The 72089-nt window shown below is 33.8% G+C and overlaps 4 protein-coding genes and 1 long non-coding RNA gene across 5 annotated transcripts; 2 read left to right on the forward strand and 3 right to left on the reverse strand.

Moving 5' to 3' along the window:
• Nucleotides 1–7543: 7543 nt before the first annotated feature.
• LOC145070064 (expansin-A4-like) lies at nucleotides 7544–10198 on the forward strand. The gene is made up of 3 exons (XM_079016988.1): nucleotides 7544–7745; nucleotides 7842–8160; nucleotides 9450–10198. Exons 1-3 carry the CDS (start codon nucleotides 7592–7594, stop codon nucleotides 9757–9759), a joined length of 783 nt encoding a protein of 260 aa, XP_078873114.1. The 5' UTR covers nucleotides 7544–7591; the 3' UTR covers nucleotides 9760–10198.
• Nucleotides 10199–14224: 4026 nt separating this feature from the next.
• On the reverse strand, nucleotides 14225–18006 carry LOC145068708 (protein INVOLVED IN DE NOVO 2-like). The gene is made up of 7 exons (XM_079015709.1): nucleotides 17715–18006; nucleotides 15802–16735; nucleotides 15568–15728; nucleotides 15422–15490; nucleotides 15073–15357; nucleotides 14747–14965; nucleotides 14225–14687 (listed from the first exon to the last, which is right to left on the reverse strand). Exons 2-7 carry the CDS (start codon nucleotides 16724–16726, stop codon nucleotides 14454–14456), a joined length of 1893 nt encoding a protein of 630 aa, XP_078871835.1. The 5' UTR covers nucleotides 16727–16735; nucleotides 17715–18006; the 3' UTR covers nucleotides 14225–14453.
• Nucleotides 18007–22247: 4241 nt separating this feature from the next.
• LOC145065518 (protein INVOLVED IN DE NOVO 2-like) lies at nucleotides 22248–26227 on the reverse strand. Its single transcript, XM_079012518.1, has 7 exons — nucleotides 25918–26227; nucleotides 23908–24947; nucleotides 23680–23840; nucleotides 23516–23584; nucleotides 23151–23435; nucleotides 22832–23041; nucleotides 22248–22723 (listed from the first exon to the last, which is right to left on the reverse strand). The coding sequence occupies exons 2-7, from the start codon at nucleotides 24941–24943 to the stop codon at nucleotides 22490–22492; spliced, it is 1995 nt and encodes a 664-aa protein (XP_078868644.1). The 5' UTR covers nucleotides 24944–24947; nucleotides 25918–26227; the 3' UTR covers nucleotides 22248–22489.
• Nucleotides 26228–37684: 11457 nt separating this feature from the next.
• LOC145065521 (protein INVOLVED IN DE NOVO 2-like) lies at nucleotides 37685–40417 on the reverse strand. Its single transcript, XM_079012521.1, has 7 exons — nucleotides 40284–40417; nucleotides 39123–39574; nucleotides 38974–39047; nucleotides 38808–38876; nucleotides 38547–38687; nucleotides 38231–38443; nucleotides 37685–38125 (listed from the first exon to the last, which is right to left on the reverse strand). Exons 2-7 carry the CDS (start codon nucleotides 39553–39555, stop codon nucleotides 37892–37894), a joined length of 1164 nt encoding a protein of 387 aa, XP_078868647.1. The 5' UTR covers nucleotides 39556–39574; nucleotides 40284–40417; the 3' UTR covers nucleotides 37685–37891.
• On the forward strand, nucleotides 38354–40768 carry LOC145065522 (uncharacterized). The gene is made up of 3 exons (XR_013688442.1): nucleotides 38354–38472; nucleotides 39272–39556; nucleotides 40369–40768. It is a non-coding gene; the product is annotated as an uncharacterized LOC145065522 (long non-coding RNA).
• The last annotated feature ends 31321 nt before the right edge of the window (nucleotides 40769–72089 follow it).

Here is a 72089-nt window from a genome sequence, read left to right on the forward strand (position 1 = left end):
CTAGGCTCTCTACTACCTCTTAAGCCATAAAGTCGGAACCTTTAAGCCTTTAAATGGCTATAAAGACCACCAACCTCTCCAAACTCTTAACCTCTTTCCTCATTAAGTCCTTAACTCAAGCTTGTCTTAATATTAACGACCAAGACTGGATTTTTACGAACTTACAACTCATAATACACCGAAATAAGGCAGATTCTAGCTTATGGAGTCCATTTGCTCATAAAGCCTCCATCTTGGGATCAAAAACCCTAAAAGTTGGTCCAACAAGCACAACACAAACATGATAAGGAAAGCTCTGAGCTTTATACCTCTAGAAGAAGCTCCACCCTCTGAAGAACTCAGATCCAAACTTGAACTCCAACTTCTAGCCTCCACAAAGACCTCCTCTTCTGCTTATCCATCACACAAAGGCTCTTTATAGCTCAAAACACTCACACACAACTTAGAAAGATGATGATGCTCTTATAGGGTTTCCCTCTAAAGAATGGTAGTTGAGGATAAGGCCATAACATTCCTTATATAGTGCACAAGTCTCATTTAGGTTTTTGCATCTGGGCCGACTACGCACAGCGTACCTAGCAGCATCCGCGTCCAAAACCATCCCACGAGTACGCACAACGTACTCCTCAGTACGCCCAGCGTACTCGCTTGCCGCACTCTTCTTTTATGGACTAAACTTGACAACTTGGAGAAAAAGAAGGGTTTAACAGATACACCCAAATTCCCGGATGTTACAGCACATCTGAGATCCACCCAAATCTCGACACATGGCACCACTCAACGAACGACACGTCAACACCCTGACCATTTGTGCGGCGCTCCCTGACAAAGTGTGCGGCGCACATATCTTTTTTCGGCTATAAATACTCGTCTCTGTATATGCTTCTCATATCTCACCCATATAGCTCATTCACTCATGTTCTCTCTGCATTAGATCCAAATTTCCTTAGTTTCTAGTATATCGGCGAAGCCCTGCGACCCCTGAGTGCCCGACAAGTAGTAGCCTTCAAGTAGAAGCTTTGTTAGTTTAATTTCTGGACTTTTGTCTAGGGAATCTTTGTAAGTTAAATTACACTATATATTGTTTTTGTGTAATTATATAAATTCATAGTCGTTGTTATGAATTTATAAATAAGATTTGTCAATAAATCTAACATCATCTTACTGATTTATCTACTTACGGGGATGATGTCTAGACCGGATTTTGTCAGTAAATCCAAACAGTATACTTTGTATAACAAACAGACCCTACATCCGATATGATCTTATCTGGTTATCATTTATCAAATGAATTATACAATTTTACATGATTTAGTCACATACGTATTTTCATATATTTAAATAATTATATTGGATAGTAATGGGTGATGAAAATGATGAGACAATAATGAGAGGACTTGAATTTTGATGAACCAATCCTCTAGCAGAGTATAGATGACGACCACAAACTATTCTAGATAGTCTAATGGAAACGCTATTAGGCTTGTAACTTGTAGGTGTTAGTGAACTATAAGTTCATTGATGTACTCTATCCCCCATGGTTGCCTTATTTGAATTTATTGCTAAAGGAATCCCCCAAGCAGTATTGTTTACCCGTTAATGATAATGATCCTTATGATAGGTCCCTTGAGATTAGTATTTAGGATCATTAGGTGAGAATAACGGGAATGGATAATCAGGTAAATTATTTAATGTGAAACGTATACATAATTAAAGAACTTAATTATTGGGGCTTAAAAACCCTATGTGCTCACCAAACTCCCAAGCCTGGCCCGCTTAGTTTCTTTGTATTATAGGTAACAACACGAAGGCCCAAGGATGTTGAATGATTTATGGATAATTGTAGGTCATAGTGTACTAAACGATTGAAAGGCCTGTAAAATTTCCGTTATTCTTATGTTTCTGTATTGACGATGACATCCCGAAGTTAATAATGAAACACATTTCTTTGGAAATTCTTGGTAATAATATTATCACATTATTGGGAAAAATCCCACGTTATAATTCTTTAAAAAGGATATTCTTAAATGAAATAAGCATAATTAGATCGGTCTTTTCTAGTTGAGAAAATGAGGAAGTCACACCTACCCTAGTTAGCCGCAAAACAATCTCCATTACAGAGCCGAAGGAACAGGGTGGGATGTCGCGTTATTTGATGATCCAAGATAATACTTCAGAAGCAAAAGGACTTCTACAAGGTATGATCATGGGTGTCGATGCCCGAAGAACAAAGGTGACAATCAGTTGGAACAATGATGCCACGATGAAAAAGAACCAAAGTTGTTGGAATCCGCTCTATACTTGCATGACAAAAAAAGGTAACTTTAATGGGCACTGCCTTCACCCAAACAATCGGGTTTATAACGCCAAAGGAGAGCTTAGAGTCATTGAGACGTCTCAAATCATGAACATGGTAAATACTAGCCTCATTAAGACTAGAAAGCCATTTGTCATCTTCTGTCGTAACACGACATCCTCTAAGGGTATTTTGAAGCGAAAGAAAGGGCTTGAACCGCTTTGATGCAAGTTATGGCTATACCAAAGCCTACCTCTCCTTCCTCTTCTGGGTCTCAATCTTAATCTCTCACCTCTGTGTGCCATCCTGAAGCATGAAGAGGGTACTGTAATGATGGGTGGACAAAAATTGTTGAATATCAGTCTTGAGAATGCTCAAGTATCGCGTCGTCTGGGCCTGCCCCGTAGCAGCACACTTAGGACATAAAAGAGCCGTCTCACTAAACATCTTGGTGTCTTTGTCACCGACCCATCGTCTGCCTTAATGTCATATATTCATGAGCTAATCTCTCTCTCTCTCTCTCTCTCCACCAGGGGAACATACATCATGCAAAACATATCTGAGAACTGCCCCCATGTAACAGTAGTCCTTTGCTCAGGGGTATAAGAACTGCTCACCAGGTTCCACCAATCCTTTAGGCTGGAACAGGTGAAGAAACAGTCCTCTAAATCTGATAAACACCTCATGGAAATGATCATATCCTTGATCTCATTGAACTCCAAGGTCTTCATGTTGTTGAAGTCCTGATACTAGAATGATCATCTCCCCTGAACCCCTACAGCAACAACAACAACTATGGTAGCTGCAACAACAACAACCTTAGACACACCGAAATACCGCTCATCGAATAACTCCATCATCATAATCTTGATAGACCCAAAGACCTCAGGGATGGCACCCTGGACAACAACAACCACCTCAGTAGTGGTAAACTCACGAATGTCATCATCTATCAATCCTGGCCTATCCTGGTCACCAGCTCCAGAACTAGATCCTCTAGAGAATACCATACTAAAAATGAACCAAAACATACCTGAAATGCAACAATTAATGCTATTACAACCATCACAAAGAGCCTAAACCCTCGGGGTTTGTGACTTCCTTGCTATGCATACGAGTCCTATGCTTTCAGTAGTACGAGCCCGAATCATTACAAACTACCCAAAAACAAACCCAACAACTAGGATACGTATACATCCTATTCTCACTATCTTGAGAGTGGATAATCCTCCCTTAACTGGCCTATTACACCCACACTCACTCATGAAACTTCCACCAACCCTGAAGCCGCTCATGCATGCTAATCATACAAAAGATGGATTCTATAGACAATCGAATACTTGATTCTACCCTAAGCCTACAACCAAAAAACGAACTAGAAATAAGGCTAAATCAAACATTCTTAGGCTATAAAATCTTAGTTAGGTACAACTATGATGCACACACTAAGAAAATATAATAATGATCTAAATTTCATTTATCACACAAAAAGTTCTTCTAGGCTACCAGGCATCATACATCAGGCAATTCTATCATGAAATTCCTGAAGATCCCTAGCCTACTTCTAGCATGCAATTTTATCATAATAATAGTGTGAGTAACTTGGGGTATACTTTCTTGCTCCGGCTGATCGTACACATCTCATCCTTCCTTAGTTACTTTTGAAACTAATTTTGAAAATGACTTTGAAAACAATTTGTAATCAATTTTTTTTTTGAAAACTTTATAAATCCTTAGTTTGAGTCTGGATTCACATGGATGCTTATCCAATTCATTCAAACCAGGGCTCTTATACCAACTTGTAACATCTAAAACATCAAGGTAAAAATTTTCAATTTCAAAATCAATCCAAAAGCCATAATTGTTTACAAAACATGGTTCCTAAAAAGGTCAACTCATAAATCAGAGTATCCCAAGATCAAGTCTCATAAAATCCAAAGGATGTGGATGATCAAGCCTTCGCCTTGCCCTTGTCCTCTGAAGTACCTGAAACCATAACAATCAAACTGTAAGCCAAAGCTTAGTGAGTTCCCCTAAAGTACCACACACAACCATACAGATAACAACATGCATATATGAGCCTTCAGCCTAACCGAATAGCCTTATAGGGCCTACAACCTATCTGGACCGCTCTCTGGCCCTTCGGCTTGACTAGTCTGCCTTTTGGGCCTTCAGTCTATCGCGACCGCCCCGGGTATCTTGGCCTTCAGCACAAAGCAGGACCGCCTCAACCCAACCAACCATAACATGTCGACATATAGAATAACAATCAATAACCAAAAAGTATAAGTAATCTTACAGATCTACCAGTCTAACACATACTCAGTGAACACATGTAATCATATACATCTATCAATCTAACAAATATAACATGATACATAATCCAGTGGCCCGACATGGGTGCCTTTAACCCACAAGTACAATGAGGAAAACTCACCTCACAGTCTGAGATGCAGCTAAACAAATCACAGCTCCAACTGCTGAGTCTACCAGTCACCTATACAATAAATAGTGACCTAAACTCAATCTACCACCCAAAATACCTTAAATGCCCATAAGTCAAACTTGGTCAAAGTCAACGGTCAACAATCAAGAGTCAAAGTCAAACTCAACCTCAGTCGACCTCCATGTCGTGGCTAATGGGTTCAACCCGGTCTTGGATAAATCCAGATTCGTACCAAAATAGGCAGTCGTGTCGTGGCCCCAAAGCACCACGTTATGGCAGAGACTGTCTCAAAACAATCGCGGAAACCCCCATCATCGCGTCGTGGCACCCTACTCCCACGTCATGGGAAAACGTTTGAAGGCATAATTCTTTCCAATGTCATTAATTCGTAAAGCCTTTTGCCCAAACTTTCCAGAAAGCATCTTGGGGTCTTATTGATCTCTAAAAATATAAACTTTATGGACATGCATGTCCTCCATCAAATCTAGGTCAAGAAGAGTAGAAAAGGGACCTAAACTTATGCAAGGATCCCAAACCACAACATTTATCAGATCTACTAAGTATAGTATCCTTGGGACTCATAAGAGTCATAAAGTTGCAAACATTATCATTTTGTTTCACTCAAAATTCATCAAAGAGTTCAATCATGCAAGATAATTCTATATCTATAGAGAAAAGATGAAAAGCTAGATTAAAGTTCCTTACAAATGATATAACAAAATGATTACAAAGATTGGAGAGTGTTGTTTGCTTGCTTCTTGCACTTAATCTTCTTCTACTTCCTTCAAAATCACCAAAAAGGCTTGAAAATGAGCTCAAAAGCTTCAAGATTGGTTAAGGTTATGTTTATGGGGCTGGAGAATGATGGAGACTGAAGATGGGCAACCCTAGTGTCCCCACTTTCCTTTAAATACTCGAAAAATTAAGGTTTTCATGACAGAGGGTCTCCACATCATGGCTAATAGATGCCACGTCATGGGGATCATTAAATGGTCCGCAAAACTTCCAGCATCGCCACGTCGTGGGATGCCTTCACCATGACATGGTCACTCCCAAAAATTCAAAATACATTAAAATTAAATACCTCCAAGGATCTGAATATCATAGTCTTTTTGTATCCCTAGTGAGTAGGTCGAATCTCTAATGGTTGTACTTATAATCTCTGTTTGAGAACTCTGTGAATAAAGAATACCACCCCCTGCCCCAGTGGCGGAGCTTCAACGTATATTTTGGGGAGACCGAGACTATTTCTAATAAAAAAAATAGGAGGGGGGGGGGGCACATTCCCTCTTGGTCCTAACAATCCTCTGCCCCTGCCCTGACCGTGGACGTAAGTCATCTTAACTGAAACATGTAAATATTATGTATTTGTGTGCTTTTGATTTCGTATGTTATCCGCATTACTTGCTAACATTTGTTTTGAGTTTTGACAACTATCGTAACTTTTTTTCTAACACATAAAACCATGACGTAGCGTCTTTCAAGTTTCAACGTTATTTTTATAGTACATATATTACATAAGTTAAAAGAGAAGAAATGACATAGAGGACTCAATTTGTAAGATTTACAATGAGTTTGGCCAAATTGTGGGATGTATTTTCAAAATTGCCGTACTTTTACAAACTAATCTCAAAATACCTAACAGAATTTATTTCTGTGAAATATAAAAAGCAAAATACCTACTCATACGTTGACCTCAATTTGATCATATTACTTAATAACCATTCTCGTTTCTAAAAGCTCATCCTCGCAAGTAAAATAAAGTAGGATTATTTTAACATAATTCATTATTATGAGTTCAAACGCTCGACACCTATGTCGTAATCCTATTATTTAACTAAAATAGTAAGAATTACTTTATAACAATCAAATTTGCAATAGTATATGAACAAATGTACAACCCAAAAATTAAAAAGGGTACCCTTAAAATATAAATAAAAGGTACATTTCTCCTAACTCAACACCCCCAATTAATACCCCTACTTTTGAACAGACAACCATATTTTGTACATTTGTTTGGTAATTCAGGGCACTCTTATGATTAATCGATTTACTTTCATAATGTAAAAGCTATTTCGTGTGCCCTAAAATGGAATAATCCAACTTTATTTCCATATTTACTTTTCATTTTACCAATACAAAGTTAAAAACGTATATGTCAAACATAATCCTTAACGATGTGTGATCATAATATACATTTTCCAGCACCGATTAATAATACTTGACATGTAATTTAACATAAAAATAATAGTCCGACTTCAAAGTTATATTTATGCATTACTAAAATAACTAGCCATGATCATTGCAAAAATGTAATTAATTCTTGCTTTTTTTATATACATAAATGCATACTATAATGGTTGTATTTCATATTTTATATCAAAACGAAATACATAAACCAAAAAAAAAAAAGGAACTTTGTATACGAAGAACATGGAAACTATTACCCAATTTCTGAAAAACAATATTTACGATTGCATCTAATCAAGTTAAATGCGAAAAAATGCGATGAACATGATATAATATCCGTCGGATCTGGTTATCTAAAATATGAGTCGGGTTACTCGGGTGCACAACAATCCAACAATGCAAAGTTGTAATTAAGTAACTTTTTTAGAGGCCCCACACAATCTCTCCACTTTAAACTTAATTTACGTCTTACGAGCGTAATTTATATTTTATTATTTAATACACGCAAACAGTGACATTTCAAACATATGAATTTACATAATTGCCCTTACGTACATCTATCCCCATGACTCCCCTCCATAAGTACCCTACACCCACTGCCATTCCTCTTCATACCCACCGCCACCAGCCACCGTTCCTCCAGCAAAGTACAGTGAACCATGACTAAAATGGTAATCACCGGCGGCATTGTCTTCCTCATCGTCACTCTATTGTCGGTAACCGAAGCTAGAATCCCCGGAAACTACGCCGGCGGGGCATGGCAAGGTGCTCATGCTACCTTCTACGGCGGCAGTGACGCTTCCGGTACTATGGGTATGTTAACAGTCACCGGAATATTCCTTGGTTTATAACCTTACTACAAATTCGAAATTTCCAATGCAAAATGTTGACTTTACATTTGTTTCACAGGAGGTGCTTGTGGATACGGCAACCTATACAGCCAAGGCTACGGCGTTAACACGGCGGCGTTGAGCACAGCTCTGTTCAATAACGGACTTAGTTGCGGTTCTTGCTTTGAAATCAAATGTGCCAACGACCCACGGTGGTGCCACCCCGGAAGCCCCTCTATCTTCATCACCGCCACCAACTTCTGCCCACCGAATTTCGCCTTACCAAACGACAATGGTGGTTGGTGCAACCCTCCTCGCACTCACTTTGACCTCGCCATGCCCATGTTTCTTAAAATTGCAGAGTATCGTGCCGGAATCGTCCCCGTCTCTTACCGCCGGTATGCCTTTCTCTCCTCCGCCGTTTCTTTTCAATAACATAATTCCAGTGAAACATACAACATTTTATGCATGAGGTACAAGTTACCAATGATTCGACCGATTTGACATAAATACCCCGAGGCGAGAATATACATCTATTATCTATATCTGTTTTCTATGATTTGACTAAAATGCCCCTGGAACATATTGATTGCGAGCATGTTACTGGTTTAGTGGTTTGCCGTACCTGTAGACGACTAATCGCCTCTATTGTCCTTTCTAGTTGTAGAATTTTCATTTTACTACCCTGAACTATAGCATTTATTAACCTAGCACCCTTTAAATAATTAAATCACTCAATCAAATATAAAAGTTTCTTGATTTCCAAATGATCGGCTTTTTAGATTTGTTAATTGTTATTCCATGCTTTTCATTCGCATTTTAAAATATTTAAAGTGGAACTTTAATTTGACTTTTATATCATTATGATTGTCTTTCCCTTTTTAAAAAAATAAATAAAGGCACTTTTTATTTAAAGCTTTATTTATTTGATCATGTGCGAATATAACTAAAAAACTTGATAGCGTTATTGAGAGAGGGTTTGTACTACGACCAATCGATTTTGGTCACGTGATTAGAGTAAATTCTGTAGGTTCCACGGTACTTTTGGTGTACCCTGCAACACCCTATACGCTTTCATGATTTCATCCTTCTTATACAAAATCAATGCCGTTGGTTGCGCAAGAGAATGTACTAAAACCACAATTATTATTTTATATTTTCGAATATATTAATTATTTTAAAAAATGAGTTTGTTTGATTCAAGGAGAGTTTTTTTTTAGGTTAGTTAATTATTTTTTAGGTCAATAATAAACAAACGTTAGATTTTATTAAATGTTTTATTTTGTGTTTTTTGTTTGCCGCAGTTTATTTAACAATGTTTCAACCTGCTTCTTTATACTAATATTTAACATTCTAAAGTTTTATTATTTTTGACTAATTATTTTTATACCATTTTTATTTCTAATATTAAATTGAATTTGTAACTGATCATATAATTTTATTTACACTCAATATTTTAATGCACTGTTTTGGTTTACACATTGTAATATATTGTTTTTATTTGGTATTATTGTGAAGTACTTTTATTTTCTAAGAGGTCTATTTAAAAAATAAATATTAAAAAAATATTTGGTATTATTGTGAAGTACTTTTTATTTGGTGTTATTGTAAGTAAGTTTGGCGTACTGCTTCCCTAGCTTTTGGAATTGACAAAACTGACCCTTGTATTTGTTATTTATTTCCACAGAGTCCCTTGTAGGAAGGCAGGCGGGATTAGGTTCACAATTAACGGTTTCCGTTACTTCAACTTGGTTTTGATCAGCAATGTTGCGGGTGCGGGTGATATTCAAAAGGCGTGGGTGAAAGGAACAAAGACTAATTGGATGAGCATGAGCCGTAACTGGGGTCAAAACTGGCAATCTAACGCTGTTCTTACCGGTCAATCCCTCTCTTTCAGGGTTACAGGCAGTGACCGACGTACCTCCACCTCATGGAACATTGTTCCTGCCAATTGGCAGTTCGGTCAAACCTTCACCGGGAAAAATTTCCGAATCTAGGAAATGAACACAACTTGCGGCATCTTTTCTCATGCTGATTCAATTTCTACAATCGATTGACTTTTTAAACCATCATATGTGGTTTTTCGCAAAAAGAAAAAAAAAATTGTTCAGGAACAAAAGAAGTGCAAAGTATGATGATTTATAGTGTTCTTTGTATTTTTATGAAATAATTGATTAGTGTACCACGAAAAAACAACTATGATAGTTAGGGAGGTAAAATGCTCTGACTATTGGGGTATTGTTTTTAAGAAGGGGGTGTTAATGCAAAACTCCTCAAAATGTAGGGTTTGTGTAATTGTTAGGTTGAGGCATCAAATATATGCAAGCCCTGTAGTGGTAAAATTTGTGAAGAATGGGTTAGTTTGAAAATATTGTACTTGGCCCCATTTATAATTATGAAAAGGTATATATGTAAAATTATATTTCAGTTTCAATATTCTTATTTGTTGTATAAACCAAATTATATGTAAAACCGAAAGATTTTATTATTTAATTTTTATTTATGTAATAAGTTTACTTTTTGGATATAAACTTTAGAGTAAATGACAGAATTGCTCGAAAACATGATCTTGAAAACCTAGATTCAAAAATCACAAAGTAGAGACTGAAACACCATTAATTAACGAGACTATTCCGTAATTTACTTTACTATATATATATATATATATATATATATATATATATATATATATATATATATATATATATATATATATATATATAAAGTTTACTTTGTTCTTTTCATAAAAACAATTAATTAAAAGTAAGTTTTTTCACATACAATATATTTTTTTTGTTCTTTTTATACATTTGGCAAGTGCTTAAAATCATTAAATAACTTTTACAATCGATATATAGTACATTTATTTAGGGAATTTTGAAATATTTTTGTACCCAACAAAAGGAAAATCCAAAACACATAGGCCAATCCCCACGGAATAGCCTTTCTCAATCCCTGTTTGTATCTCAAAAACGAAAACATCAAGGCAAGCATTAGGCATTAGGCATGTACTTGAAGAACAAAAACAGTACATAGGTATCACTTTTTAAGTGTCGATTGGCTTGTGGGTTTTATATTATGAATGATTTAATAGAATAGCGTTTTTAGTTTTTGGTTTATTTAACATTTAACACTATCGATGGAGATGGAGGTTAAAAGATTCACAAATGATAGGATTTCAATTGGAGAGAGGATGGCACCGACGAGGACAACATCAACGGAATTATGGTGTACGATATCATTGTTGTTTAAAGGTGGGGTCATCAATCCTGCTCATCGTTGTTACATGAAGTGTTTATTTGTGAATAATAATAATAATAATAACCATCATCAACGGTGATCATTTAGTATGAAAAAAAAACTAGTTATCTATGGAAAATGTTATAACATGTAACAAAATCAGTTATCACAGCTATTTTATCAACTAAAAACTGATTTTACAAACATATACCCTGAGATTATTACTCTTTTAATTATTAAAACAAATACAACACTAAATAGTTATAGAGAGAGATATGCTTAACACACACAAAAAAAAAAAAAGAGGCCTTATTGATTACGTATAATATCTTTAAAGCAAACGAATCTTTTTCACCAAAAGCTCAATCTATTATATTGTTGCCCAAGAACACTAGAAAAGAAGAAATATTATTTTATTAAAAAATAAATATTATATATTACCTAAAATAACTTTTAGGAAAAAATATATAAGTCTTCCCACATTTTTCCAATTGACAAGACGTCCAATTCTCTTTACTTTTCTAAGAAGTGGGACTTTCATGAATAAGAACGCGTTTTCTTATAAACAATTTGTATATTAATAGATATGTTTTCAAAATTATTGTGTACGTGCATTACTTATATTTTTATATTTAAACTATCTTATAGCTTGTTGAAATTACGGATATAAAAATAATTAATTTTTTATAATAAAAATTTATAATTATTAATCAATTATTTTCAAAAAATTATTATTATTACTTAAATATGATTTTGTAGGATTTTCAATATAGAATTATAATTAATTATGGACAATAATAACCGAAATTTATTCTAGACGAATTTAAATTTCTCCTAAATATTAGAGATCAAATAAATAATTGTCTAACTTATTATCAAAGTCAATACTTTTTAAAAAATAAAAAATGATGAGAAAATGAAAATATCATTTTTATAGAACATTTGAAAAGAAAACGTAAGTTACGAGAAAATAATAAATGATATTAATAATTATTTTTTTATCAGTATAAGAAGATAAGAATATTGAATAAAACATAAAGATAAATTATGATAATCATACCGTTTCTTTAATAATCGAGTCTTGTATTTGATTATACAGTTTATCTTTAGTTTTAGTGATCATGTAGGAATAATGCTTCATTGCTTTATCTCAACCCAAGGTAACAAAGAAGAGTCTAATATGGTATTTAATGTTTTAGATGCTTGAAAAATTCGAGTTTAAGTTTTGATGATGGTTTTTTAATACTAGTCACGTTTAATTATTGAATATTTTAAGCTTTAATGATCTTAGATACAGAAAGTCCTGATTTCAACACCTCGTGAAAAATCCGATTCAAAAAAAATATATCAAAATCGATTGGACGTATTATAGAAGATAAAAAAGCACTAAGGGTATTATTAAGGGAAGTTGTCACCATGTGGGGAGCAAAATCATGGGTATGGAGGAAAAGCTAAAAGTATTTAAAAGCGTCCAAGATTGCAACGTGCTATATCTCAAATCATCTAATCAGATTTTATTTGACATTATCATAAATTAGTTATCTATGGAAAATGTTATAACATGTAACAAAAATTTTGTAAGAGACAATAACACTTGGAATTCTCATAAATTAGTTATGTATGGAAAATGTTATAACATGTAACAAAATTTTTGTAAGAGACAATAACACTTGGAATTCTCCACAAACCCAAAAAAGAACAATTTAAAAATCAAACAAGAGCTTGGGATACCCTTTCAACATGTACATTTGTCATATACCCAAAATGCATTGAGATGTGCTTTTCACAAACATTAAAGGACTAGAAGTAGCACTGTGCATATGTTGAATTCTCTTGGGAGAAGCGATTTTCACAATCATCAATGATAATATCATTGCTAAGTTTAAGAGAAATAAAATCTGAGTCAAAGTTATTTTGATATATAACATCTAGGTGGTGTTTGGTGTTTGGGATTGTTTATCTAAAAAAAATTTATTTTATAATATTTACAAACTTATCTAGTATCAAAATACATTTTTAAAAAATATTTGTATTAGTTCGTTTTTATTATTTTATAAGTTCTCTATATGCGAAAATTGATAATAATAAAAAATATCTCTACCTATTCTAGTCTTAATGTTATTTACATATAATTTATTTTTATGATATATAATAACACTTTCTACTAATACTTATATTAATAGCAAAATATTTTTGAAAAAATAAGTCAATACTATTAAAAGAAATATCTTCACACTTTTATTTTTATTTTTGCAAACCGAAACATCAAGATCTTCTTGACCATGCTCATAGCAATCTAGAGGCGTTAGATCCAATAAAATTTAAGATCATAAACACAAAAATCTAGTGTGTAGTTGAATGGAGACTAAATGTGAAAACTTTTATAAAGTAAAAGGAAAGCAATTGAATGCTTCTTAAACAAAGGTTTATTTGAGACTTGTTGAAATATACAAAAAGATAAAATAAAAAAAATTATAAATTTTCAGTTTTAACGAACCTAAAATACGTAAAAATATAAAATTCGTATATTTCTACCAAATTTTTAGGCCTTTATATCATTTGTCCAATTATAAAGTACTAATTTTTCAAATCAATCAAAATAAAGTATAAAAAATTATTTTGCAAAAAATATATCCGTGAAGTTACTTTTTCAGTTTTCTTATTGATATTTTACCAATTTTTTTTTTTTTTTTTTTTTTTTTTTTTTTTTTTTTTTTGCGAAAATGCATTCATTTTTAGTACTTTTTTCGTACAATTTTTGTGGGTTTGTCAATTGGGAAACATAATTATTTTCTTTCAAATGAGAACAAAATTGGTCAAAACATTTGGCTCTCATGAGGTTCCATTATCGACTCTTTTTTAGAAGACTTTATTTTTTTTTTTTTCAATCTTCACAAAATATGTGGATAATGTTATTTTAAAGAGAGTCAAACCCAAGACCTTCCCTTTAAAAGCAAAAGACTCTTTTTTGGAAGACTTGTTTAAAATGTTGTTTTAAACAAAGTTTAATGCACATAATTTTGTCAAAATTTCAAAACAAACTCATGTTAAATGTTATAAAATAAACCTACCTTTTATTGGATATAATGACAGCTATCCAACTTATTTGGATTATATACCATTTTTGAATTGATCAATCTCAGTTAGATCAACTAAAGACTAAATGGAAGAAAAAGAAAATGAACATATAATGCTAACATTGAGTAGAAAAAAGAATCAAAGTAGGGTGCTATAAGCCTATAATCTCCCATTGTTAAACGATAAAATAAAACCATCAAAAATCAGATGACATCATCTGTGTTTGTTTATACACTAATTCCATATTAACACTAACAGTCAGTCAGTCAAAATGAATCCACAAAATATGAATAATAAACAACCACCCATGACCAATCATCATAATCATCAATCATTTTAGGAATTAACAGTTAATAATACCTTTGTATCACCTTCAACCTCGTTTCTTCTGTTTGTGGATTTTCCATTGTTTGAGCAGAAATTCCACTCCTTCTTTCAATGTTGCCTTTCTGTTGTCCTTTTTGTTCCAAAGCTCTGGTAAAGGATATCTTCCACTTGGATTGTATTGATTAAGCTCTTTTAGAGCCGACACAACCGCATTGTATACATCCTCAACGCATTCACTTTTTAACATTGAAATCTTGTCATCTTCTTCATTCACTATTTCCTGTCACACCAATAATAAGTTAGAAAAAGTTAATTAAGATGATAAATTCGTAATCATACCTTGCATTCGTCTCCAATGGTGATGACCTTGAATGGATGCCAGTTTGGATCCCTGAGATGATCCTCCCACATTGCCGCAAACTTCACTGCATCCTCTGCTTCCTTTTCACTTAAACAACGTTTCTTAGCAGCAATGATGAATGGCTTTGCATCCAGCTCACCCATTCTTTTTATACCAATATGAGCTCTACCAGAACCACCACATATTTCATTCATACCCTGTTTGGTTTCACACAAACAAAACATCAGGGATAATAATAAAAAAAAGGTAAATTACTAAAATTATAAATCAATAAATCGTGAATGATTAAAGAAAAGAAGCTGACAGAAATCAACTCTTTGCGAGCATCCTGTAATTCATCATTGCTTAGTCTTTCTTTGATTATCAATGCTTGATTAAGCTCTTCCAAACCCTCATATTCCTCTTCTTTTTCTTTCAGATCTTCTTTAATCGACTCAAATTTCTTCTTTGCTTCAACATCTTCATGAGTCATGTGCCTCATTACTTCCATGGCTCCTTCCATTTGTTTGATCTCTAGCTCCAATCGTTGCTTATCATCAAGCTTCTTTTGAAGATCAATGATCTTTTGGTGAAGTTTCTCTTTTTCTCTCTGTAAAAGTATTAATAATATATATAAAAAGGAACATCAAGAACACATATTATACAAAACAAACCTTCTGATCATCAGCCAGTTTCAACATCCTCTCATCTGCTTTCTTCTGCTCCAAAATTGCCATTTCATTCTGCAAAAAATGTAAACACAAGATAATGTTAAACAAATAAAAAGTTTTGAACATATGATGAAAGTGAAACACAATACCATTTTCTTCTCATTGTCAAGCTTTTTTTGCTCACTTTCGTTTAGAGCTTCACGTGCTCTCAGTTCCTTTTCATGTTCTTCAAGCTGCAATTTACTCTGTTCATGCTCAATGGAAATCTTTTTAAGCTGCTCATTCACCTTCTCTTGCATCGTTTTATGTTCTAATCAAGAACAAAAGAAAAGATCCAGATTTCAGTGTAACCTTTCATGAAAAACAATTGTAAAAATTAATACCTCTATTGTAGTTCTCAATCATCACATTGAAGTTCTCAATCATCACTTCTTTCTGTTTCATAACAAAATACATATGGGAATCTGTCTTGCTTATTTCAGTCTGGATCTCTTCACTTCTTTTGTTCTTTTCTTCCAACATTGTTTTCAATCCCATGAGGAGTTTAGAATTCTTCACTTCATCTTCTTTTTCAACTTCAGAAACAGTCTTTAGGTCACCATGTTTTCTCAGATAATCACCAACAAGACCATTGGAGTTATAATCTTCATCTCTTGCAATCCAAGCATAAAGATTAGTGTCATTGCGACTTGTCCCATTATACCAATCTTTCCTCCCATGTTTGTTTACCTCAAAAGCCTTGACAAACATCATTGCATAACCAAATCCACTCCATTCTTTTCCAAATTCAACCACAGCAAAACCTGAGTGACCCTTCCAGCTCCATAGAGGATGAACTTTTTTAGGGTTGTAACCTTGATTTATCCACTCATCTTTTAGCCTTTTTCCACTATCACCTGTATATCTACCATTTTTATACTGAACAGGGATGTTAGCAACCACACACATCCATGGCCAAACAACTGGCTCTTCCCTATTCGTGTGCCTTGACATGTCACTTTTACTTGTTGATTCTAAATCCTTGATTTTAGTATCAAATTCTCTTTCTAGAAACTCCTCCAGTCCCATATGCTTGGATTTTTCTTTCAAACCACTGCTTCTTGATTCTTTTGCAATCCTAGATGCATGCCTACAGAGGTCCTCCATGTAAGTGTATTCTCTACTCTCAGGACAATAGGGACATTTGAGAATCTTTTCTGAAAACTTGACATTGACACGTCCCTCTTGGAGTTCCTTGTAAGAAGTGTATTTATATTCCTCAAATTCAGGATCAGTAAAGATTGTCTCTTCTCTTCGTTCAGTCATCATGCACCTAATCTGCAAAATATCAAACGCAAGAAATGAGCTACATCACATCACTCATAAAAGGAAAATCCTAGTTAGTGCTTGAATTTTAAAAGATATTGAAACTCATTTCACTCATGTTACAAATGAAATCAACAACTATAAACTAAAAAAGATAATGTTTTACAGAAACAACAAGAGGTTAACAGTAACAACTAACAACAACTAGCATTTAACCCTAAATTAGTTGGGTATGCTAAATGAATTAATGAAATTACATATGAAACTAGGTAAACCCTTTACCTAAAGGAAAAGAAAAACATGTATGCAAATAGCCAGACACAATCAGTTCTCCAAACATTCATACATGCGTCTACTTGTAGGATCTCGATATAACTAGTTAAACAAAATGGAGTTTCAGTTTCCAGTTTAACAGGGTAATGCGTGATACGCAAGTCAACACAAAGAAGACAAGAATCAACAAGGATAACATCTAAATCAACTAAATTAGATTGCTCACCGGAAGAAATAAAGCCGTTACGCTAGATTAACATAAGTAAACCACTTATTTTTTGCAAAAATTCGGGGGGAAATAGCCAACAAATCACCATTACAACCCTCAATCTGGAGGGAACGATAAGCATGTGGAGAAAAAAGAGCTTCGCATACAAGTATACGACTACAAACATTATAGTAAGGTGAAATGTGTATTATCGTTAAGCAAAATATATCACAATAACAACCAACAAGGTTAACAGGATGAACAAAAGTTAGCCATTAATTTACTGCAAACTCTATTTTGCTGCGATGAAATCATGAAATGATCTACGATCAACTACAAAACTTATCACATTGTAGTCGAAACTAAAAATCATAAACAAAATCTACCTATAAAAGATCTACGAAGAACAAACGTAGAAACTTTAGTTAACTCGATTCCATGAAAAACAGGGAGTATACTGTCTAGCACAGAAGCTCACACAAACACAAAACGAAGATTGGAGTAGTATACCTTAGAGTTTGGAGAAGTTTTGAAGTAGAAGGATTCGAAAAGCAAAAACAAAAAACCTAAGTTAGGATGGTTTGGGTTTTTACTTTTTGCACTGGTGATGAGGAAGCTATCGATCGATCAAACTTGAGGAAACTTTTTGAAGAAATGGTAAAGCAGATTTGAGTGAGCGTAGGCTTATAGAATGTAGGCAGAGGTTGTCGATGCGTGATTCTGTGAATTTCGAAAGGATTTGTACGAAAAGCTGAGAGGTATATGATGATTTGATGGAACTGTCTCTGTAAATGGTAATGGTAATGGCATTGTATCTTTTGTGTGTTCTTCCCATAATAACAAAGAACGAGTATATCAGGAGCTGACGTGGCATTCTTATTTTATGCGCCCACCAACACTCTTGGAAATATCTAATTATTTTTTTGTCTTATTTTGTAGGGTAAAAAATGTAAGAGAATATTGATAAGTAGCTGGAAGCTGACTAAAGTTAGAAAAGGAAAGACTAAATGTAGCAAATTGAAAAGTTAGAGGGGTAGCATGTGAAGTTAAATAACACATGAAGAATAATCTTTATCGTTTTGTTCACATTTATATAATTTATTTATTTTTGTACAAATTTAAGCATTTAACTTGTTATATGTGTTCATATATTGTTATTGTCACCGGCTATAGCAGGTGACTGCTATAGCCGGTGACAATGATAATATGTAAACAAATTAATAAGTTAAATGCTTAAATGTGTATATAAATAAGAAAATTGTCTAAATGTGAACAAAACGAAAAGTTAATTACTCTGATTGATAAGATATTTTCCCCTCTTTTAATAGCGATTTTAGTTTTCGTATTTGTTTTTTTTTTTTTCAAACATTATTTTAAAATATCCATAATTTCCTAAATATTAATTAAATTTTGATCAATTTTAAACTTTACTTTTTAATTAATAAATATGTTTTTGTTTTGTGAAATATTTCATATATATATATATATATATATATATATATATATATATATATATATATATATATACCTTAAAAAGCATTTACAAGATTTTGCTGAATTTTAAGAGGTACAAGCTTTTAAGCATCATATACTATAATTTTATGCATCGGAGAATAAATTTTATCCGGTCAAAGACAAATTTTTGAATAAGTCTTCTAAGTTTATCTTCAAATTGAATGGGTTAAATATGAAAAAGTCAAATAAGATGATGATGATAAAATTTTGAATGGGTCAAAGTTTGACCAAGTGTTCCTCATATCCAATTGAATCGGTAAATACTAAATCTTATCTAGTCAACATTTATGAAAAAGTCAAATAAGATGATGATGATAAGATTTTGAATGGGTCAAAGTTTGACCAAGTGTTCCTCATATCCAATTGAATCGGTAAATACTAAATTTTATCCGGTCAACATTTATAAAAAAGTCAAATAAGATGATGATGATAAGATTTTGAATGGGTCAAACTTTGACCAAGTGTTCCTCATATCCAATTGAATCGCTAAATACTGAATGTGTCAATAATAATGAAAAAGTCAAATAAGATGATGATAAGATTTTGAATGGGTCAAAGTTTGACCAAGTGTTCTTCATATCCATTTGAATCGGTCTAATACGATGTACACGTTATAAAACATTTCATATAAACTGGAAGAGGCGCATTGATCTAGCATTCATCTATCATGAATGCCTTGCCATTGACCGCAAAACTTTGGTTCTCTCTCATGCTCGCTACCTCCTCCTTTGTTTTTCTTTCTATTAAAATCGAATAAGCCCAAAAATGTCTTACGTTTAATCCTAGCCCAGGTATAAGAAATCTCTATATGTTCGTCATTTTGTTTAACAAATTTTTTGTGTCATTTTGTTGATCCGCATCCGTCGCTTTGCGCGGGTAAACGGCTAGTGTGTGTGTGTATATATATATATATATATATATATATATATATATATATATATATATATATATATATAGGAATGAGTTCTATGGAAAACAAATAAATAGGGCAACATCTACCGGAACCAATAATCAAATGACACGTGTCCCTTTCTTTCTTCACAAGTAATGTATTGTGGAAGTTATTGTGGAAGTAATGTGTTGTCATGTTTTCATTGGTTCAAATATGTGTTGTCATATATATATATATATATATATATATATATATATATATATATATATATATATATATATATATATATATATATATTGTTTTTATGCATATACAATATTTTTAAAGTAAATAGTATCTAATGATAAAGTTAAATATGTAACAAAGTATGGAGGACCTTTTAAAAAAATAAAAAGAAAATATTACTTAACAAATAAAAAAACAAAAAACAAAATCTATATAATGTAAATGTTTCAAAATTATTCTAAATTTTTACCACTTTTTAATTAGAAGTTAATAAACTTTTAATTTTTTTAATACAACGTTTTAAGCTTGTATTTAACAAAAGTATTTTAAAATGTTATAAAGAAATATTGAATTGTCATATAAAATCTGTGAAACACTTTAAAAATGTTGTAAAAGAAAGTTTAGAAATAAATGTATGAAAGTTACAAAAAAATTGTATGAAAATGTAAAAAAAAAAAAAACAAGTTAAAAACTTGTAAGAAAAATTTAAAACGTTTATAAAATATTTGGTTTAAAAGCATTTGTATTAAAATTATATGAAAGTATAAAAAAAATTATAAGCAAAGTTTAAAACATTGTATTAGAAAAACCTATAGAAAAAATATCATAAAAATATTGTAAGAAATTATAAAAAAAAAATTAAGAAATTTGTAAAAAAAAAAAATTGTTCACATTTAAACAATTTTCTTTTTCTGTACAGGAGGACCGTTCCATCAAAATTGGCAAAAGTATCTACCGGTGTGCGAGCAGGTTTGTATTTAAGCATGTTAGCTCGTTCCAAAATCTCATGGGCATACTTATGTTGAGAAAGAAACATGTCTTGATTATCGTGAGTAACTGAAATACCAATGAAATAGTTTAATGACCCCAAATCTGTCATAGAGAATTTTGAACGAAGATTCGTTATAATCTGTTAGAGAAGACCTATGGATGAGGCAGTCAAGACAATGCCTTCAATAGTAAGTTTATCCCCCCCCCCCCCTACTGAGAATCATTGGTCAACAGTCAAAAGAATTCTTCGTTATTTACAGGGCACCGCTGACTATGGTTTACGACTTAAGCATGATCAGTGTTGCAAAACTCGGCCTACTCGGCCGATTACTCGGAATCAGCCTCCACCGAGGCAAGTAATGTGAACTCGGCAAAAAACTCGGATTAAGCCAAACTCGGTAAAAAATCGGTCAAACTCGGTTAAAAATCGGTCTACATCTCTCTAACTCGGGCCTACTCGGTCAAACTCGGCCAACTCGGTCAAACTCGGTCAAAGGGTCAAAATTGTCATAAAAAGAGAAAAAAATCAAGAATTTCAAGATTAATATGTATAATACACTTAATGATTTATTATTTAGCACACACATGTGATTATTACTACATATATATCTTAAATTTTCAGTAATTATTCACGAAGTGAGACAATTGTGTGTATTCTAGTTTTTATGTATTCACATGTATCTAATTTTGTTTTATATTTCAATCAAATTATGATTTTGACATATATAATTTTCCTAAAAATATTTCTACATGAATTACTGAATCCGAGTATTCCACGAGTACTCGCTGCTCCTCAGTCGACCGAGCAGGTACCGAGTAGTGAGTTCTACAACCTTGAGCATGATTCGGACACAATTCTTCATGCCTATACTGATTCAGCTTACAACTCACTGACTGACTTCTCTGATGCTGACTAGGCTGGTTGCCCAGACGACCGTTGATCCACTAGGGGATATGCTATCTACCTAAGTCCAACCTAGTATCATGGTCTGCTCGAAAACAAAAGAATATCTCTCGGTTGTCAACAAAGTCTGAATATAAGGCTCTAGCCGATACCGTTGTTGAACTCACAAGGCTCCAAACTCTACTACGTGAACTTCAAGTCCCTATTACGTTGGTTCCTACGTTATGGTTTGATAATCTTGGTGCTACGGAACTTTAGTAATCATGTCTTTCATGCACGTACAAAATATGTTGAACTTGATTTTCACTTTGTCCAAAAAACGGTGGCCCAACGGAAGCATTTAGTTCAGTAGTTTATATCTACTGATGATCAGATTGCTATGTGTTCACCAAGCCGTTGCTCTCACAACGGCTTCTCAAATTACAGTCCAAGCTACAGATCGCTCTCCGGCCTTAGCTTGCGGGGGAACATGAGACAATTAAGTGTGATATGTGTTTAATTGTATTAGAGGGTTATGAGTGTAAATATATCTCATATATATACTCTTATTGTATACATAATTTACATAACATAATACAATATTACTTACGTAGTAATTGCCAAGCCTATTTGTGTGATACCATAAAAAATCAACTAAATGAATTGCCAACTTTGGAGACAAACCAATGTTAACACCACCATTTAACTATTTGACTAAATGTAGATAAAAGTTGTGTAGCTGATATAATTACTAGGGTAACAAGTTTGCATGATAAACTTTTTTGCTCAAATATGAATATTCCCCATGTTTAAATAACGATAGTGAAACCATCAAAAATCAGATGACATCTCCTGCGTTTGTTTATACACTAATTCCATATTAACACTAACAGTCACTCAAAATGAAGCTACAAAATATGAATAATAAACAACCACCATCCATCCATCCATCCATCATCAATCATCAATCATTTTAGGTTTGTTAAACTCACATGCTCTTCAACCTCGTTTCTTCTGTTTGTATAATTTCCATTGTTTCAGCAGAAACTCTACACCTTCTTTCAATATCGCCTTTCTTTTCTCTTTGTTGTTCCAAAGCTCTGGCAACGGATATCTGCCACTTGGATTGTATTGATTAAGCTCTTTTAGAGCTGTCACAACCGCATTGTATACGCCTTCATCACATTCAGCCTTCAGCCTCACAATCTTATCATCTTCTTCATCCAGTATTTCCTGTCACACCAATATAATAATAATAATAATAATAATAATAATAATAAGTTCAAAAAGATTCAATGAAATGATGTTTTATTTACATGTTGATTAAGTTGATAATCAGACCTTGCAATCATCTCCAATGGTGATGACCTTAAATGGGTGCCAGCTTGGATCCCTGAGATGATCCTCCCACATTGACAAAAACTTGACTGTATCCTCTCGACTCGAACAGCGTTTCTTAGCATCAACTATGAAAGGCTTTGCATCAAGATCCCCCATTCTCTTCACACCAATATGGGCTCTACCAGAACCACCACATATTTCATTCAAATCCTATTTCACACAAACAAAACATCAGGGATAATAAAAAAATAAAGGTAAATTACATAATTATAAATCAATAAACATGATTGATTATAAAGTTGGAAGAAAAGAAGCTGACAGAAATCAACTCTTTGCGAGCATCCTGTAATTCATCATTGCTTAGTCTTTCTTTGATTATCAGAGCTTGATTAAGCTCTTCCAAACCCTCATATTCCTCTTCTTTTTCTTTCAGATCTTTTTCAGTGGACTCCAATTTCTTCTTTGCTTCAGCATCCTCATCACTCATGTGCTTCATTACTTCCATGGCTCCTTTCAACTGTTTGATCTCCAGCTCCAACCGTTGCTTATCATCAAGCTTCTTTTGAAGATCAATAATCTTCTGGTGAAGTTTCTCTTTTTCTCTCTACATAAACAAACCACAAAAACATATGATCATCCTCAAACACTTATCGATTTTAAGATTAAAATTACTTTCTAATAAACCTTATGATCATCCCCCAATTTCAACATTCTCTCATCTGCTTTCTTCTGCTCCAAAATCGCCAATTCATTCTGCAAAATGTAAACACGAGACAGATCATGTAAAAGAAATAGAAAAGATTAACAGAAAAAAAAAAAAAAAAAAACATATGATATGTAGTGAGTACCATTTTCTTCTCATTATCAAGCTTCTTTTGCTCACTTTCGTTTCTAGCTTCACGTGCTCTCAGTTCCTTTTCATGTTCTTCAAGCTGTAATTTGCTCTCTTCATGCTCAATGGAAATCTTTTTAAGCAGCTCATTCGCCTTCTTTCCCATCATCTCATGTGCTAATCAAGAACACAATCAGGAATCAAGAAAAAGATTCATCATAGCTTTTTTATACAAACACTATACCTTTATTGTATTCTTCAGCCATCATATTTAAGTCCTTCATCAACATTTCATTCTGCTTCCTAACAGAAGCCATATAATCATCTGTCCTACTTATTTCACTCTTGATTTCTTCACTTTGTTTCTCTGTCTCTTCCAACCTTTTATTCAATCCCATACGAAGCTTACAATCTTTTACTTCATCTTCTTTTTCAACTTGAGAAACAGCAGCCTTTAGGTCACCATGTTTTCTCAGATAATCACCAACAAGACCATTGGAGTTATAATCTTCATCTCTTGCAATCCAAGCATAGAGCTTATCATCTTTGCACTTGTTGTTATCATACCAATCTTTCCTTCCATGTTTCTCCACCTCAAAATCCTTCACAAACAATGTAGCGTAACCAAATCCATCCATTTCTTTTGCAAATTCAACCACAGCAAATCCAGAGTGACCCCTCCTGTTCCATAGAGGATGAACTTTTGTAGGTTTGTATCCTTGATTTATCCACTCATCTTTTAGCTTTTTACCACTATCACCTGTATATCTACCATTTTTATACTGAACAGGGATGTTAGCAACCACACACATCCATGGCCAAACAATTGCCTCTTCCCTTGACATGTCATTCTTCTCCTCTAAATCAAAATTTTTCCTTTTACTCATTGATTTTGAATCATTGGCTTTAGCATCAAAGTCTTTCTCTAGAAACTCATCCAGTCCCTTATGATTCCCCTTTTCTTTCAAATTTGCACTAGTTGATTCTGGAGTCTTGATTTTAGTATCAAAATCTCTCTCTAGAAACTCCATCAATCCCATATGCTTGGCCTTTTCTTTATAAGTAGCACTTCTTGATTCACTTGCGATCCGTGATGCATGCCTACAGAGGTCCTCACTGTAAGTGTATTCTCTACTCTCACGACAATAAGGACATTTAAGAATCTTTTCTGAAAATTTGACTTTGACTTTTCCTTCTTTGAGGTCCTTGTAAGAGGTGTATATGTATTCACGGAATGCAGGATCATTATGGCTTAACTTTCCTCTTCGTTGAGTCATCATACACCTATATGGAAAAATACCAAACAAAACAATTATAAACACTATTCTAAAAGGAAATCCTCTGCCAAGATGTGAACCTCAAATCCTCAATAGATATTCAAATTCATTTTTGACTGACATTATATAAAATTATAAACATCACCAGAAAAACATCATGTATAAGATAGCAAGCTAATGCTTTACAAAAACAGCAAGAGATTAACAGAGACAATGACAATATGTAACTGACCATAAATTAATTGCCTTTGCTATAAATGAATGGATCAATTCTAAAGCAATAAAACTCAATAGAAAACAAGTAGGTAACCCTTTAAGGTGAAAAGAAGTTCAAATCAATGACAAAATGTATGCAAATACAGTTAGTTCTACTAACAATGATACACTCATCTGCTTGTAGGATCTCGATATAAGAAGTTAATCAACCTATTTAGCAGGGTAATGTGTGATATGCAAGTCAACACAAACAAAACAAGAACCAACAAGGATATAAAGGCATTAAGCTACATTATCTTAAAAAAAATCAGTTGTTTTAGCAAAATAACAAGGGGAAATAGCCAACAAATTACCAATGTAAGTTTACAATCACTTACCCTCAATTTGCAGGGAGGGAAGAATAAGCATAAAGAGAAAAACAGAGGTTGGCATATAAATGACTTCATTATGATAGTGAGGTGAAACAGTGTATGATCCTTAAAACGAACATATCATAAAAGGAATTAATTTCATCTATTAATCTACCCCACACGCTGCTTTGCTGCGATTAAGCTTTATAAAAAAAATCAAAAAGAAGTACAAAGATTATTAAAAACTGATCACATTTTAATCTGAGACTACAAATCATCGACAATATCCACCTGTGAATGTAATCGGAGCATAAACGTATAAATTATAATCAACTCGGCTCCATGAACGACATAAAGTGTATAGCAGAGAAATTAACACAAACACAACACGATGATTGGAGTAGTATATACCTGAGATATTCGATAGAGTTTGAAGTAGAAGGATTCAGAAAAGCAAACCAAAACCCTAAGTTAAAATCGTTTGGGTTTTTTATAGTAATAATGCGGAAGTTAACGATCAACCGAGCAAACTTGTTGAAGAAATGGCAAAAGCAGGTTTTCGTGAGAGGAGATCAAAATAGGCAGAGTTTCTTATAGGCATACGTGATTGCGGAATTTCGAAAGAATTTGAAAGAGAACGAGGGAGTATAGTAGTATACATATGGATTTCAAAGAAGCATCACTGGGAAATGGGAAGTGGGATTGGTTTCTGTCTTTCTGTTGCGTTTTTCCCATAACTAGAAAAAGAAACGAGTACGACTTACACTTTTTGTTTTATGCGCCCCCAAAAAGTACGTTAATGGAATAAGATACAAAATTTGTTATTTATAAATAACTTGTATGTTGCATATATAATTTGTATATGTAACTTTTGTGTAAATGGTTAATGATGTGCACATATTATATATATAAGATTACTCGTGTAAACATTGTGAAAAAAAAATATAGACACAAGCAGACAACAAGCCATCTACAAAAAACTATTGGCATTCCACGCGCTATGTTTTGATTTAAATACTAGTTTATAACCTGTGAGAGCCACGGATTATAAAATTAATTAAACTTTTATAATAAAAATTTATGATTATTAATCAATTATTTTAAATAAATTATTAATTAAGAGAAATATCAAAATTTTAAAGTTATTAAAACTTGAAATTTAACATATAAAATATAAATTTGAATGTTGAAATGAATTGCCTAATATATCTACATGACTACATGACACATAAGATAATATTAATGATGGGTTGTATTAGAGTGACATTTGGCAAAAAAAGATTAAAACTATTCATTTATTAGAATATAGAGATTAGGTATAATCCATTAACATTTATTGGTGATATGCAATTCATTAAATTTAGGCTGTAAAATTAATAAATTATATTGGCATACCTTTATTTTATTTTATAAGATAACAATAAGAAACGTTTCACTCAAAATAAGTATCAAAAAATCTTATATTTACTTAAGAATTGTTATTCTTCTAACAATCGGTGAGTCAAAAAAATTTAATTACGTCTTAACAAGGAATTTTAACCAGATGGTTAATTTCAATTATTATCATAACTAATTCATTAAGTTGTTCTTTTGTCATTATATGTAACACCAATCAAAATAGGTCAAAAACAATCACATGTGATTATGTCAATCATGTAATGTGATTTTGTTAAACTAGTAATGTGATAAACTTACTATGTAAATCATGTTAAAGTATGAACTTTCATACATAATTTATGATACAACTCAAAGTATACGTCCATACTATTCCAAAAATATAGAAAACGTCTAAATTCGACTTCGCATGAAGAAGTTATGATAAACCGAACACTATAAATCTCTATAATAAGATGAATTTAAAATAGACTTAGAAGTAGCTATTGGAGTCTAAAAGAAAGTTGTAGTACTCAAAATTACCTACGCGTGCATATAAAGAACGTCGAAAACGAAGTTCGTATGCAAAAGTTATGACCTTCCGAAGATGCAGTTATCTTAGAGCATGACACGTGGCAGAAAACCCTAGCTGTCTGGATTCACGACGTGAACCTTAAATTCACGACGTGAAAGTAGTCCAGGACACATTTCGGAGCTAGAAACACACGTGCGAAGTCTACGGGAATGAGGTGTTCAATCCTCACGACGTGAACATCAAAGACACAACGTGAAACTAGAATCGTGACACCTTCCGAAGCTAGGACGCAAATGGCAAGTCGACGACATGACTCAGCTCAAATTCACGATGTGAACCTCAAGTTCACGATGTGAAGTTGTCTTGGACAACCAATAAATAGCAAGTATGGCCTCCTCTCTCCTTACACCATTTCTTTTCTCTCCTTTGTCCTTTGCTGAAGCCATCTTGCATCCCGAGCCCAGTGATCGCAACCGCTGAACGTTTTCAGTTAGATACTGTCAAAGCACGCTTGTAAAGTGAGTTTCATGACCCCACTTTTTAATATTTTCGGGGGAAAACGCATGCTAAATATTATATATATGTTAATATTATGTCTATATGATAGTATACTCGTATCGACATAGATAGTTATATTAACCGGGATATAGTTGTTTTGTATATAATATTTCTAAAATATACAAGTATCGTAAACTTGTTAGCATGCTATTGTTATAGAAGTATACTAATGTAGATCTTGAGTTATACTTAGGATTCTATATATATGTTGTGTGCGATATAGTTCCAGAGTTATACTCGGAAGTTCTATATACTAATTACTAAGTATGTTGCTATTGTTGGTTGTATGTCAAGATAAAACCTATTATGTTATTAATATAATCCTGAAGGTATATTCAGGTGTTTTATATATACTTGTTTAGTATGTTGCTATTGTGGGTTTTATGTCAAGATATAACCTGGTTTTTAATTCTAGTTATAGTTATTATACTGCCTAAGTATTATGAATATTAGGAGTAATGCTTAATGCATAGTCTAATAACTTAGGGTTTTAGACACGAATATGATTTTACTACTAGAACTAACGGAACTCGACAAGTTTACATGAGTTATTGTATTCATCAACTAAGATTGGAAATCTTAGGGAAAATCCTCTGACCTGTAACCTCCAATCTCATTGAGCGAGGAAGTCGTGTATGAATAAATACAGGTTGACAACCCCACCCGTGGTTGCTAGCTACAACCAAACTTGAGCGAGTGACGAACTGTCCTTTTATTTGTTTATTGTTCCGAAGTTGATGAAGCGTGTGGAACTTATCTTAAGATGTGAAACTTGTAGCATCAAGCAGAGGTTTGAAACTAGTCATATAGTCACGGTTACGGACTCATGGTAGCAAATTGTTAGAAGAATTATACTTTGTCATTATATAAGTATTAATGTTAAGTATAAGTTTCCCAAACACTTATACTCTAGGTACAAGAAACTGGTAGGTATACTACTTGTATATTAAGTAGATAATTATACCTAACACACATACTCGTATAGAATTGAAATAGATTTATACGTAGCGGGTTTTACTCGTATAGAATTGAAATAGATTTATACGTAGCGGGTTTTACTCGTATAGAATTGAAATAGATTTATATGTAGTGGTTTTACTCGTATAGAATTGAAATAAGATTTATACGTAGCAACTTTCGTTTGTATGGAATTACAAACACTTATAGTCATAGTATATGAGACTTATAGGTATATACTTATTTGGTAAGTAAACTTTTATACCTAAGATATATATTAAACGTTGGAGAGTTAAATGGATACTTTCAAAACTATACTTTTGAACTTGGAAAATGTATTATTTTTATATGGAGTCAAAACATGTGGACTCACCAACTTTATGTTGATGTATTTTAAATGCATATATTTTCACGAAGTTGATAACTATGATACGAGAAATGATGTTACATTGCCCGGTGTTTCCGCCGACGGTCGGGGCGTGACATTGTAGATTTTAAATAAACTATCAACAACTTTAATTTAGAAAAATATCCTTTTCCAGGCAAATATAACACTAAGTAACAAAATTGTTAACAAAATTTAATATTTATTGAAGTGGGGAATATTTATATTGTTGTTTTTTCGTATGTTTTAATACTCGAATCATATATTTTTATATATTTTTATATCTGATAAGACAAATTAAAGTATAGAATTTGTAAATTATTTCTCTATTGTTTTTTAGTTATACGTGTCGATATACATTTCTTCTTGATGAAAAAACTTAAATAAGTAAACTTTCAATACTATAAAATAAAACTTAACATGTAAAAAAATTACTAAACACCAAAAACTCAAAACATTGATTTAATTCACAAATACTTAAAATAAAGTTTAGCATATGGAAAAAATAATTATAAAAAAAAAAAAAACACATTACCTACATCCTATTCATCAAAACAAAAATAACTAGGCAATCAGATAACCCTCAAATCACCATCAATAGTCCACTCGAGCAGCCATTTATATAACAAATGTCTTTTCTTAAATATCCTTCCAATGTATGCATATCACAATTCATTTTTGTCAAACCATAAGTAAAAGTGACCCGAGTAATTAAATAATAACGATTTGTCTATTTCGTTATTTCTTATTCGAATAACTAATAGCAGTTAGTGTCGAGTGTCAACTATCTCAACCATTTGTTAGAACTTTTTTTTTCCTGCAAAACACCTACAAATCCAAAGACGAAAGAGATCAAAGCGAATCAAAAAAATTAAGATGTCACAAATGATTTTAGAAACTTTAAACGTGTTTGGTTCACGGATTTCGAAGGAATTTGAGGAATTGTAATGTAACTTCCAGTAAAAATTGTATTTAACTGACAAAATTAAAGGAATTTGAATGATCTAGATTTATCAAATTTTATGTCAAGGAATTTGTCATTCTTTGCATAAAGGAAATGATTTTATATTTCATTTATTATGTTTTATTATAAAAATAAAAATATCCACTTACTTCCTCTTTATCTTAGTGATGATTATCAAAACATATCATGATTATCTCTAATACATCAACCGATAATCTATCCATCCACTCACCCCACCGCACCTCATCCCCCACACCTACAACCCTACCCTAACACCCACACTCAATTCACCTCACTCCTATCGAGCCCCATCCCCATCCCCACCCCACCGCATTCCATTATAAGTGTAATGCTTTGGTTAGTTTACATTAATTTACAATGATTTAATAGCCTTTTACCAATAATGTTAGTAGAATGCAGTGCCGACCCAATACATGGGCGACTTGGGCTTAGGCCTAGGGCAGCAAATAATTGGGGGCATCAAAGAAGTCCAGCTATATATATATATATATATATATATATATATATATATATATATATATATATATATATATATATATATATATAAAATCGGCCCAAAGACTTAGCCTATAATGAAAATCTGCATACGGACGATGAGAGAAAGAAGGCGAGCCGACGGTGGGAGAAAGAAAGAAGGCACGCCAATTGCCAAACGTTTCGTGCTCATGGAAAAACCAAACGTTTCGTGCTACTGCCTAGAATCTCGTTGGCGTCGGGTTTGATGGGAGAAATCAATGCGTTTCCCGTATAAAAAGGAAGAACAGGTTTTTCTTTTGTTTCCTTCCAGTCGAATTGATTTTACATACCCGCTTCTCAGTTTAGTCTTCAAATGCAACCGATTTAATCTGATAGTTGTGATTTAGTCTGATTTATCATCGATTTGGTTATTTTAAAAGTTAGACATCAACAATTTGGGTTAGTTTATTCAATCTGTTTGATTTCTTAGTCATCTGCTTGGTTTCTAGTTATCTATTTTACAATCGGGTGACCTAATTTCTTATCTATTTCATTACAGGAAGTCAAATTTCCCCTCTCTTGTATTTGTATGTGATATTGTTGCGTGATATTGCTCTTTCAGGATTTATCAAATCATATTTGGGTAAGTTTTAACTTGAAATTTATGTTTATTTAGGTTCCTTTAATTGTTTTAGAAATCTGATTTAGTAATTTATGTTGCATATATCTGATTTATTCTCCAAGAGTTCCTATTTTTTTTTTTAAGTTTGTTTCTAAAATCTGCTCAATTTCCTATTCATCTGATTTGTTTGTTGGTTATTTAAAAATATGTTGACCCGATTTCGTGTCTGTAATAAAATTACAGGAAATCATATTTATATTCTGTTTGTGTTTATATTTGATTTTGCTGTTTTAGAAATCATCAAAATATATTTGGGTAAGTTAAAACTTGAAATCTATGTGTATTTAAGTTTGTTTATGGTTTAGAAAAAATCTGGTTTATTGCTTCTCTAAGAGTTTCTATTTAATATTTCACTTTCAGTTTTTCAGAAATTGAATCTGATTTACATTAATTATTATTGTGTTGTCCAAGTTTGAGCTACAAAATCAAATACAATTGAGATTTCTCCATTGTTTCAACATTCAACAAACAGATTTGGTGAGTTTAATTTTGAAATCTGTTTTGTGTTCATTGTTTAATAATTGTTGTCTAAACTTCTTTTGTTATTATTTATGTAATGTGAAGCAGGAGTTATATTTTTGACATTGTTGACTAAAGACTAGAAGTAGCAGAACTGAAGAAGCCTTATTTCATACAATTTAGATTAGCAATTTTAAGTACCATGAGTAAAAAAAGATTAAATGGATAGCAATTTTAAGTATTGAAAGTGATTTTTTACAAAATATTGATTATTGTAAAATAAGAAATGTTTTTGCTTCAAAAAATGCACGAAGACATCGTTTTAGGTGATTTTTGTATATGTTTTGTTTGTATTATTTGTTTGATTATAAAAATTACTACATTTTTTTATTATATTTTTTATATATATGTTTTTGTTATTGTACCGTACACATATAAGAGCATAATTTTTTTATTTCGCCCCGAATAGTAAAAACATTGGACCAACCCTCATAGAATGGATTGTTTCCAAAACAAACACCACCGTAAGGAGAAGTTGAACTTAGAGCATCTGGCATACACATGACCATTCTTGTAATTCTCTCAAAGGAAATAAATATAGATTAAATTATTCTAGCATATTAAATTTATCTTACACATTTTGTATTATTATATTCACATATGTATTTCTTTTAAAATAGAAATATACCATCCTTAACTTCCTTTAAAATGAAATGAATAATAAATCACATCTGATTTATTTTTGTCTATTCTTAATAAATATTATGAAACCAAAAAAAAAGTTATTATTCAGACATCGTAATTTGAAAATTCAATTATAACCATTAGTTAAAAAAAATAATTATATAATAGACAAATAAATAAAAATAAATTATTATTCAAAAAAATAATAATAATAATTATTATTATTAAATAGACTGATAAATGAAATAATTTGTTATACTCATTTAACCTTAAAACCAATGGAACATTTGATATATTCTGACATTTGATATATTCTTAAAAAGAAATAACCTAAAGTCCATTGAATACGTTTTAGGTAAAAACTACACATGAGTCTATTGGTTATATCATTTTTTGATCAATCTCAGTTAGATTAACATGAATGACCAATTGGACGATACATGTTAACGTCTCTAAAGCTCTATTGATGATATATCCTTCTTAATAAATAAAGTTTTTTTTTGCCACATGTCAATCTCTTATGAGTTTTGACACTTGTCATTTTATGGTATTTTTGAATAAATGTTTTTTCCATTTGTCATTTTCTCATTTTTTTATCTTTCTTAATTAACACATCATATTTACACCTTAATTAATAATTGCCTTAATTGAAAATAACCAATAAATTACAATATTACAATTCATATAGTATTTAATATGTTTTCTTTTAAATTCAAATTTTAAATTTCAAATTTAAATAAATTTTTGTTTAAACCTTCATATTTAATTTTTTTTTGTTTTATCCAACCCGTATAACATACGGGTCTCACAACTAGTGACATATATATAGATACTTTATGACACACTTTTTTGTTGAAATATGATTAACTCTTCAACCTCGATTCTTCTGTTTGTATACTCTCCATTGCCTCAACATAAATTCCACTCCTTTTTTCATTGTCGCCATTTTGTTGTCCTTTTTGTTCCAAAGCTCAGCCAATGGATATCTGCCACTTGGATTGTACTCATTCATCTCTTTTAAAGCTGACACAACTACATCATACACTTCCTCATCACATTCACCCTTCAACATTGAAATCTTGTCATGATCAACACCCAACAAATAAATCATATGAACAATATCTTGATCTTAGTACCATTTTGCTCTGTTCATGCTCAATCATAATCTTTTTGATTTTCTTGTTTGCCTTCTCTTGCAAGATTCTAAGATCTAATTAAAGAAGCAAAGTTAGCAATTTGCAAGCATATGTATATCAAACTATATATTGTCTGAAGCAATCCAAATGAAAAATAAAGGACCAATGATTCAATCATGACTTCATGAGACACTTAAGAAATTAAATACCTCTGTTAAAGTTGTCAATGATGATTTCACTCTGTTGAATAACAAAAGCTATATCAGAATTTGTCCTGCTTATAAGTTCTTGACTTCTTTTGCTCATTTCTTCTAAGAGAGTTTCCAAGTCCAAATGAAGATCTCTGATTCTTTTACAGGTTGATTCAGAAGGCCTTATATCCCTCTCTAGACACTCCAAAAGTCCCATATGCTTCCCCTTTTCTTTTAAACCAGCACTTCTTGATTCTCTTGCTATTCGAGTTGCATGCCTACAGAGGTCATCATAACTGTATTCTCTACTCTGTAGGGCTGTGCATGGGTCGGTTTGGGTCGGTTTTGGACCCCAACCCAACCCAACCCGTAAATGATCGGTTTCTGGTTTTCAGAACCCAATAGGGTCGGTTTCTGGTCGGTTCGGTTTCTCGGTTTCTGATATCGGTTTGGGCGGTTTCTCGGTTTCTTGGGTTCAACCCATACGCTTACGGTTTTTAGGTTTAAACCCATGGGTTTTGGGTTTGAACCCATTTACCAGAAATGTAACAATTAGTTAAATAATTAAAAAAACACCTAAGCTTCTTTTATTTATTTTTATTTTTTTAATATATATATATATATATATATATATATATATATATAAACATAAAATAATCAATAAAAAGCATCGGGTTTGCGGGTTTGCTGGGTCGGTTTCTCGGTTTTAAAGAGGGGTCGGTTTCTCGGGTTGTTGGGTCGGTTTCTGGGGGCAAAACCGAAACCGAACCCGAAAAGTCGGTTTTTACAAATTTAAAACCCACACCGTCGATTTTGATTCGGTTTCGGTTTCGTCGGTTTTTGTCGGTTTTTCGGTTTCTTGGTTCGGGTTTGCTCACCCCTACTACTCTGGGGGCAATATGGACATTTATACACCTTTTCTGAAACCTTCACTTTGACCAGACCGAGGGTCAAATCCTTGTAATACCTGCATTTATATTCATCAAATGCAGGACTACTATTCATCAGCTCTCCTCTTGTCTGACTCATGCTACACCTGTCTGTATTACTACAAAATATTAAACACAACAAATTAAGCTGCATGACATCACTTCTTAAAGGAAAAGCCTCTACTAAGAGCTTCACCTAAACAGAAATTCAAACTTATTTGATAGACAAAATATGAGATTAACAACAACAAGACAAAATTACAAAAATGGTCACTGCGTATGCATTTTTTTGGGGTTTTAGTCCAAACTTCGAATTTTTTGGATTGGTGGTCCTTTTGGGCTGGTTTCTTTGCGTTTTTGGTCTCTCAGTAAACTAAAAAGACTATTATGCCCTTCTGATATATTTTTTTATGTTTTTTTTAATTTAAATGAAAAATAAAATAATTACCTAATTTGGGGCCCACATCTCTCTCTCTCTCTCTTTCTCTCTCTCCCCCCACCCCCCCCCCCCTTTGAAACCACTATTTTCTGATGAAAATGGAAGCTGTAAACCAAAATAAGAACCTAAATCAACAACCCAAATCTCGAACCCATTTCTCCTTCTTCACACCCAAAGCTTTGATGAGATAAACCATCCCCAAACACCATTCTTTTCATTCAATTGTTGTCGCCATCAAGAAGAAGAACAGCAGGCAGCTGCCTCTTCTACTTCGCCTGTCTTCTCCTTCGTTTCCTGTTATGAAATGTGTGACTCGTCTTGGAGATCGGAAAACAAAGACTAGTTTGAGGCAACAGCCCCTTGTTGCTCCACCATTTTACATGTCGATCGTAGTCACTGAACTCCCCCTGAAGACTGTTACGATCGTTGTTGCCTTTCCCCCTTTCATCCTCCATTTCTTCTTCGTTCCCTAGCCTGAACCCACCACCGAAGTGGGTGTTTCCTTGGAGCAAACATTGGAGGCGGCAGCCCCTTTTTAATTCCCCACCTTCGCACCTTCCTTCTAAGACAGAAGAAGCGCAGGAGCTGAAGGCGGTAACAGGCTCAAAGATGATTGAAGCGTCGAAGGTGATGGCAATATGGCTGCTCCATTGCTCCTCTCGACTGCTTTTCCCTTTTTGTTGTTGGCTGTGGAGGTGAGTAGCACACGAAGTGAACAGAGGATGTTTGGGCTATTTGATCGACGGGAAAGAAAATGAAGGAGGAAGGGAATTGCAGAGGTAGTGGCAACCAACAGTTCTTGTTCCCTTGTTGGTGGTATCCAAGAACGAGAGAGGTGGGCCTATTTTTATATTTAATAATAATAATAATTTTAAAAATAAAAAGAAAAATAAAAACTAAATTCATTAAGGGTATAATAGTCTTTTTAGTTTGGACAGGACCAAAACTGCATGTAAACCAGCCCAAAAGGACCATAAATCCAAAAAAATCAAGTTTTGACTAAAACCCAAAAAAATGCATACATAGGGACCATTTTTGCAATTTTGTCCAACAACAATGACAACAAGAAAATAAATTTATGAAATTACAAAGCAATAATCTTTAATATCCCTTTAAAGAAAAAAAAACATAGAAATATCTTACATCTACCTCTAAAAGTAATAAACGCAAACATAAAATTTTCAATAACTCCGCTCCACGAACAATTGGGAGTATTGTCACGTAGGTTAACAAAAACACAACGCGATGATTGGAGTAGTTTTATAGTATACCTGAGAGTTTCGAGAAGTTTGAAGCTGTAGGATTCAGAACTATAAACCAAAACCCTAGGATGGAATCATTTGGGATTGTGGAGTGGTAATGCTGAAGATATCGATCAAACAGAGCAAACTTTTTGAAGAAATTGTAAACCGATTTTAGAGAGCGGAGATTGTTGATGCGTGATTCTATGAGTTTTTTTTTTGAAGAGATTTGAAAAGGAATTCATGTAAAGGAGTAATCGTATATGTTGCTTTCTTCCTAACAAGAAAGTACTCGATTGAGTTTTTTTGCATAAATGGGTGGTTTCTCGTTTCCTGAGATTCTTTTGTAGTTTGTACAATGAGGAAGAGTTGCAGTGATCAGGAGGTTTCTGGAAGTGTATATTTGTTCTAAAGAAACAGTTTTAAAATTTTGTGAAAATTGAAATTTTTAGTATCTTACATTTTTATTATTATTAAAACAGCTATGCATAATTTTTTTTATAGAGATCATATTCTATAGAAATTTAAGTAATTAAATTAAATAGAAAAAAACTACTATTATAAATATGGTTGGATTGCTGATGAATGATAAAAAAAAAAAAGTTGTTGGTAGAATTGATTGTGTAGACAGAGGAATGAGAAAATGACTTTTAATAGTAATAATAATAATAATAATAATAATAATAATAATAATAATAATAATAATAATAATAATAATAATAAAATGGTTGAAATGGTTCTGATAAAAATAGATTTTGGAGTTATGCATATTCTTTTGGAGGGAATTAGAATTCAACAAGAATTTAAAGGAATCAAAATCCTATAAAGTGTTGGTTGAAAATGGGATGGACTTTAATTTAATAATTTTTAAAATCTAAGAATGTATTATGTTTTAATTAAATGTTCTTGAGGAGGGAAGAAAAAAACATTAACAAATTTATAGTTACAATTATATCTTTCTACAAGAATTCTTCTAGATTTTCAATGATACTTTTATTATTAAAATAATTATGGATATTCTATGTTTTTGATGAAAACATCTTTGAAGTGAACATTAAATAATACGTTTCTTCGGGTTCATTGTTTTCCTCTCCATCTTTAGATCATGCAAAACTTTGATTATCCGAAAATAAAACACTTGATCTATGTTATCATAGAAAACACTTCCAACTTAACTTAATATATCGGGTTTAATTCGTCCTATTAACATTACATTCCAAAAATCTTACCAATATCATTCAAATACATAATATAAAAGTTATGTAGCTGATAATATATGACATATATATTGTTATGACAAACTTTTTTGTTGAAATATGATTTTATCTTCCATATGAAGACATTAAACTCACTGGTTTTGAAATGTGCTCCTCTTCAACCTCGATTCTTGTGTTTGTATGTTCTCCATCGTTTGAGAATAAACTCAACACCTTCTTTCAGTGTTGCTCTTCTTTCTTCTTTATTGTTCCAAAGCTCAGCCAATGGATATCTGCCACTTGGATTGTACTCATTCAGCTCTTTTAGGGCTGTAACAACCGCATCATATACATCCTCATCACATTCAGCCTTTAACATGTCAATCTTCTCATCTTCTTCATCTATCATTTCCTATTTGTCAAAATAAATAATATGGTTACTGTTTTTAAAAACTTTACACCTTCGCAATCATATCATTACACCTTTTTTTTGTTAGTGAAGTATTTAAATTCATACCTTGGATTCCCCTTCTCCAATGGAGATAACCTTGAATGGATGCCAATTTGGATCCCTGAGAAGATCTTCCCATAAAGATATAAACCTGGCTGTATCCTCTTCGCTTAAACATCGTCGTTTAGCAGAAGCAATGAAAGGCTTTGCATCAAGCTCACCAATTCTTTTCACACTAATCGTAGAACAAAATCCACGAACGCGATTATCTTCCAAACCCTATTTTGTTGTAAGAGGGGTATAAAAAGGTAATTATTCACCACATATTTATAGACGCATAATTATTAATTAACACTCGGAGAAAGGAAAGAAAGAAGGTTACAGAAACTAATTGTTGGCGAATATTTTGTAATTCGTCTTCTAAGCTCTCAATTTTCTTATCTTTTTCTTTCACTTCTTCTTCAAAGGACTCGGATTTATTCTGAAGCTCCATGATTTGCTGGTGAAGCTTTTCTAGTTCTCTCTGTCATGTGTTCATAACTTATATATATTAAAAGTAAGAAACCATAAACATTATCCGAAGATGTGTGTATACTATTGTAATTTGTAGCACATAAGATTTAATACAAGAATCGGAATCAACCTTTTGATCTTCTACCAACTTCTTCATCGTATCATCTGATTTCTGTTGCTCCAAAGTTTCCGATTCATTCTGTAAAGAAGAAACTTCTGTCATGATGAAGTAATGAACACTTCGTAAATTAAGTAACCATATATGATTATATGAACAATATCTTAATAGTTAATACCATTTTGATCTGCTCATGCTCAGTGATAATCTTTTTGACTTTCTTGTTCGCATTCTCTAGCAAGTTTGTAAGATCTAATTATACAAGCAAAGTTAGCAATTTGCAAGCATATAATCGTGACTTCATGAGACACTACAGAAATTAAATACCTCTGTTAAAGTTGTCAATGATGATTTCATTCTGTTGAATAACAAAAGCCATATCAGAATCTGTCCTGCTTATAAGTTCTTGACTTCTTTTGCTCAATTCTTGTAAGAGAGTTTCCAACCCTAATTGAGGATCTCTGCTTCTTTTACAGGTTGATTCAGAAGGCTTGATATCCCTCTCTAGAAACTCCAAAAGTCCCATATGCTTCCCCTTTTCTTTTAAACCAGCACTTTTTGACTCTCTTGCTATTCGAGTTGCATGCCTACAGAGGTCATCATAACTGTATTCTCTACTCTGGGGGCAATATGGACATTTATACACCTTTTCTGAAACCTTCACTTTGAACAGACCGAGGGTCAACTCCTTGTAATACCTGCACTTATATTCATCAAATGCAGGACTACTATTCATCGGCTCTCCTCTTGTCTGATTCATGGTACGCCTGTCTGTATTACTACAAAGTACAAAATATGAAACACAACAGATTAAGTCGCATAACATCACTTCTTAAAGGAAAAAAGCCTCTACCAAGAGCTTCACCTATACAGATATTCAAACTCATTTGATAGACAAAACATGAGATTAACAACAACAATGGCAGAAAGCTTATTAAGTAAATTTATGAAACAAGAAAGCAATAATTTTCAACAGAAAACAAGTAGACAACCCTTTAAAGAAAAGAAAAAAAAACTGTCATATTATGAGAAAGAAGAACAAGTATGCAGATACAGAAGGAGTCGGTTCTCCTGCATAAATGAGGGCAGTAAACTACAATATCTTTAAAAAATGGTATACTGTCACAAGAGTAAGCTGAAATAGTGTATAATCCTTAATAAAAATATGGCACAAAAACTCAACAGGATCAACCGAATAAACTAATATTACCGATAGGTATACACAACACAAGAAGTTGTTTTGTTGTGAGTAAGCTTTAATGAAAATCGAATCAACTTGCAAAATTACAACAAAACCGATCACATTGTAATGGACGCTAAAAAACATAGAAACATCTACCTCTAAAAGCAATAAGAAGCACAAACATATAAATTTTAATAACTCAGCTCCATGAATAGCAGGAGTATAATTGTAGAAATGTATCGCACACAAGTTAACACAAACAAAACAAAACAAAACACGATGACTAGAGTGATATCATAGTATACCTGAGAGTTTCGAGAGGTTTGAAGTAGTAGGATTCAAAAAGTATAAACCAAAACCCTAAGTTGGGATCGTTTGGTTTTTGTGCAGTGATAATGCAGAAGTTATCGATCAAACAGAGCTGCAAAGTTTTTGAAGAAAATGTAAAGCAGATCCTGGTGAGCAGGAGATTTGTAGGCAGAGATTGTTGATGCGTGATTCTATGGTTTTGAAGGGATTTGAAAAGGGGGATGAATATAATTATCACTGGTAACGGAGGAGTAATGGGAAATTTTGCTTTCTAATTCTTCCTAACGAGAAAGAAAGAAAGAAGCACTCCATTAAGTTTTTTTGCAGAAATGGGGTGGTTTCCCGTTTTGTGGCTTCCTTTGTCGTTTGTACAAATGAGGCAATGGTCGTATGCCTACAAGGCTTCAATTTTTATCTTATACATTTATCATCTTTTATATATTTAAAATATATTATTAAATTTTAATATTGTTTGTCACAATTTATAACTCTTAAAATACCTTTACTAATACTTTCAAATCACTATACTTATTAAAATTATATAGATATATACATAAGACCTATATAACTAACAATAAATATATAACTTTTAAAATATCTTAATATTCTTTTCCCGAATTTCAGGGACAATTTAAACGTCTATGCGGGGAATTTTATTTTTAGCGTACAAATAGTTGTTAGGCCCATCGCCCATATATATATATATATATATATATATATATATATATATATATTATTTAACTAGGTGTAAAACCCGTGTATTACACGGATTGATTAAAAAAAATATATCAATGTATTTTAATATATCTTATATATCTTTTAAGATTCTTTGCATTTATTATTACATTAAATGTATTTAATATTTTATATATATAAATTTAGTATTATGTGGCATGTTAATTGATTTAATTCAAAAAAACCACAAAATGACATGTGGATTTAAATTTAATCAAAAGATTTACAAAATTATATGTGGCAAATTTAATGAGAATATGACATTTGGCAAAATGATCTTCATTTATTATGATAGATATGTATTTGTCTAGCTTTTATCCAAAATCTTATAATTATGTTTTAATTAAGTAAAAAATGTCGTTGTAACATAATGAAACAGAAAATGATTTAAAAGAGTAAGATATTTTTTTTGTTTCATATGTACTTAGTTATTGATTTTTTTTATATAAAATACCATTGCAACATGCCATTGAAGGTTTCCGACGACTTTGTCATCTCCGATCATTTTCTCCAACAAGCCTCCACCCATCATGAGTTTTCCAGCAATTTCAAATCCACAAATCGAGATATGACTTATGGACCTTCAAACTCCTAGCAAAATTTCAACTGAAAACCTTGAATTCTTGCCCCATTTCGTGGGTATCCCTCTGGAAGTGGTAACTTCTATGGTGGTTGTAGCAGGTGGTGATGATGACGACATAAGGGTGGTTGTAGGTGGTGTGGTGAGGCAACCGGTGGTGCAGGGAGTAGATGGGATGGCAGGAGGTGGTCTCAGTGGTGTGTTTGGTGTTCGAAGATGGTGATGTTTCTGGTGGTTGAATATATTCAAAAGGGGGGTATGGGTGGTTACGGTGTTGTAGAATTGGTATAAGGTGGATGGAACAATATGGCATGAACATTGTTGAAGTTCTCTGCAGAGTGAAGGCTTGGAGAAGATGACTAAAAATCGTTGGAGAATATGATTAGAGTTTGTTGGAACTCACAAGAAAACTTGTATTTGCCGGAGAAAATGACTGAAGTCTCACTAGAGTTGTAAAGAACATTGAAAACTAGCTAAAACCACACTAACCCCATCATAATGGCAAGATATAGACAAAAAAAAAAAAAAAAGTTTGCAAAATGTAGACAAATAAAATTAGTGACTAAGTGTGTACAAAACGAAAAATATCTTATCTTTTTAAGTCATTTCCCCACAATCAGCTATTGTCATTTATCCGGTCAATAAACTTTTTTTTTTGCGCAACAGATCATTAAATTTACAAGTTACCTATAAATTATGTCATTTTCATTAATTTTAAACGGTTATGAGTTAGTGAACCTATGTGAAAATATGACTTGTCGAGGAAGCTTATATGGCAGTGAGCTACATCATCAATCATCCACCTTTTTTTATCTTTTTTAAATTAAATATAACTTTTTTTTTAAAACAATCCACCCCTACCGGTACCCGTACCTATACCCCCACCCTCACTCATCTATTTTGTTATAAGTTATAACGGACAATTCATTGGTAAATATGCAAGTATAAGAACACATAACGGACAATTCATTAGTAAGTATGTAAATATAAGAACAAAAGAGCTAATTTTTTAGGAATATTTTTATTTAAAATTCAAGATATGCAACATATAAATTATATATTTTACAATCTTTTTTTCTCCAGATATATCATCTATTAAAATCAAGGGATACATCGATTTAGGTTCCAACTGAATGATCCTCTACCCGACCACCTTCTACTATGAAAATGTTCAAAATCATTTCTAAAAAAAAAAAAAGAGTTCTTTAAATCTTAACATAGGTCTCCTACATTCAAATTAGGTCATCAACACTAACTTTGAGCGAAATCAGGTTTTGGCTTACACTTTTGACGTAGATGATGTCGGAGTTAAATCGTCCAACACATATTGTTGTTGAATCGGAGCTGAAATCGATGCGTACAAGGGTTTTTGTGAAAGGTAACGATGCGGTGCTAAAGAATAGTGAAGAGAGAAACAACTTTGATACTGTCAGTGTCAGTAACGGGAAAGATGTCTCTGTTCGTGTACCACCGGCTAGATGAGAATAATGAATGAAAGGAAATATGAAAGTGGTGTTGTCCCGACTCCTATGTACGGTCTCACTCAAGAGAAAAAGAAGAAGGTTAGGATTACGAGGGTAGGGCCTGCTCTAATTATAAAAAATGTAAAAATGTAAAAAAAGAAGGTGATGTGTCTGTAGTGGTACAAAGCCAAATAAACATCTCTTAAAGTCAGTCATTAACCGGGGATCCATTAAAAATTAACGAAAGGTAACTAGTAAGTTTAATGATTTGTTGCGCAAAAAATAATAATTTAGTGACCAAATCGGATAAATGACAACAGTTAATTGTGCTACCGTGACATTTCCCCCTTAAAACCGGCAGGTGTCATACCAACCTTACCACATTATTGCTCTTTCAAAAAAAAAACCTTACCACATTATTGCCCTCACATCATTTTCTCTTCATCCCACAAAACTGATGAGTGTAATACCACACTTTACCACATTTTTATTTTTCTTTTTTCAATTGAGTAAAATGTAATTTAGTAAAATATAATTATATAAAATTAATAAAAGCATAAATCATAGAATCAGTTTGATATTTTAAATCATATAACCTTAATAAAGAATTTCAAACCAATAGATTACTTCATATTAAACCAACTCCATTAAATTGCTCAATATATTTGGTTTTGTCGAGCCATTCATATCTTTATTGACGTAAACTTTGAATCTCAAATCATAATTTTTTTTCTTTTGGGAATAGTAGGTCCTAGACAAAATAGTCTTTATTTGTTTTCCTTAATTAAAAACAGAAAAAAATGCGTTAAACAACGGGTAAAGAAAAGGAAATACAGAGGGTAGTATGGTCAAGAAAGAAAAGAGATTGAAATAGGTGAGTGACAAAACCGTAAAAATCAGTGAAAACCACAAACAAAAAATGGTGCGGCAAAACTCTCTGATGTGTCATGCATACCGTATTTCGACCAGTGGTGAGTCTATAACGTAAAACAATATGATTCACTATTTTAATGAAATCGATAGGAAAAAAATACTACTTGTGGGTTCTCAGGTTGAATCGAATAAACAAAAAAAAAATCAAATTATTTTTAAAGACATTATTGATTTTGATTTCTGAAATAACCAATAATTCACAAACAACAATTAAATAATCAATTCACACTAAAATTTTGAAACAATAAAGAAAACATATTGTGCACTTATGGAACAATAAAAAAATGAAAAAATAACTAAGTATTACCAAACATTCAATAGTTTTTGCTTTTGATGTGTATGGAATAAATATTAACAAGCAAGGAAAAAAAACAAGAGTTGTTTCAGTTAAACCTACAACTAAATTATGAATATTGAATTCACCAATTACAATAGTGGTCTTTGTCTGACTTTTTGATGCTCATGAAATATTGGAATTGGAATTAGAATTTTCACATAGTTTAATCAATTTTCAGAAAGTTAACATAATAGAATATATTTACCGTCAGTTGTAAATTGGATAGATGATTATGAAGAATTGAAAATCGAAGGTTAACGTGCTGTAAAATGATTGATTTGTGATTCAATTTTTTTATTTTTTATTGTAAATTGTATTAGGCTATGAATATTGTATTATATATTAAAAGATATTGGGTTATTAAAATATAAATTATAGACTTCAAAAATCTGTTTATACACTTTTTTGTTGCCAAAAATATTAAGGTGGTTCATTTGCAATTTTCTTAGGTAGGTCATAATTTTTAGTTTCATATAACTTGTTATACAAAATAAAAAAAGTGGGTCAAGTGACCTGTCATAGTAATACATAAACTCGCCACTGACTCCGACCACCTCGGTGCTGTGTTTACCGCACCACTGCATTAACACGCCATCATTACAATATGCGGTATGGTGGTTTATTGAGGAGGGGAGAAAAAAAAACACTAAATTTATAGTTAGAGTTACATCTTTCTACATGAATTCTTCTCGATTTTCAATGTTACTTTTAATACGAAAACACTTATCGATATTCTATGATAATTTCTCTTTCATTGGGTTTATGTTTATATTCTCTAGATCTTGCAAAACATTGATTATCCTTACATAAAAATCTTGATATGTCTTATTTTGCTAAAAGTTTGTTAGGTATTGAATTGAGTTTATCTTGTAATAAAATTTTATTTTTTATCTTCTTTTTTTTATTTTAATCAAGTTTCAGATATATGTTTTTTTCTCTTTTACTTTTTTTATATCGTTACCTTTTTAGATTTGTTTCCATTCTAAAGACCACCATCAAATTAATTGAAGCTTCGTGGTATATTAGTCTAATAATCGTGTTGAGTTTGTGTTAACTTTAATGTTATATACCCTATTGTTGTTCTTGGAACCAAAAATTTATAAGTTTAAGGATGAATGTTATGTGTTGTATGCATATGATTTGTATGTTAAGATTTGTGGAGTCATGAACTAAATGACAACTTCCTTATAGTCCATGGACTATAAGTGTAACTTGGCATGTTTGGTAGATGTAACATTCATAAAATTCTTGAAAATTTTAAACTTTTTAAAACAACCCAAAACCAACATTGATTACAATTTGTTTACAAAATAAGTTTCATATCAGAGAAATCCCAAACTCATGAAACAAAAACATGAGGAGGTGCACGATCACGCCTTCGCCTTGTCGCGATCCTCTAAAATACCTGAAACACAATCCAAAACTATAAGCCCAAAGCTTAGTGAGTTCCCCCAAAATACCAATACATAACAAATAGCACAAATATAATAACAACATGTAATGACTCCACAACTTAACGGATTAGATTACCCATGAGCCCACATCATAAGTACATATCAATTATAGTTATGTGCTTAGACACCTAATTCAATAATAATGGCTTTAAGAGTGTTATGGAGTTCAGATCTAGTGAATGGTTGGGTTTTGGAACCTTTCATGAAAGTTGGATGTCTTTTATTCAACTTTTGACCTAAATGAGATCTAGACATGTATTGGGAATATATGTCTTAAAATCATCTACTTTCTAGTGTATTAAGAAGTTATAAGACCTTTAGAAAGTTGGAGTGCAAGGCTCAATGGATTAAGGACTTAAAAGTTGGATTTTTGGCCACAAATTGTTCTCACGACGTGAGACATAAGGTCTCATGATGTGAGGAGTGGTTGATCCCATTTTTGATGAGTTTCTTAGGGTTCATGACGTGAGGAAAGGCAGCCTACATCGTGAGGTCAGCTCATGTGTCCTTCCTTGACTGAGTTGGCTAGATTGAGTCATGATAAGTTGGAATCGGACCGAGTGAGCTCTCCGACGTGACCAAGGGTTGGTCACAACGTGAGGATGGATAGTTGACATTAAGGGATGTTGAATTTGACTTTGACCATTGACTATTGGCTTAGTTTGACTTTTGGTCAAAATTCTATTTTATAAGGTTGACTTAGGGTTTGTCTTGTATGGATTGATAAGAGGTGTCGAGCACCCATCTTTTGGCAGGAGAACGGTTAGCTGAGATCAACTTTATGATTTAGGTGAGTCTCCTCACTGTACCCATGGGTTGAAGGTACCAATTCCATCCCATTAGGATTTGTTATGCTAGTTGTCTTTGTGACTCTTGCATGTATTGTATGTGTTTGTATGTATATCGGGCAGGGCCTGATGAGTTTGTTATAGTATGCTACCTGTCTTTATACTTACGGGTCGAAGGCACCAATGTTGGCCCACTGGATTATGTTATAGTATGTTAGTTGTCTTTGTGACTCTTGCATGTCTTGTATGTGTTTGTATGTATACCGGGCGGGGCTCGATGATGGGCATGACCCATTGTATGTATTGTATGTGGTATTTTGGGGAACTCACTAAGCTTTGTGCTTACGGTTTTATGTTTACGGTTTCAATTACTTCTGGTTCGAAAGGGAACGGCTCAGCGTAATTGCACAGCGTCCCCTACAGAGTTTTCCGCATTGGCAATTCTATGATCATTACTCTAATGTTTAAATAATATACTTGCTTTAATCGATTTTGGAACAACTATTTTGTATGCTTTATTGTTTTAAAAATGGAAATTTTACTATAAATTTTTGGGACGTTACAAGGTTGTTTCCTTATACCCCCTTTATAGTATGACTTCGTGAATGAGACTCACTAACGATTTAACTGACTTGTCTTATACATATAATATATTAAACTTTTAATCATATATAGTATAGGTGTATTTTAAAACTTTTCAAAATACTAGGTTTAAAATTAATTATCTAAATTAATCGATTATTTAATTAACCATTTAGACATTTAAAATTAATTATGTTAATCAATTAATGAATTAATCATTTAAACCTATCATGGATTTATAATTATCTTTTAATTAATCTTGTAATTAAATTTGTTATTAAATTGTAACGTCCCAAAATTTCAGACTAAAAACTTCATTTAATAAAGTATCACTTAAAGTAAAATCATCATTTCAAAACATAAACAGAGTATTAGTTTTCAAAACACACGTTCATTATCAGAGTAAAACATTCCCAGGCTAACTAATCTATGGTGTGTGCCATGCGATCATCCCGAGCTCCATCATCCGCTACCGGAAGTACCTTAAACCAAAACTGAAAGTCGTAAGCACGAAGCTTAGTGAGTTCCCCATATACCACATACCATACAAACCATTCATTGCCAAGAGCTATACATAACCGACTTATCCATAATCAAATAAGGTGCTATGTGCCAAACATAGTCTTGCCATTATGCCACGGGCCACGCGTGGTCTTCCTGGTCATGCCTGGTTCACTCCCTGGGTCTTACAGACAGGTGCCAAGGGCCACCCCCTGGTCTTTCATGCAAGTATCACAAAGACAACCTTACATACTACTCTACTCAGCTAAACAGCATACAGTGTGCCAGAAGCCACCTCCTGGTCTTTCATATATAATAGCATACAAGCGCCAGGAGCCACCTCCTGGTCTTTCATACATAATAGCATACAATGCGCCAGGAGCCACCCCCTGGTCTTTCATGCATATTGCCTAGGGCTAACCCCCGGGTCTTCCTATTATACGTAATAGCATACTGTGTGCCAGGAGCCACCCCCTGGTCTTTCATGCATATTCTAAATGGGCCGGCATTGGTGCCTTAGACCCATACAAACAGTGAGGAGACTCACCTCGCACTGCTGAACTCTGCTGATGATCCCACTAGCTGCTGCCTGACCACTCACTAAACTCCGGCTCTACTAGCTTCCCGAGCTATCAATATCAATGTAACACTTAGTATAACTGACCCATGACAGTCAACCAAGTCAACCCTAGGAAAGAGAATGAGACGCTTAAATAGGCTCCAAGTCCCGGATTTAGGGTTTTCCTCGTTCAGACCCAACTCGTCGAGTCTCCTTGGCCGACTCGCCGAGTCGGTCGCTTACACCTCAACCCGGATCCCGCTCGGACTCGCCGAGTCTCCCCATTAAACTTGAGGCTTTCTTTCTTTTCTTGGCTTTCCAAACTTTGGGGTGTTACATAAATCCATAAGGATAATTCATTTAATTAATCTCATAATTAAATATTATATTTTCATGATTATCTCCTAATATTTAGGGTTTTTATTTTAATTATCTAAGGATTTCAAAAATTGGATTTTGACAGATTTAAAACTAGATAATTACCAAAATTTACCATACAAATTAGATTAGGCAGCAAAATCCTGAATTTTAGTTTCAGACTAATCTCATGTCGTGAGATGTATTTTTTGAAAATTTTTGTTTTGTTCGGTTCGTTTCATGTACAACCAATGTTAGACACACCAAGGCTTTGATACCATTGAGGGGTTTTATAGGTTACAAGAACTATGTGCTTATAGAATTTCACTTAATAATTAATAGCACATGCAACCTAAAGGTTCTACGTCATACACTTTGAATGCAACATATTGTGAACAATAAAAACTAATATGAACCCTAATTGAAAACCTAATATAATAAAAAACACAAGAATTGGGGTTACATATCTTTGGTTTGTTGTAGTAAGCAAATCACTTCAATCATTCATTTGAAGAGCTTAGAAAGCTAACACCATAAATATGATTCATCTAATGGCTCACACCCAAACCATAGAGCTAGAAGACAATTGAGGAGAGAGGAGAGGAAAATTGTGTTCCTAAGGCTTATAGGAAGTGCCTTAATGAAATTAAGGTCATAAAATACTTTAGATAACTTAGGACAAAACAAGATTTGAATGGATTTAATCCCAATCCAAATCTTTTCCTTATATGCGTCCAAGAGGCTTCTAGAAATCCCAAGGAGGCTCCTAAAACTGTCCACCCCTTGGATGGTTCTAAAATTGCTTCTTTTGTTAAACTATTGAACAATTACAATTCACCCCTTACACCTTTAATTTATTCCAATTAATTCCAGATTAATTCTATTTAATAATTAATTAATTCTAATTGATTTTTATTAATTTATCAACCTTATAAATTAACAAATCAGTTGTTTAACTATTGATCTCGTATTAAATTATTAATCACATAATAAATTAACAAATCAAATATTTATTTCTAGTTAATATATTAACAAATCATTTCCTTATAATTTCAAATTAGATTATTAACCATATAATAATCTAATAATCATCCTCATACTATAAATGCCATCATAATCAAGTTCTAGTTATGAGGGCAACCCAAAAAGGACTTTGCTTCTAATTACAAGAATATACCAATTTAGTTACTAGTTTAGACAATTTAATCCAACAAGCACGTCGATGGCCCACCTGCGTTTCTTGGCCTACCGCACACAGCAGGACCGCCTCAACCCACCACACAATATGTCGACATATAGATCAAACAAGCAATCAAACAAACACATAAACACTAACAACCATCTACACTAGTCTACATGTCTAACAACACCCTACCGTATATAAGGTACCATACAATAGACTACACCACAACCATCATATCTCCAAGGAATGCATAACTATATGTAACCAGATATGAGATAGACATTCGAACAGGTGATCCCACTTTAGAACCACAACTAAATAAGGAACATGCAACAAAGCCTAGATCAAGAGTTCTCACCCTATCCTACGTGACTACATATAGCCCTTAAGGAACTCTACTTGATGATTACTAACATACTGGTACTCTAACAAACATACCACTACTCCTATATCCTAACACACAAGGATATACACTGTAACATATGGTATAGTGAGGAAATTCACCTGAATCGAAGACCCAAGGAAACAAAACAACACTTTCACTCCTTGAACTGATCACTCATGCGAACCGACTAGCACCAAATATAGATAAATCCTTAATCAATAACCCAATTCCTTCAAGTTTGACCTAAAATTGAACTGGTCAAAAGTCAACAGTCAATGGTCAACAAAAATCAACGATCACTAAGTTAATGCTCCACGACGTGGATACCTCTTATTTACGTCATGGGTATGTCAAGACAAAACAATCGACATGCAAGACCCTGAGACATCGTAGAAATCCCTTGGCCACATCACGGTTCCTAGTAGAATGTTGTACTCTTAATTAAGTGTGTAATCCTTAAATATCTAAACCCATAACTTCAGACCTGGTCCATTTTAATGAATTAATGGATAATATTTCCAACTTTATCCATTAGGACTCCACCACAAGGCAAGACTATAATTCTAATTCCAATAAGTACTTAATGTGGCCCAAACTTGTGCATGGACACAAGATGACTCCAAACATGTCTCTTTTCTCAATCATCAGAAAATTAGAGACCATAAGAGGACCATAACAAGCTTTGGAGTTCCTCAAACTCCAAGAGCATCCACGGAAGGGACCAAAACTACCCAAAATGATCCCAAACTTGAATCTAGAAAATGAAATGCCAAGGTATGAACTTTATACCTCAAATAGCTAAGAAATCATAAGAAAATGATGGATCTAAACCAACTTCTTGCTTCCTTGCGACAACATGAACTTCCTTTTTCCTCAAGCTTCACCAAAATCCAAAGAATAAGCTCTAAATCAAGAAAATAGGCTCTTAAACATGCATGGAAGCTAGGGTTTCATGTTAAAGGTTTGGAGGCTGAAGAGGATGCCCTAATCCTTGAGATTAGATGCTTAAATATGAAAGAAACCCTAAGAATCATGGGCTTGGGCTGCAACAACTGTTACGTCGTGGCGGACATTAGATGCGTGTTTCCTGAAATTGGCATGCCACGTCATGGTACTCCATTCACCACATCACAACACAAGGTTTTTCCCAAAAACCTTACATTTGATCCCCTTAAATCCTTAACTGAACTATTCTGGAACATGGATGTTACTGTTGGATTAGTATCTAAGTCCATAACTATTTTGGTATGTACTTGACCCGATGGTGCATGGTCCTTTTGGGTTGCCTTCACCAAAGCAACTTGATTGGAGAAATAAATAGAGAGAGAGGTTATTATGATTTATTAATATGTTATAAGAATAATATATTAAAGGAGAAATCATATTTGTTTAATTAATATTGGTCAATAATTAATTAGGAATTAATTTTGTGATCAAGTGTAATTAATTAAACTAGAGGGGCTGAATTGTAATTATGTGATAGTTGCAAAATAGGGCAATGGTTATCCTTGTTAAAGGATGGACGAATTCAAGAAGAAGGATATCCTTAAAATCGTCCAAGGTCCAAGAGATAGGGATTTTCTAAGACTTATCTTATGGTTGCTTGATGGGCAAGTAACTAGATAAGGATAAGGACTGAAACCCTAATCCCAACCCTATATAAAGACCCCTAAGGCCTTAGAATTCGTGTACTTGATCCCTAGAGCATCTAGAGACGAATTCCTACCTCTCTCCTCTGTAGGTGTTAAGTTGTAAAAGTCGAATAGTGTCTTGTAATGATTCGCATTTTGTATGTATTTTACTAAGTCAATTTTAAATGCGAAGTGTAGCATGCGAAGTTTCAGTGTATTAGACTTAGTATACTTTTTGTAAGTTCCCTATAAATAGGGACTTAGGCTTGAAGTAGAGAAATGAAGATCGAAACACAAAAACTCTCTTCAACTTATTCTGTAATCAGTCTTAATAAAACGAGATCTGATTAATATTTACTTCGTGTGTTCTTTATCATTCATCATTCAAATCTATTGTTTCGCATCTTAATTCTCGATAACAATTCACAACAATTGGTATCAGAGCAGGATTCAAACTGCTTAGATCTATTTTCGTATAAGAATCATTTGCTTTTTGAGTTACAAAATTTACTCAAAATTTTCCGCGCAATTTTGGTTTTGAAAATCACTTTTGATCTTCAGATTTGAATTGATTCTGCATGTGAATTGTTAAGTCGAGTATTCGATTAGCGATTCTTGATCAATTCGTTTGATCGATTTCTGAAATTCATCAAGTTTTCAAGTTTTCTGAAATTTTTGTTTGTTCATCAATGGCGAACTTCAACATGAACACGATGACTTCTTTCTCTCATTTGCTTGGTTCTTCAACCAAAATTCCGATGTTGATTCCAGAATACTATGATCAGTGGGCTGATAGAATGGAAGATTACTTAAATGGAATTGATGAAGAACTTTGGAATTGTATAGATGGAACAGTTCAAGCTCATGCAAATGTTCAACAAATTGGTCCATCCACTGGATCTCCTGATGTTGAAGATCGAAACACGAAAACTCTCTTCAGCTTATTCTGTAATCAGTCTTAATAAAACAAGATCTGATTAATATTTACTTCGTGTGTTCTTTATCATTCATCATTCAAATCTATTGTTTCGCATCTTAATTCTCGATAACAATTCACAACAATTGGTATCAGAGCATGTGGAACTAAGAGATGCATGAGGGAACTAAGAGGTGCTCTTCCTCCTGTGGTTTACAATTACATTCGGAGTTGTAAAACAGCAAAAGACATCTGGAATACTCTAAAGGAGAAGTATCAAGGTAGCGAAAAGACGAAGATCAATTCTGTGAAGCAATGTCTGATTGAACTGAAGGAATTCAGACAAAAGGATGCAGAAACTCTCGAAAGTTACTATGATCGTCTGAACGAGCTTGTGTTTCGCTGCAATAGGTACGGTATCACTAGATCTATCATGGAATTCAATTTAACTTTCATTATGGTACTTCGCAAGGAGTGGCGAAGTGTGAGCATGATGATTAAGAATCAACAAAGTTTTGATACAACCAAATTGAATGATCTCTACAATCAACTCAAAACACATGAATCTGAGGTCTCAGAAATGTATGAAGAATCAAAACTCGTTATTGGTGGTCCTTTGGCTCTAGTTTCAAAGGTATCAGAAAATGATGAAAAAGATGGATCAGATGATGAAGGATTTTTGATGAATTCCAATGATGAAGCTGTGGCATTCTATTCAAACAACAGAGTTAAAAAGTTTTTCAAAAAGCCTTTTAATCCAAAAGGAAAGATGAATGATGCGAAGAATGTTACCACAAGGACTGGAGGGGATGAAAGGAAGAAGATGGAGAAAATTGAGGAAAAACCGAAAAATGCGAATGAAGAGAAAAAGTTGAAAGGTGATTCAGGAATCTATTGTCATTATTGCAATGGTGCGAATCACTTCGCAGCTGACTGCATGTTGCGAAAGAGAGAAGAGAAGAAAGAAAAAGTCAAAGATGAAGCATACTATTCTGAGAAGATTGAAGAGTTACGTGCAAAGACAAAAGGAGTGTCATTGGTTGCGAAGGGAGAAACGACTGAAGAAGAGAGTGGGACTTATCAGATCTGGTCTTCAGGATCTGATGATGAAGAAATGAGACATCCCACACATGGAGCAATGTTCGCAAGCTTTGAGGATTGCGAAGAGAACATTTCAGGGAGATGCTTTGTGTCAAAATCCACTGACAAATCACCCATGACAACCAAGGTACGTACAATTCTTGAATCTTTTAATATTCCTTTATCTGCTTATGATGCTGAACTTGTTTCATTTGATGATACTGTGGCTTATTTTGATTCTGTTATTGTGTCTGCTAGTAATGAAGCTAAGAAATTAAATGTGCAACTTAGTGAGACACGAAGAGAGTTAGAAATAAAGAAGAGCAGAGTTGAAAAGTTAGAATTGCAAGTCAAAAATATAGACTGTGATAGGAATAATCTTACTAATGATGTTAGGTTATTACTAGCACAGAGAAACATCTATTGTAATTCTGCAAAACGCTTGTATGCAAAATTAACAACATAGAAAACTTTTACCTTTTCTTGAGTATGAACGTGAAAAAGTTGATGTTGTTTCTTATGATTGCGAAAGCACAATTGCTCAATTTGACAAAATACCTGATGATAGATATGCATATGGTATTGTCAAAATTGATGAATTTCTGAATGCTGATGAATTGGTTAACATTGTCAATGAAAGTTTGACAAAGAGTGAACAAGTGAAAATCATAAAGAAAACTGAAAATTCAAAGCTTGCCTCACAATTGAATTATGCTGATATTGATGAAAATTCTGATAATGTGAGTGAAATCAGTGAGATAGAAGAGGAAGAAGAGATTGATTGTTCTCAATTGTCAATCATTAATATCACATCTAAGATCAAAGGTAAAGAAATAATAGTTGATTCAATAGTAGAGGATGAAATTGATAAACCTTCGACTTCGCAACATTGTATGTTTGATAATGTGGAAGTTGAAAGTTGGAAATCTGATGACACAGATGTAAATAAAGAAGAAAAGAAAGTTTCAACTGAAACACCTCAAAGGATTGTTGTTGATCAAGTGTTTGAAGATACAAAAGAATTTGATAAAATTTTAAATGATAAAGGCGCACATTATTTGGAAACCAACACTGTGGTATATCCAAATTTTGTATGTACTGATAACAAAATTTTCCCAAATCAAATTTTTGTCACTACTGGAAATGCTGAGAAAGTTCATCCTGATTTTAATAAAATGATTGAAAAAGATAATCAAAAGTCCACAACTGAAGGTTTTTTCGCAAATCAAAGCACAGAAGAAAACAATTTAACCAAAAATCCTTATGTGTTTCAAAAACAAAAATCAACACAAAAATGGGTCGTTAAAGGTGAAAAATCAAACAAAGTTTTTGAAAAAGATGAAAAATCAAAGGTTGAAATGAAACTAAATTCTCATGAATTCAAATTGATGGTAGGAAATTTTTCAACAGAAAATAATGTTTCAAAAGAAAAGCAAGAAAAGCAATATTCTGGCAAGTTGTGTCTAATGAAAAATCAAAAGATGAAAAAGAGCAAATTTCAAAAACATCATCACGTTTTCATAAACAAATCAATTCTGTTGACAAGGTTCCATATGTTCGCAAATATGACAACAATCGAAAATTTGAGAATTCGCAAAAATTTGCAAATAATCAAAAGTTTCAAAATGTTGGCAAATTCACGAATACTTCCTCAAGTTTGCAGAACACAACTCAAGTCAAAAAGAAATTTTCACCAAAACAACCAAATTTTCCAAATCCTTCAATATCAAAACCAAACAAAGTTTCATATACAAAAGGAAAAACTGATGTAAGAACATTCAATCATTGGTTTGAAGGAAAAGGACAAAAATATCAAAATGGAAAATTTTCAGAAGAACAAATCAAAAGTGCATTTGATAAGTATACAAATAATTCTTCAACTGACAGTACATCATCCAATAATTCGCAAGTTCCAGTTCAAAAATGGAAACCAGTTATCAAAAATGCGAATGTTGTGAAGGATAAGATTACAATTAATGAAAATCCAAAATTATTGAATGATTATATTTCAAAATCTAGAACTGATGATGTTGATATAATTGATTCGGTCACAAACAAAGTGAAAACATGGTTCTTAAATTCAAAAAATTTGTTTAATTCTACTAATGATGGACCCAAAAAGTCTTGGGTTCCTAAATTTTTTCAATAAATGCAGGTGATATGTGACGAGCAATATGATATGAAATGGTACATTGATAGTGGTTGCTCTCGTCACATGACTGGAAGGAAAGAAAATTTGCGAGATTACAGAAGCTTGGAAAATGCTGGAGTTGTCAAATTTGGAAATAATCACAAGTGTCAAGTGAAAGGATATGGGAAAGTCACAAATGGAAACTTCACAGTAAACAGAGTGGCATATGTTGAAGGACTTCAACATAATTTGATAAGTGTATCACAACTTGTTGTGGGTACTGGAAATCAAGTTGTATTCAATGAAGAAGGTAGTATCATTTCAAACGTCAAGACAAATGAAATACTCCTCAAATCCAAAAGATATGGTGATATGTTTACATTGGACATCAAACCGATTGTGGGAAAACCAGCTGTGTGTTTACTATCAAAAGCATCAAATGATCTCAGTTGGCTTTGGCATCGAAGATTGTCACACTTGAACTTTCGAAATATAAATAAACTAGTAACTGAAGATTTAGTTTGTGGATTACCTGTACTGAAATTTGATAATGATACTTTGTGTGCAGCTTGCGAACAAGGAAAACAACATCGAAAGGGTCATCCGATTGTGATAGATTCAAAAATAGTAGAACCATTGGAACTTCTTCACATTGATCTATGTGGACCATCAACTGTTGCAACAATAAACAAAAAGCGGTATATTTTAGTTGTTGTAGATGATTTCTCTAGATTTACGTGGGTGTTTTTTCTCAGGTTGAAATCTGAAGTTGCTCAGACGATGATTGATTTTATCAAAAAGATTGAAGTTAGTCTGAAGAAGAATGTGCGAAAAATTAAAAGTGATAATGGTTCTGAGTTTAAAAATCAAACTCTTGAAAGTTTTCTCACAAGCAACGACATTTCGCATAATTTTTCATCACCGTATACACCACAACAGAATGGTGTAGTTGAAAGAAGAAATCGATCTCTATGCGAAGCTGCCAGAACAATGTTGACATATGCGAATCTACCTCAATATCTTTGGGCAGAAGCTGTGTCCACAACATGTTTTACTCAAAATAGATCATTCATTCATCGAAGATTTAATGTTACTCCATATGAAATAATCAATAATCGGAAACCTAATGTAAAATTCTTTCATGTTTTTGGTTGCAGGTGCTTTATCATGAATCTAAAAGATAATTTGTCCAAGTTTCAAGCTAAAGCTGATGAAGGCATCTTTTTAGGATATTCACAAAATTCAGTTGCATACAGAGTGCTAAACAAACGAACAAGAAAAATTGAAGAAACGTTCAATTTAACATTTGATGATTACTATCTTAAACAGATTGATAGTAAATTTGAGAATAAACCAATACTTGTAGATTCACATAATCCAATTAATAATTCTGAAATCAATGATTTTGATTATGACTTGATTTTTGGAATTCCTGACAGGGCCATTGATGCAGAAAGTAATGCTCCTGATAATCAAACATCAGAATCTTCAAAACATACTGATGAATCAACGATAACTTGTGAAAGCACATCAGATATTCACAAGGAACAAGAACATCCAGTTGAGGGGGAGCCTTCGCAAAATCAACTAGAACATCAAGTTGAGGGGAGCCTTCGCAAAATCAACAAGAACATCAAGTTGAGGAGGAGCCTTTACAAAATCGACAAGAATATCAAGATATAGATCATGTTGAGGGGGAGCATGATGAAACAGAGACAATTAATCGTGATAATAATGACGAATTTCATGAAGTTAATGATAATTTTTCTGTTGAAGGATCTGAAAATGAAGATATGTTTGAAGATGCACCATTAGAATTTGATCCAAATTTTCCACCACTCGAGAAATGGACAAGAAATCATCCAAAAGAACAGGTAATTGGAAATCTACAAGAAGGTGTGTTGACTAGAGCTCAACTTCGTGCGAAAAATGAGGTACTGAATGTGAACCAATAACTTTGCATGTTTAATGTTTTTATTTCGAAAATAGAGCCAAAAACTGTCAAGAATGCTATGGAACACTCAGATTGGGTTGTTGCTATGCAATCTGAATTGGCAGAATTTGAACGAAACAAGGTTTGGAGATTAGTTTCTAAACCCTCTGATGTTTCAATTGTTGGATTAAAATAGATTTTCAAAAACAAAACCGACAAAGATGGCAATATTATTCGAAATAAAGCAAGACTAGTAGTAAAAGGTTATTCGCAACAAGAAGGCATTGACTATGAAGAAACATTTGCACCTGTTGCAAGACTTGAAGCCGTTCGCATATTTTTAGCCTATGTAGCTCACAAAGACTTTGATGTTTATCAAATGGATGTTAAATGTGCATTCTTAAATGGAAAACTCGAAGAAACAGTGAGTATCCTGATCATGTGTATGTACTTGACAAAGCTGTATATGGGTTAAAACAAGCACCAAGGGCCTGGTACGCAACACTTACAAATTTCTTGAAACAATCTAAATTTAAACAAGGATCAGTTGACCCCACATTATTTCGCAAGAAAGTTGGGTGTCATCTAATGCTTGTTCAAATTTATGTTGATGATATTATCTTTGGTTCAACTGATCCAGCATTGTCAATTGAATTTGAAAATTTAATGAAAAGTCAGTTTGAAATGAGCATGATGGGAAAAATTAATAATTTTCTTGGTTTAAATATAAGGCAGAACAGAGAAGGAATCTTAATCAATCAAGAAAAATATACGAAGAAATTGCTTGAAAAGTTTGGAGTGCTCAATAGCACAAAGCTCAGAGTCCCTATGGTAGTAGGAACAAGACTAACTCCTTCGTTAGATGCTCCTGCTGTTGATCTAACACTGTATCGTAGCATGGTAGGGTCTTTATTGTACTTAACTGCAAGTAGACCTGATATTATGTTTTCGGTTTGTTGTTGTGCTAGGTTTCAAGCTAATCCAAGAGAGCCTCATTTGACTGCAGTGAAAAATATTTTTCGATATCTCAAGGGAACTGTTTCTTTAGGACTATGGTATCCTGCGAAAACAGGATTTTTCATTCAAGCTTTTTCAGACTCAGATCTAGGAGGATGTACTTTGGACAGAAAAAGTACAACTGGTGGATGTCAACTTTTGGATGGAAAGTTAGTGAGCTGGCAATCAAAGAAATAGACTTGTGTGGCTATATCAACCGCTGAGGCAGAATACATATCTGCAGCTGCATGTACTTCGCAAATTATCTGGATTCAGAGTCAACTTCGTGATTATGCAATAAACATGAAAAAGATTCCTTTGTATTGTGATTCGCAAAGTGCAATTCGCATTTGTCACAATCCAGTACAACATTCAAAGACAAAACACATTGCTCTTCGATATCATTTTATTAAAGATCATGTGGAAGATGGGAATATTGAAATTCACTTTGTCAAAACAACTGAACAACTTGCTGATATTTTTACAAAACCTCTTGATGAAAAATCCTTTGTTCGAATTTTAGCAGGTTTGGGGATGATTAATGCGAATTCAATTTTGTTAACACAAGAGTAAAAGCTTTATACAGCAGCTCAGAGTCGAAATCATTCAGAGGTTACTGTTCATTCAGAATGCTTCGCATGGCTTCGCAACCACAGTTTTTCGCATCTGGTTCCAAAATACTATGGTAAGGTTTACGCTTAATGTTTTAGTTATGAAAAATCGAAAATCCAAAAAGATTTTATCTTTTGAAAATTTAAAAATCCAAAAAGATTTTATTTTTTTGTTCTTTAAATTTGAAAAATTAAAAATACAAAAAGATTTTTTTTTGTTCTTTAAATTTGAAAAATCAAAAATACAAAAAGAGTTTATTTGTTTTGTTCTTTCGTTTTTGAAAAATTTCAAAATCACAAAAATATTTTTTTTTGGTCTTTAAACTGTGTGTTGAGAATTTAATACAGGGCTACAATGCGAAGAGGTCATACATTTATGTTTATATGGGAAGGTATTAAATTTTTTTTACAAACTAGTTAGGATGTCCCTAGAATCATGCTGCTGTATGTAGACCTCAAGCCTCGAATGATTCTATGTGTGAAAAATGAAAGCCTTGATGAAATTATCTCAAGAACATTTCTACCCAACAAGGCTTGTATTCGCATAAATCAACAAGAGCTACCTTACTCTTCTCATATGAGTTAAGAGTTTTCTGTTTTGTCCACATCATAACAAAGGTACAATTCGATTCTTAACCAATCTTTTTAAACCAAAATGTTCTTCAAATCCAAAAAATTTTTGAACAAGATTTGTCCTTGAGGTCTTTGGTAAAACCAATCAAAACCTAGACAAATCACAACTCTGTGTTTACGATCTAACATCATGAGTCCGTGATGGAAGTGAAACCCAAAAATCATACACCTTTAAGGAATTGACGGGGAACTTTGTTCCAGATTTTTACGAAACCTTTGTTTCAGTATCAAAAATTTCGAAACTTCAAATCATATTCAATTCGCATGCGTGGTCTTGATCAAATATTTACAACCAAGAATATTTGTTACCAAACAAGATCCAAACCAAATTTTTTCTTGGATATGATTTCAGTGTAAGTTTCATTCGCAAATTCTTGTCATGATAAATATTTTCACAAGCCAACTTGTCACTGACTACACTGGTCAAACAAGTAATTTCATTTACAGTTTCTCACCTTATGTTAAGGCTGATATGTAATGAAATTTCAAACCAACCCAAAATGACCTTTAAAAGAAGCCCTTCAAAACTTCTTTACAAGTATTCGATTGTAATTCACGGGAAAATACACAAGCTGTTGATTATCTCTCTTGATAATTAACGAAGCAACCTTTGCCTGGGGTTTTACTGCATTCATGTCAAATTAACTTTTTGACATCACTACATTCCAAAATTTCTTGATTCTTATCTTATTTCATTGGCACAATGCACACACGAAATCCTTGAGGTTCTGAGTAAAACCAACTCAGACTGATGATTTCGCAAGTCTGGCATATGACTTCGCTTTAAATCCCAAAAGTGAAAGAGCCTTACTTCCATGCGAAGGGTTTTACCGGTTCGCATTCTATAACGGTTACTTGACAGGCTGTCTACTAAAAATGGTTGGTATTCTATCCGGTTTTCGAGGAGATGTGACAGTTACTTTTTACTGCATAGTGATCTTTTACAACGATGATCCGAGATTCAAGGTGCCACATCGGATTACATTAAATGCATCCCGCTTTAATTTCAAATCAAAGTTTGAGTAACCTATAAAAGGGGAATGAAGAACACTGTGTACGGTTACGCAAACAAGAATTCTCACAAACCTTCAAAGCTTTCATCTTGATCCTATACTTCAAATTTCTTTCAAAACCTATAATGGCAGTCACAAACTCAAACACTGATGAGGTCCTTTCTCAATCCCTCATGAAGATTTAGAGCACAAACTATCAGGTTGATCCCAATGTATCCGCTTACCCAGAAGAATTGAAGATGCTCATCGTGGCTTTGAAACGATCACCGTTATCAACCGCCATGTTCCGATCCTTCCCAGTTCCGATGATCTGGTTATCCCGTGCTGCATCCACGGCTTCCTACAATCACACAGCGGATGTGATTACCTTCAACCTCGTCAACAACAAGAGGGTGAAACTGTCCAAGAACTTGTTCGTGGAGTTCTTGGAGATTCCCAACAACCCAACATTTGTGAAACCGGTCAACTCCCAGATTATCCACATGTTTAACGAGATGGGCCATCAGCCGGAGTTGGAGAAGATAAGTGATTTCCGGAAGTCGGGATTGCCTTGTATTTGGAATTTTCTGTTTGGAATTTTCCTAAGGTGTCTTACAGGAAGATCCGTTGGTCTAGACACAGGAAGAGTCGAAGTGTATGCCATGGTAATGGGTATATACTATGATGTGACATCCCCAATTTCACGGCCAGAAAAGACCGATTTGTTTATGCTTTGTTTTATAAATCAGAGTGATCGTTTAAAGAAAACGGTTGCGGAATTTGTTCCCAAAATAAAATATGATAACCATTTTATCAAAACATTTCTCGAAAAGAATGTATTTTCATTAAATAATAAAACCTCGGGATGTCATGTTCGTTAGAGACCAAAAGCATAAACAATATAAAATAGACCTTACAATAGTTATTCAACTACTGATCTATAATCCAAAATCTCTCGTCAAGTCCGCCGACTTATATTCTTGTGTCATTACCTGTAATGAAAAGAAAACTGAGTGGGTCAGGCTTGGGAGCCTGGTGAGCATATAGGGTTTTCAACCCACAATAATACATTTATTATATTCAATTATCAAACAATCAACCCAAATACCCATCCCCATTATCTTCTTAAGGTTTTACCCTAAGAATCCACTATCCTTCATTCATTCATTCCTAAGGATTTACCTAAGGAATTGGCACGAAGTCCATTGCTGCCAAAGTTTATAGATCAGGTACTAAATCCATAGTTATCAGACGCTAACTCCATAGTCGTCGGGGTTTACTCAAGCGGCGCTAACTCCATAGTCACCAAGTTTCACTTATCAGGCACGAAGTCACATCGTCATCAAGGTTTACTCAATAGGTGCTAACTCCATAGTCACCAAGGTTCACTTAACAAGCGCTAACTCCATAGTCGCCAAGGTTTACTCAACAAGCGCTAACTCCATAGTCGCCAAGGTTCATCAAATAGGCACGAAGTCACATCATCGCCAAGGTTTATACAATAGGCGCTAACTCCATAGTCACCAAGGTTTATCTAATAATAGGCGCTAACTCCATAGTCACCAAGGTTTATCTAACAGCAGGCGCTAACTCCATAGTCACCAAGGTTTATCTAACAGCATGCGCTAACTCCATAGTCACCAAGGTTTATCTAACAGCAGGCGCTAACTCCATAGTCACCAAGGTTTATCTAACAGCAGGCGCTAACTCCATAGTCACCAAGGTTTATCTAACAGCAGGCGCTAACTCCATAGTCACCAAGGTTAATCTAACAGCAGGCGCTAACTCCATAGTCACCAAGGTTTATCTAACAGCAGGCGCTAACTCCATAGTCACCAAGGTTTATCTAACAGCAGGCGCTAACTCCATAGTCACCAAGGTTTATCTAACAGCAGGCGCTAACTCCATAGTCACCAACTATCCCATCTACCCATGTTCTACCCAACAATTTTGTAAATATAAATACTTACACAGTTTAAATCATTTAACACCTGTATAAAACTCCAAATTCCATGACCATCTCAAATAGACAAATAACATATAAACACATAGCACGTATTTCATAGCAAACACTTCATATTTATGTGTTAGAAGAAAGTAACTACACACTCGCGCATATAAACAACAATATACTTAATACACCCAAACCATACTTGTATTATTATCGTGTTTATGAAAGGTAGTATACACTCACTTGATTAGAAGATGATCGGACAGCACTACGACTTGCAGAAGTAGTAATCCTCAGCAGATCTGGAAGATCTCTTCAAAAATCGAACTTCTCGCGGGCAGAGCTTCGGCTCGGGAACCGCACTTCTCGGGATCTTCGGGATCTCGGGACTTGCCTCGGGGCTAGAGAATAATATCGGGGCTTTGGGGTATTTCTGGCACGCAAAACGATGCAAAACGGGAGAGAGAAGAGAAGAAATTGGCAACCCTAAACGGCTGGCCCTTCAAATCTATTTATAGGGCAAATTTGGCCCTTGCCACGTCGTGGCAACCTTGTTCCACGTCGTGGGCTTGGTCGTCACTGCATGCGTCATCCCAAGTTGCATCTGGGGGCCTCCCGGAGGTGTCAGGACACTTGCCACGTCGTGGCAACCTTGGTCCACGTCGTGGGCTCTGACAGTTTTGGGGTTTCGCGCCCCGAACTTCAGAAATTCATAACTTTCGGATACGAACTCCGTTTTCGACGTTCTTTATATCGACGCGAAGGTGAGATTATGATCTACAACTCTCGTTTAGACTCCATTGGCTAATTTTGACTTTATTTTTAATATATTATAAGTATATTACTTATATATTATCTTTAGTAGGTTAGGACAGGAAAACTCCGTTCGAAATTCATAACTCCTTCATCTGAACTCCGATTTCGTCCGTCTTTCCGTCGTTGCACTACTATCGATGAGATCTTCAATTCTAATTTAGATCACTAAGGATAGATATCTATCTACCTTAAATTCACTATTTACGTCGCGCTGGGTTGTGCCGGTTCTGTCGCGAAACTTCGACAAGTCATAACTTCTTCGTTATAACTCGGATTTCGGCATTCCTTATATGCACGGAAACCTTGTGACATATACTAAAACTTGGTTAAGATTAATCCTTCTAAATAATCTTCCATCAAAAAGTCATTTTTGATGCTTATCGTCTCTAAATTGACTAGCCCTGATCTACGGGCGTTACATATGACATCAACGTTGACTACGCGACTCAACTGTGGAAGGAATTCGTAAAAAGTCTTGAAAACACGAATTCGGAGAAGGGGATATCCTGTGCCAGGTACTGGAGTCTGATCCTGCAGAAAGTCTACGAAAAAGAAGCAATTCCAGTCGTAGCAGATGTCGAAGTGGCTGAGTTTTCACTTTACCAATTTCCAAAAGTGGTAGAAGATGATGAAGCCATATTCACCAGGGTAGCTCGCATTCCGGATGCGATGCTTCGCAAAGTGTCTCCCACTCACAAAGTGTTGGTGATGTATTTGCGAAACATAGACACAACTGATCAGTCGGGTGTCTTACCTGAAGTTGCTTCTCCATCAAAGAAGAAGAAGGGGAGCAAGAAACTTGCGAAGGGTTCACCTTCACCAACTGTTCAAGAAGAAGAGGTGAAGAAAGATGTTTTACCCTCAAAGTCTGGAGTGTTAAAACAGATTCGCAAGGCGGAGGTGAGTAGTAAGGGAGTTACTATTCGCAGCATTCCTGCACCAGTTTCTCCTGGTAAGAAAAGACAAAGGGCGGAAGACATTGCGAAGAATATGCAACGAACATTGGAAAAGAAGAGGAAGATGGTGATTCACAATGAATCATCAGACGACGAAGTTGTCCCTGAAACTCCACCTATTTCTCTACCTATCACAACCATGGTAACCGTTTCTCTACCTATTTCTCAACCTTCGCAACTTTCACCCATTATTTCTCAAACTCAACTACTCGAAATAGCTCTTACCAAATCAATTACTGAGGAGGTACCTATTTTGGATACGGTTGTCAACGTATCTGATACGGGGGCACCTATCCCGAGTGTTGCATCCACACTACCCATCACCACCACTTCATCCATATTTGACCATGCCCTTCAGAACCCATTCACCACCCTTTTCCCATCCCAATCACCTGAAACTCCTATACCTTCACAACAAATGTCAGATCCAGAAGTCGAATGAGGTGCTTTTGGTGGTGTTCTCGATGACATTTCCTTTGATTCTGATGAAGAAGAAATTCCTGATCATATGCTGATGACAAGAAAGCAATTCAAGATTCTCAATCAAAAATTAAAGGCTATCATTCAATCCCAAGCAGATTCCGGGAGAATGTCTTCGATTTCAGCAATGGAGGTGGATATCATGATAAAAGGGGCTGAGAAACGAATTATGGAGAAAGTCGATCAGTCCGACAAAAATAACGAACTCAGACTGCAAGTACAAGGGAACAATTTCACGACTGCAGTTAAAGATCTTAAAGCTGCAAACAAAGAAAGACATCTTCTCTTTATCCAAGATGTAAAGAAAGTTCGTGAAGACGTTAACTTCAAAATTCATGAGTTGAAGTCTGACATTGCGAAGGATCTTCAAGCAGTGAATACAAGACAGGAAGATCTTCACAAGCAGATTGGGGAAATTTTGTCTCAACTCCACAAACTCAACAACATTCCTGTTGCTGATGATCAAAAAGATGCTACCATGGAGAAGTTTGATCTCCTGATCAAATTGGTCATGGAGCTTAAGTCAGCAGTTTCGCAGTCTTCCACTTCGCAAATCATTACTCCAGAATTCTTGTCTTTAAAGATTAACACTTTAGAACAAGCCATTCAGAAGGCCCTAGCTCCGATATCGAACTTCAGTTCTTTACTTCCGAAGGGTGCTCCACCTGTTTTCACAGGGGCGCAAGGGGGAGAGAAGAGTCGAAGTAAAGAAGCTGATGCGAAAACAGTGGGGAAGCTTATCTCGACTCAACTGATTGCAACTCTTCCAATCCCTACCAAACCGATTTCTTCAACAACAATAACTACACAAACAATTTCTAAGGGAATTGTTATTGGAGAAAACGAAGGAGGTTCGAGTTCTCAACCTCAGAAGGATGTATCAGGGAAGGGAAAGGGCATTCTTTATGAAAAATCGAAAGAGGAGATAAAAGTTGATGCTGAAGTTGAACTGGAAAGGATGAGACAGGTCCATAGCATAATGCGACAACGCGCAAGTGATCCTCCCTCAATGAACAAAGGCGATCCTGCGAAGCTTTACTCTTACGAAACGATAGAGTCTAAAGTAGTAGGAAGGGAGATGTACGAGTTCGAGAAGAAGCCGAAACGAAGTTACGACATTGCGAACTCAGATCACTGTCAGCTGGACTTCCCTATCAACGAAATGTTGTTCATCACAGCACAGTACAAGATCAGTGAGAAATTTGATAATCCAGATGATTACACTCACATGAAAATCAGATTTCATGCTGTTCTTGCGAAGAATCCTGACGAAGTCTGGTCCCTGATGAAGATCAAGAAGGTGCTCACGATAAAGAAAGATGTTCTGTTTGAAGACATGCTTCAGAACTTTCGATATTTTGTCATCAGGGCAGACAACAAACAATATGACTTCACTATTGCTGACTTCCCACTGATGAACTGCAATGATCTTATACAAGTAGCTTTGATTCAGAAGCACATGGAACAGAACAAACTTAAAGGCTCAGAGACTGATGTTTTCAAAGTCGGGTTCGCACATGTGAAGACTTACATCGACAACTACTTCGATTGTCTTGCACTGACTGATGAGGAGTTGGCGAATGTACTTGGAAGAGAAGTGAAGGTTCCATGGGAAGATACTTTGACACAATCAGCATTGTCGAAGTATGTAGTGGGTGAGATTTGCCTTAAACCATTCAACATGGTGTTTTCGGGAAGAGACACTAAGGGCAAACCGAAGAAGTTCTTGTTCAAAGCTTCAAAGATCGAAAGATACAATTCTTTGCAATATACGCACTTCATTGTACGTATGAATAATTGCAAGAAAAACAACGAAGGAGACAAGAAGGACTTGAAGAAGGTGATCTCCTGGTATGGAGAAGTGCGAAGAACGATTCACTCTGCAATTCAAAAGCTTTTAAGTTGAATTGTATCGACTGTTTACAAAGGGGGAGAATGTAGGTGTTAAGTTGTAAAAGTCGAATAGTGTCTTGTAATGATTCACATTTTGTATGTATTTTACTAAGTCAATTTTAAATGCGAAGTGTAGCATGCGAAGTTTCAGTGTATTAGACTTAGTATACTTTTTGTAAGTTCCCTATAAATAGGGACTTAGGCTTGAAGTAGAGAAATGAAGATCGAAACACAAAAACTCTCTTCAACTTATTCTGTAATCAGTCTTAATAAAACGAGATCTGATTAATATTTACTTCGTGTGTTCTTTATCATTCATCATTCAAATCTATTGTTTCGCATCTTAATTCTCGATAACAATTCACAACATCCTCTCTCTTTATACCTTCTCCACTTGCTTATGGTGTTTGTGAACCATTAGAGGAGTGACACTTGTGACTCTAAGCCTTCCAAAGTCAATTCAAGGAGGAATTGGGATTGTTATTGCTACATAACAATCAAGGTAATATCCTAAACCTAATTATATGTTAATATTGATTTCCATATGCTAGAATTAGGGTTTATAGTCTTGGATTCAAAGCATGTACAATAGAGAAACCTAGATCCAAGCTTTAGGGTTTGCATGAGCACATAGGATGTTATTATGACCAAAACCCATCAGTGGTATCAGAGCCATGATTGGTTTCTATTGTATTGATGCCTTGTATGTTTGAAAATTTTGTTTTTTGTGGTTCTGCCTCCTGAACTCGGCGAGTACCACTATGTACTCGGCGAGTAGGCCTCAACTCGGCGAGTACAATGTGGTACTCGGCGAGTTCGAGCGTCAGATGGAGCTATATCCGGGATTTCTTGCTGTTTTTGCTTAAGGATAGTTACCTTATCATATTAGATCAATATAAATTCGATTTTATGATATATTTGACTATATTCTTGATCTAATTAAAGATATTTAGTAATTAATAAAATATTTATTTCCTCATAAGATAATTGATTAATTATTTTGAGTAAATTGATAAATTGTTTTGCAAGAAATCATTAAACAAATCAAATATGGATAATTATGTAATTAAATGTTAGTTTAGATTATTTGTTATTTGATCCTTGTTGTTATGAAAAGTTTCATATTTTTCCCTTTAGGTTTTATAGTTTAAATTTGAACCCAATAGTTTTGTAGTTTTGAAATTTAAATAGTTGAAACCCTAATGTTTAAAAAAAAATGTTTCAAAACTTGCCCTCAAGTTTTGGAATTTAAAAGTCGATTAAAAGTTTAATTAGGAATGTTAAATTCTAAAACTCTAGTATAGTTTTGAAAAAGTTCAAATCACACCCTTATGGTTTTGTTAATTAATTAAGGTGTATAATTAAAAGAAGTTTAATAAATCCATAAAAGTTTAGGTTTACAATTTAATTGAATTAAAAGTATAATTGTTAAATTAGACCACCTAGTATTTTGAAAGTATAAAATACACCTTATACTATATATAACATTATATATATGTATGAGTAAAAGTCAGTCTTACCGTTAGTAGGCCTCATTCACGAAGCTAGTCTATAAGGGGTGTTTAAGGAAATTGCCTATAAAATGGCGATTGAATGGGTATCCACTCTTACCCACCGCACTCTTGACTAGTGGAGGGTCGTTAGCCGAACGGGTAGGATAGGACGAAACCTTCCATTATAAGTATAATAAAGTATAAAAGTAACTAAATGTTTTCATAAAATTCCCAATCTTAGTTACTTAGGCAAAAGTGAATTGATGCAATTCCATGAAATTACACTTTGTGCCCTTGCGAAGACGTTAGTGGAGCGTGTGTAGTTTACCGGCACACTAATTGGTTCTAAGCAAAGGTAGCAAAGGGTGACTCAATGTTTGTCATAGTTCGGTGGAGCGTGTGTGGTTTACCGGCACATCGAATAGGTGACTGTAACATGTGAGGGCACCATGTAAGTTTGCATGGTTATTCACACCCGCTTTGTGATCCTCGGCATCCCAGTCACAAACAAGAGGGGCATATCGAGATTTAAACATGTCATTGAAAGTTCAATGAATCTCAAAGGATCTAGGAGTTTTCATAGATTTAAAACTTAAATTTCTTTTTCGTTTTTCATGGTGGAAATTAGTGAATCGTCATTCACTTACCTTCAAATATTCTTCAATTAGGGTTACGGCATCCCTCTCCCGAGTTGTAGAATATTGTGTTGGGTCCTAGCCTTAGTATTTCATTTGGGTGATTTACTAAGGACTCAATCTATCAAGTAACTTGAATTTGTTTTCTCCCGTTTTGTAGATGTCAAAGTTCGACAACTATGGTCTTCTCAAATCCCGTGGAACAAGCATTCCACATGAATATGATATTCCACGATTCGATCGAGGAACAAGAAATCATGCTTCACTTCCTCTACCTCCTCCTATTATTCTCCCTAACCCACAAGTTCGAAGGCTTGAAAAGTTCAAGCTCACTCAAGCCCTTTTGGCAAGTAAACATAAAGAAGGAAAGTCCGTGTGTGCACACGTCCTAGGGATGAAGTCACACATTGATAGGTTAAGAATGTTGGGATTCGTTGTCTGTGAGGAAATGGCTGTTGATTGGGTTCTTCAGTTACTTCCCAACTCATATAGTGAGTTCGTAAGAGAGTACTATATGATGAACTACGACGTGACCCTTATAGATCTCACCTATATGCTTATTGCTGCTGAATCAGCAATGATTTGGCGCAATAGAAAAGCAAAGTTGATTAGTGAATCTGCCTTTGAGACCTCTATGGATATAGACAATGGCAACGAAATACATGCTATGATTGAAAAGATTGATCATAAGAGAAAGGCGATGTCTAAAGTAGTTCCATGTCCTGTTCCAAAAGAGTCGATTTGCTTTTATTGCCAAGAGAAGGGGCATTGGAGACGAAGGTGCCCTATTTACCTAAGAGATCTAAGAGATGGGAGAGTCGAAACGTATGGCTCTAATTTAGGTAAAATCCATTGACTAACTCTTTTAGGCTTCTATTCTAGATTCTTAATACATAATGTGATGAGATTACAATTGATGTTTTGTAGGATCGAAGAAAAGAAAGGAAGCTTAAGGGAAGAAGTGAGCAGAATCTAACCGTGAAAGAATGGATTTCGATTGCATTTCTAGAAGATTAGATTCTTGAGCTACTACTTAGAGTTAGAATAGATTACTAAGAAAGATGTATTAGCATAGTTTTTCAATGAATTGCATTGTAAGGGCAAATTTTTCCGCAATAAAATAAATTTTGATTTTAAATTTTATTTATTTATCCTTGCAATGGCGTGTATGAAAAAAATTGATGTTAAAATGTTTCTATAATGGATTTGGTTCTTATTATGTTATTTATGGAATGTCGAGAATTTACCAAATAGGGAGAGTTTCTCATCGCCCAAGTTTCAATTGGACAGAAACTTGGAATCATGCAACGTGGATGCACGATGAATGAGAAATTTCGTATTTGGAAATTAGACTAATTCATTGACAAAGTGTCAAGTGAAGGACTGGGAGATCGAGTACACAAAGTTGTGTGTTGATCAAAGTCCACCATAAGAGTAACAAGATATTCGTCATAATTTACTAAAGGTTTAGTAAATATGATTACACAATAAGATTAAGTGTAATTCTGAATTGATTGAAAAAGTTTAAATCAATAGTAGAACGAATAACAAGAATCAAGTAGGCAGAAAGATAAAAGTTTCTCCATTCTAAGAAGAAGGGAGAGTACCTTATATGCTTTATGATAGGTCTTAATGATTAAGAACCATATTTCAATTGATCCTCTAAGTACAATTGTATGTTTAAGAAGAGGAATCAAGAATTGAAGAAATGGTTAAATCAAAAAGTCAATCATACTTCGTTCCAAAACAAGTCTTAAAGTTAAGATTGTGACATTGAGTGAAAAAGTATTAAGAAGGTTTATAACATTCAATAAATGTTGTAAGTTGTGATGTCTTGGATAAGACAAAGACCAACTAGTACCAATTTATGAAGTGTTTTGATAAAAGATACACTAACTCTTGAATATCTGTTTGTCAAGAAATGGTTAATGACAAGAGAATCTTATATGTCAAGGAGTCAGTGGGAGTCTTAATGGTCTTGAAAGGTTTCAAGAACAAATCAAATAAACCTTATCAATCATCACTAGCACACGAGTTGAGGTTTACAACCTATCGTGTTGACATTATTTTGATTATGTGCAAATCCAATCGAGTTAATTATGCATGAGAGTTCTATGACTTCTCATTTTGAACGCATAAAAGGCAAAGCACCTTAATCAATGAAAGGTACATTGATAGGAAAGGGTGAGCTGCTTAACTACTTGGAAGACATGGTGGGCAGCTGTGCTACCATAAGGTAAGAAATCAAGACTAAGAAAGTTCGGTCCATATGAGTTTGAATTTGTCGTAAACTTTGGTTTCAACAAATTCACATGGATAGAAACACATACACCATTTCAAATATAAGTGTCATAAGATTTCCTCCTTCATGAAAATGATTGTGAGGAAATGCTTTCACTAAGAAAGATTTTAAGAAGATAGTGATTATAAAATTGCATTCTCGAATTCAATTATGGTTACGGTATCCCTTTCCATAATTTGAATTGTGAGGTTTGGAAATTAGTCTTAATTGTTTAGACACACATATGAACTAACGAAGGCAAAGGTGTATAAGTTAAAGAAGCCTTGATAAAAGATTATCAAAGCACTAAGTATTAGAAACATGGACTTAAGAAATTCAATAGGTATTGTCTTTCTGGAAGTTAAGATGTTTATGAATACATGTCGAAGCTAGTGGGAGCATAAGTGTTATGTTTTATAATAATCATCATGATAGTGGGAGCATAAATGTTATGATTGTATGATTATTAAGGCACGTATTGCAAAGTTGGCAATATTAATTATAGAAAACAAGAGTT

Source organism: Lactuca serriola, chromosome 8 (genome assembly GCF_051521515.1).
Source record: "Lactuca serriola cultivar US96UC23 chromosome 8, Lser_US96UC23_V15, whole genome shotgun sequence".
NCBI lineage: Eukaryota > Viridiplantae > Streptophyta > Magnoliopsida > Asterales > Asteraceae > Lactuca > Lactuca serriola.

What these genes read in the sequence shown, in the direction of transcription:
- LOC145070064 (XM_079016988.1), top strand. Translation starts at nt 7,592, where the DNA reads ATGACTAAAATGGTAATCACCGGCGGCATTGTCTTCCTCATCGTCACT. An exon ending in TGACGCTTCCGGTACTATGG is followed by an intron (nt 7,746 to 7,841) that starts GTATGTTAACAG and finishes TTTGTTTCACAG; the next exon opens with GAGGTGCTTGTGGATACGGC. An exon ending in GTCCCCGTCTCTTACCGCCG is followed by an intron (nt 8,161 to 9,449) that starts GTATGCCTTTCT and finishes TTATTTCCACAG; the next exon opens with AGTCCCTTGTAGGAAGGCAG.
- LOC145068708 (XM_079015709.1), bottom strand. Translation starts at nt 16,726, where the DNA reads ATGATGACTGAACGAAGAGAAGAGACAATCTTTACTGATCCTGAATTT. An exon ending in GATTGAGAACTACAATAGAG is followed by an intron (nt 15,729 to 15,801) that starts GTATTAATTTTT and finishes GTTCTTGATTAG; the next exon opens with AACATAAAACGATGCAAGAG. An exon ending in CTCGCAAAGAGTTGATTTCT is followed by an intron (nt 14,966 to 15,072) that starts GTCAGCTTCTTT and finishes GAAACCAAACAG; the next exon opens with GGTATGAATGAAATATGTGG.
- LOC145065518 (XM_079012518.1), bottom strand. Translation starts at nt 24,943, where the DNA reads ATGATGACTCAACGAAGAGGAAAGTTAAGCCATAATGATCCTGCATTC. An exon ending in GGCTGAAGAATACAATAAAG is followed by an intron (nt 23,841 to 23,907) that starts GTATAGTGTTTG and finishes GTTCTTGATTAG; the next exon opens with CACATGAGATGATGGGAAAG. An exon ending in AATTGGGGGATGATCATAAG is followed by an intron (nt 23,436 to 23,515) that starts GTTTATTAGAAA and finishes TTGTTTATGTAG; the next exon opens with AGAGAAAAAGAGAAACTTCA.
- LOC145065521 (XM_079012521.1), bottom strand. Translation starts at nt 39,555, where the DNA reads ATGAATCAGACAAGAGGAGAGCCGATGAATAGTAGTCCTGCATTTGAT. An exon ending in CATTGACAACTTTAACAGAG is followed by an intron (nt 39,048 to 39,122) that starts GTATTTAATTTC and finishes TTGTATAATTAG; the next exon opens with ATCTTACAAACTTGCTAGAG. An exon ending in TTCGCCAACAATTAGTTTCT is followed by an intron (nt 38,444 to 38,546) that starts GTAACCTTCTTT and finishes ACAACAAAATAG; the next exon opens with GGTTTGGAAGATAATCGCGT.